General features: G+C 42.3%; 3 protein-coding genes across 3 annotated transcripts; all 3 read right to left on the bottom strand.

Moving 5' to 3' along the window:
• Positions 1-9,971: 9,971 nt before the first annotated feature.
• On the bottom strand, positions 9,972-12,638 carry LOC150054632 (disintegrin and metalloproteinase domain-containing protein 20-like). Its single transcript, XM_090344389.1, has one exon. The coding sequence runs from the start codon at positions 12,503-12,505 to the stop codon at positions 10,298-10,300; it is 2,208 nt and encodes a 735-aa protein (XP_090200515.1). The 5' UTR covers positions 12,506-12,638; the 3' UTR covers positions 9,972-10,297.
• Positions 12,639-23,787: 11,149 nt separating this feature from the next.
• LOC150054633 (disintegrin and metalloproteinase domain-containing protein 21-like) lies at positions 23,788-26,476 on the bottom strand. Its single transcript, XM_090344390.1, has one exon. It carries the CDS (start codon positions 26,155-26,157, stop codon positions 23,944-23,946), a length of 2,214 nt encoding a protein of 737 aa, XP_090200516.1. The 5' UTR covers positions 26,158-26,476; the 3' UTR covers positions 23,788-23,943.
• Positions 26,302-36,301, bottom strand: LOC150054634 (disintegrin and metalloproteinase domain-containing protein 20-like). Its single transcript, XM_090345366.1, has 4 exons — positions 33,940-36,301; positions 27,633-27,645; positions 26,826-27,293; positions 26,302-26,355 (listed from the first exon to the last, which is right to left on the bottom strand). The coding sequence occupies exons 1-4, from the start codon at positions 36,141-36,143 to the stop codon at positions 26,302-26,304; spliced, it is 2,739 nt and encodes a 912-aa protein (XP_090201492.1). The 5' UTR covers positions 36,144-36,301.
• Positions 36,302-52,722: the final 16,421 nt, after the last annotated feature.

Consider the following 52,722-nt stretch of genomic DNA (forward strand, 5'->3'; position numbering starts at 1 on the left):
TCTCCATAATCTCCCTAAATGTGAACGGGCTGAACAATCCAATCAAAAGACACAGAGCAGCAGACTGGATTAAGAAGCACCACCCATCCATATGTTGCCTCCAAGAGACACACCTCACTGCCAAAGACAGAAAACAATTCCAACTGAAAGGATGAAAACGAATTTTCTACTCCAATGCACCATGCAAAAAAGCAGGAGTAGCAATCTTAATCTCCAACAAAATTAACTTCTCAGTAAAATCAGTACATAAAGATAGAGACAGCTTTGCTTCCCTGTGATGAATCCAGTTTGATCATAGTGTATAATTTTTTTGATGAGTTTTTGTAGACGGTTGGCCAGTATTTTGTTGAAAAGTTTTGCATCGATGTTCATCAAAGATATAGGTCTATAGTTCTCTTTCTTTGATGAATCTCTGTCTGGTTTGGGGATGAGGGTTATACTAGCTTCATAGAATAGTTTGGTAAGGAACCTTCATTTTCAATTTCGTTGAAGAGCTTGAGGAGTATTGGTGTGAGCTCTGCTTTGAAGACCCTATAGAATTCAGCTGTGAATCCATCTGGCCCTGGGCTTTTCTTAGGTGGAAGTTCTCTATTTGCCATTTCTATTTCAGAGCTTGAAATAGGCCTGTTGAGTTGGCTTAGTTCTTCTTGGTTCAGTGTGGGTATGTTAATATTGGCTAGGAATTCATCCATTTCATCTAGATTCTCAAATTTGTTGGCATAAAGGTTTGAGAAGTATTCCCTCATGATATTCTGGATCTTGGTAATTTCTGTCGTGATATTACCATTTTCATCTGCGATTTTGTTTATTTCGATATGCTCTCTTCTTTTTTTGGTAAGATTTGCTAAGGGCTTGTCAATTTTGTTAATTCTTTCAAAGAACCAACTCCTTGTTTTGTTGATTCTTTCTATAGTTTTTTTGGATTCCAAATCATTTAATTCTGCTTTGATTTTAATAATTTGCTTTCTTCTACTGGGATTAGGGTTGGTTTGTTGCTGTTTTTCCAGGAGCTTAAGGTGAGACATTAACTTGTTGGTTTGCAATTTTTCCAACTTGTTGTTGTAGGCACTCAGCGCTATAAATTTTCCTGTGAGTACTGCCTTTGCTGTGTCCCAAAGGAGTTGGTATTTTGTGTGCTCCTTACTGTTAAATTTCATAAACTGTTGGATTTCTGTTCTGATCTCTTTGATGACCCATTGGTGATTCAACAATGTGTTGTTCAGTCTCCATGAGTTACAGGGTTTTCGTTGGTGGAGATGTGTGTTCAGTTCCAGTTTGATGCCTTTGTGGTCTGAGAGCTAGAATGGCCAGGATCAGGAAAACGAATGACAACAGATGCTGGAGGGGATGTGGCCAGGAGGGATCACTACTACACTGTTGGTGGGAGTGCAAACTCGTTCAACCACTATGGAAAGCAGTGTGGCAGTGCCTCAAAAGGCTAAACATAGAACTCCCCTATGACCCAGCAATTCCACTACTTGGCATTTACCCAACCACCCAGAAACAAGGACATACTAAACCCACTAGCACAACAATGTTCATTGCAGCACTATTCACCATAGCAAAGATATAAAACCAACCTAGATGTCCCTCAGTTGATGAGTGGATCAACAAGTTGTGGTATTTGTACACAATGGAATTCTATGCTGCTGTCAGAAAGAATGACATCGCCCCATTTGTTAGGAAATGGAAAGACTTAGAAAAAATCATATTAAGTGAAGTCAGCCAAACTCAAAGGAACTTAGGCTCAATGGTTTCCCTCATTCGTCATAATCAGTAGACACCTTGGGCTCTACTAGCAGAGATTTGCAATAGAGCAAAATCTAGATACATAAGGACATATAATGTGAAGCTAATTGAAAGGACCTCCAGGATAGTGAAACAAAAGCCATATAATGAATGATTGTTGTCCTTAATGAACTATGTTGTCTCTCATCTCCTTTGCTCTCCCTTGGTTATCTCATATTGGTATAGTATTTCACTTTGTTATCTGATATATTGAATTTATTTATATTTGGATATTTGAAATTTGATAGGGAAGGGGGGAAAACCAAGACGGGTGGGGGGTGTGGGGGGGAGGGAAATGGGTACCAAGACATGTGAAAGGGTATCAATGTATGTGAATTAATGCACCTTCTATCTGGCAAATATCATGTAACCCTTTTACTAATTACAATAAAAAAAAGATAGAGACAGCCATTCTATATTACTAAAGGGTACAATCCATGCCCATAATATTACAGTTATAAACATCTACTCCCCCAACACGGGAGCACCCAAATTCGTCAAACAAACTCTTTTAGGACTACAGAACAAGATAGACTCAAACACAATCATTGTCGGTGACCTCAATACTACACTCTCAACAAATGACAGGTCAACTCAACAAAAGTTAAGCAAAGACACCATCGACTTAAATGACACCATAGCCCAGCTGGGCTTAACAGATATACACAGAGTCTTCCACCCAACGGTGAACCTTTTTACATTTTTTTCAGCAGCGCATGGAACACACTCCAAAATAGATCATATAATAGTTCATACAGAAAACTTAAGCAGATACAAGAGGTCTGATATAATCCCACGCATCCTATCAGATCACAGTGGAGTCAGACTAATTCTGAACAATGCAGTCAAAGTCAAAAAAACATTCAATCACATGGAAACTGAACAACACACTTCTGAATAACCCCTGGGTAACAGATCAGATCAGAAATGAAATAAAAAACTTCCTTGAATGTAATGACAATCAAGAAACATCACAAAGGAAGTTACGGGACACAGCAAAGGCAGTTCTAAGAGGCAAATTTATCACACTACGAGCGCATATTAAAAAGACAGAAGAAGAGCACGTAAATAACCTTAAAAAAGAACTGAAACACCTAGAGGAGCAAGAAAAAGTTAATTCTAAAACAGCTAGAATGACAGAAATAACAAAAATAAAATCAGAAATTTCAGAGATTGAAATAAGATCTATTATACAAAAAAAATTGATAAATCAAAAAGTTGGTTCTTTGAAAGAGTCAACAAAATTGACAGACCCTTGGCAAGATTAATCAAAAAAAGGAAAGGGAAGACTCAAATAAACAAGATTAGAGACCCCACGGGAACAATCACAACTGATTCCCAAGAAATCCAGTCTATAATGAATAGTTACTACCAGGGCCTATATTCAAAGAAACAAGAAAATCTAGTAGAAATGGATGATTTCTTAAATAAATATAGGCTACCCACACTGAACAACAATGAGGTAAACAAATTGAACAGACCAATTTCTTACAATGAAATTGTAGAAGCAATCAGGCAAATGCCAACCAAAAAAAGCCCAGGTCCAGATGGTTTCACTGAGGAATTCTACAAGACATTTAAAGATGAAATAACACCTACACTCTTGAAACTCTTCCGAGAAATAGAAACAGAAGGAGCAATACCAAACTCATTTTACGAAGCTAATAATAATCTCATCCCCAAACCAGGGAAAGACCCAACAAAAAAAGAAAACTACAGACCTATCTCTCTAATGAACACAGATGCAAAACTCCTCAATAAAATATTAGCAAAGAGAATCCAGAAAAAATTTTTAAAAATTGTACACTATGATCAAGTGGGCTTCATCCCACAAATGCAAGGCTGGTTTAACATTCCCAAATCAATCAATGTCATACATCATATCAATAGAGCTCAGGATAAGAATCATATGATAATTTCTCTGGACGCGGAGAAGGCATTTGACAAAATACAACATCCATTCATGTTGAAAGCACTAGAAAAAATAGGAATAAGAAGTACATTCCTCAAAATAGTGAAAGCCATATATGAAAAACCTACAGCCAGTATTATACTAAATGGTGAAAGACTGGAACCATTTACCTTAAAATCAGGAACTAGTCAGGGATGCCCACTCTCTCCAATTCTCTTCAATATAGTGCTGGAACCCTTAGCCAGAGCAATAAGACAAGAAAAGGACATCAAAGGGATCCACATAGGGAAAGAAGAAATTAAACTATCCCTATTCGCAGACGACATGATCCTCTACTTGAGTGACCCAACAAACTCCACTCCCAAACTACTAGAATTAATAAACCACTTTAGCAAAGTGGCAGGATACAAAATCAACCTTCAGAAGTGAGTAGCCTTCTTGTACACCAATAATACACAAACAGAAGGCCAAATCAAGAAAATGATCCCATTCTCAATAGCCCCCAAAAGAATAAAATACTTAGGAATATACTTAACCAAAGAAGTAAAGGAATTATTCAATGAAAATTATAAAAGCCTAATGAAAGCAATTAAAAAGGACACTAGGAAATGGAAAGACATCCCATGCTCATGGCTAGGGAGAATCAACATAGTGAAAATGGCTGTACTGCCAAAACTGATATACAAATTCAATGCAATCGCCCTCAAAATCCCAAAGACATTCTTTATGGAAAATGAAGATATAATCCAAAGATTCATATGGAAAAGACAAGACCTAGAATAGCCAAAACAATTCTAGGCAAAAAGAGCAATGCTGGTGGTATTACAATACCAGACTTCAAACTCTACTACAGAGCCATAGTAACAAAAACTGCTTGGTACTGGCACAAAAACATACCAGAAGATCAGTGGAACAGAATAGAAGACCCAGAAATAGAACCATATACCTATAGGCAACTTATATTTGACAAAGGAGCCAAAGATATACAATGGAACAAACACAGTTTATTCAATTATTGGTGCTGGCAAAACTGGGCAGCCACATGCAGAAAACTAAAAATTGACCCTAGCCTTTCGCTATGCACAAGCATTAACTCAAAATGGATCAAAGACCTCAACGTCAGACCAGAAACCATGAAATTGCTACATGATAATGTAGGAGAGACACTGGAACTCATAGGCACAGGCAACAGATTCCTCAACAGAATCCCAGGGTCACAACAGATTAGAGACTTGATAAATGGGACTACCTAAAAATAAAAAGTTTCTGTACAGATAAAAACATAGTTGCAAAAGTACAGAGACAGCCAACCAACTGGGAAAAGCTATTCACCAACAATATATCTGACAAATGCTTGATATCCAGTATCTACAGGGAACTCAAGAAACCAATCCCCCGAAAACCCAATAAACCATTCACTAAATGGGCAAGGGTACTAAAGAGAGACTTTGGTATTTGTGTACAATGGAATTCTATGCTGCTATCAGAAAAAAACAACATGGCCCCATTTGTTAGGAAATGGAAAGACTTAGAAAAGATCATATTAAGTGAAGTAAGCCAGACTCAAAGGAACTTAGGCTCAATGGTTTCCCTCATTTGTCATAATCAGTAGAAAGCTTGGGCTCTACTAGCAGAGATCTGCAATAGAGCAAAATCTTGATACATAAGGCCATATAGTATGAAGCTAATTGAAAGGACCTCCAGGATATTGAAACAAAAGCCATATAACGAACGATTGTTGTCCTTAATGTACTATGTTATCTCTCATCTCCTTTGCTGTCCCTTGGGTATCTCATATTGTTACAGTATCTTACTTTGGTATCTGATATATTGAATCCATTTGTATTTGGTTATTTGAAATTTGATAGGGAAGGGGGGAAAACCAAGATGTGGGGGGGGATGGGGAGGAGGGTAATGGTTACCAAGACATGTGAAAGGGTATCAATGTATGTGAATTAATGCACCTTCTGTCTGGCAAATATCATGTAACCCTTTTTTTTAATTACAGTAAAAATAAAAATTAAAAAAAAAGATGAATCTTCGCCCATCAACCCCCTTAGATGAAGGGACCAGAGTCATTTTTGGAAAGTGAGACAGCATAAATTAGAGATATGGAAAAGAGTAGTAACAGATGTGCAAGAGTGGAGACTGCACTTGTGTGGAATGGCTACAGGTTCAAGTCTTCTATACCTGTCTAGAGAATCCTAGCCTCGTTTAATGGAAATCTGGTTACTAAAAGTTGTCACCTGGCCTTACTTTGGAATCTCAGCCCTATACTTTCCTAAAAACCAATGGGGTGCCAGCCTGCAAAAATGAGTATGCTAGGAAAAGCAACGACGAAATTAATGGGAGACTTCACCAAAGTCAGGCATTAGGGTAAGCTTCTCTAACCAGTCTGTGGAGAAATTTGCAGGCGACCCAGCAGGAGGTGTGACATTCCATTGGAGCTGCTGAGAGATGAGGCTTCTGCTACAAATCCTGTCCTGCCTGATTCCACCACCACCCCACAGCTGCATCCTGAGAAGACTGGAACTAAACCCTTGGTGATAGGACATTCTGTCTGGGCTAAGTTCAAAGTCGCCTAGGTTTTTGCAGCCATTATGGTGACTCTGGATAGGTGAAGGTACTTTTCCATCCAGTGCTGAACAGCTTAGACATGAGGGGTACTAAATGTGAATGAGGGCTATAGTCAAGTAAAGAAGAGAGAAAACGGTTAGTAAAGAAAACCTTTGGAAAGGAATTGAGAAAAACAGAAGAATACTTTATGGATAAGGGAGGATCTGGAAAGAATTGTCTTTCAAGGAGTAATGCCCACTCAAGGAGAGCTAGTTAATGGCAATCCACATTTCCCTTGGAACCAGACCTGGCAGGAGAACTTTGGAATCCCTGGGATAGGACCCGAGCTCACCGCTTCTATATCTGCCCAGCCCACTCCCGATCCTCAAGTCAGCAAAAGTGTGAAGAGCGGGAGATGCATACTGTGCTAGCTGGGGATGTGAGTCCACCGGGCACAAATGGTGGAGCCCTCCTGTCAAGGGACATTGGATTACTTCTCTGGCTGAAGTAGTTCTGCAGAACAGGAGAGGCCTAGATTTATTATTTCTACAGCAGAAGGGCCTCTGTGCCGCCCTCAGTGAGGAGTGCTGTTTTTATGTAGATTACTAAGGGGTAGTCAAACAGACAATGGCTAAAGTTAGGGAAGGTCTACATAAGCGGTGACATGAACTCAACAAAGTTGGTTTGAAGCCTGGTATAGCAAATCCCCCTGGTTCACCTCTCTCATGTCTATTTCATAGAGTTAGTAAAATAGGAGCCAGGGTTGGCTCCTATAGAAAAACAGCAGGGGGATTGTAGAGACTCCCCACAACCAACCCCTTCAGTAAACCCTGAGGCTGCAAAAAACTTCTGAACCCTAGTCAGACATTGTTCCCACAGGTGTCTAAACCACAAAACTACACTCTAACCGTTGAATGGGACCCAGCTGGCGAGAAAACTTTCCATCAGTTTCCACCAGCCTGGGAAGCACCCTAATCTCACTCGACCACCTCAGGGGTGTGATTTTCGCCTTTAAAAAAGGCTGTGAAAACCCTGATAAACAACTCCTACTAGCCTCCCTGCCGAGTGTCTGCGGACGAATTCCCTGCCTGGCTTGTATCCCGCAATAAACCTTGCTTTTGAATTTCAGACACGTCTATCTCGGTGGTCTTCTTTGGGGGGAGTCCTCCGCTGGGCACAACACTACAATAGTGGAAGCCAAAAATATATGAAAACTGACCCTACATGGGTGCACAACACATACCAACAGCAAAATAAGTCATTCCTCCAACCCGCTCTCCTGCTATAACCGTTACAGTGCTGAGAGGGGCCCAGCAAGACCACCTGTTTGAACTCCACCTTCCAACTTTTAATAAGGACTCAAAGGCATCTAGATCTTTCAAAGAGACAGAAACCGCCTCTTGCCAGAGTAACATGAAAAACACACGTACATTATACCAGTTGGTTTGTAAATGGCGTCTGCAATGCTGTTCAAAATCATTACAAGCTCAAGGACAAGAGTCTGATTATTGAAGTGGGTGATGTAAGAATTAGAAACGATGTACAACAGCCGCACGTTTTTTGGGTGTCTCCTCCACAAATAATAGGTGCCTGCTCTAGGGCTTTCAGCAGGTTCAAATTCTTCAATGACTGGTTTCATTTCTCCCTCTCCAATGTGACACCTTCTGCTGGCCTCTCCTTCCTCTTCTGCCACGAGCATAGAAACCACATGCTCAAATCTGGAAGAGGTCTCCAGTGGTTTGATTTCGTAAGTGAAGTCATCCACCTGTATCCTTCCCCGCAGACCTCCATGGCAGGTGTCCAGGGTGGCCAGGGATCCAGGAACCCCTTCCAGGTAACTGTGGTAGTAACAGTCCCCAGGGATGAAGGGATAGTCCTCCTGCGTGCCTCCTTGGTCGTTGTCAGTAACGACAGGCAAATGCCTGGGCAGAAAGTTCTTCTTGAGCATAGCCACAAAAGTAGAGACACACCCAACAAAATCGGAAAAGATATTTACCAATAATACATCTGACAAATGCTTAATATCCAGTATCTATAGGGAACTCTAGAAACTAATCTCCCCAAACCCCACAAACCATTCACTAAAAGGGCAAGGGAACTAAAGAGGGACTTCTCAAAAGAAGAGATTAAAATGGCAGAAAAGCATATGAGAAAATGTTTACCATCCATGGTCATAAAGGAAATGCAAATAAAAACAACTTTAAGATATCACATTACCCCAATAAGAATGGCCAAGATTTTGAACTCAGACAATGACAGTTGCTGGCAGGGTTGTGGAGAAAAAGGAACCCTACTACACTGCTGGTGGGATTGTAAACTAGTTCAGCTACTCTAGAAAGCAGTGTAGAAGTTTCTTAAAGAACTGAAAATTGACCTTCCCTACAATCCCGCCATACCATCTCTGGTCATCTATCCTGAACATCATAAACCAGGATATAATGAGGACACCTGCTCAGCTAGGTTTATCTCTGCACTATTCACAGTGGACAGGCAATAGAAACAATCCAGATGCGCTACTGCAGATGAATGGTTACAGAAAATGTGGAATATATATATATATACAATGGGATTCTATATAGCCAACAGACAAGATAAAATAATGGCATTTGCAGGGAAGTGGAAGAATCTAGAGCAAATCATGTTGAGTGAGACAAGTCTATACCAAAAGAACAAAACGTGCATAGTATCCTTAAAATGTGGCTATTAGATCCAAACAGTACAAGAGCGAGGACTTAATATTTGCATACTCAATGCTATGTACATGGTATTTGAAATGTAAACATAACTACATAGACATAAAAACCTATGACTCTATAGACATAGTTTTATTTCATAAATTAATATGTATCTATGATACACACACCCTTAGCCTAAAATTTTGATTATGTTCTAAAAACTAAGTGCCAATGATTGTATATAGAGATTCCCTTCTTGAACACTTGTTTGTTAAACATGTCATTTGAAATATGATGTAAAAATCAATGTTAATAAATTCTTTTTTATTTATATATTTATATTATTGTAATTAATAAAAGGGTTACAGGACATTTGCCAGATAGAAGGTGCATTAATTCACATACATTGATACCAAATAAATTCTTTAATAAGAAAAAGAGTACTGGCAAAAAAAAGAAAAAGAAAAAGAAAGAAAGAAAAAAAGGGTCCCTTTTACTTTTTATGCACAACTTTAATACTCACAACAAAATGAACAAATAACAAAAACTCTAGTTCACCTCAGTTGAAACACAGGACACTATTAAAACTAGTGGAAATTAATGGATTGCAATGCAAGACATTCATTATACTCACACTTTACATACACACAAGCCAATCCATGTTTAAAAAGAAATGTATGGGGCCAGAAGCATAGCCTAGTGGTAGAGTGCTAGCATAGCATGCATGAAGCCCTAGGTTCGATTCCTTGGTACCACATACCCAGAAATGGCCAGGAGTTGTGCAGTGGCTCCAGTGGTAGACCACGAGCCTTGAGCAAAACTTGTGCAGGGACAGTGCCCAGGCTCTGAGTTCAAGCCCCAGGACTGGCAGAATAGAAAAAGGTAAGGTATGAAACTGTAACCCTCTGTTCATGACCTCTGCAATAAATTACAAAATAAGAAAAATAAATAAATATACAACACATGCTCACCTAGTAGTGAATGTAAAAGCTGTACAGGTATTAAAAATGGGGGGATTTTGAGGAGAACTCAGTGGTAAAGACTGGGATGAACAAGAGCCTGGTTTGATCTCCAGCACAGAAGGAAGGGACCAAGGGGAAGAAGGGAGGAGCAGAAGGAAGGAAGGAAGAGAGGGAGGGAGGAAGAGAGGAACAAGGGAGGGAAGGATGAGTGCATGTCAACAAGGCCCATTTTTATTCTCACAGTGATTTTATTCCAAGATGATACATCAGATAGAATAAAGATGATGTCATTGTTACAGGAACCATGGACTGATTATTCCTCCCACGAAGTTACAGTATGTGTCCCTAAGACCATAATGTGGGTCCTGGGAACAGGTACATGTGGCTGTTTTTCAACTTCAACTTTACCTTCTTCTTATAGCTTCTTTTAGATTTGGGATTCCACCAGCAAAAATGGAAAGGACGAAGAGAATTAAACGAGTTAACATCAGAGGGATTATTCTGTGAAAATCAACATGTATGTAGGTTCGAAGGCGTTGTTGCTTGCCAGAAGGCGGGCCACTGTCTTCACTACCTCCCTCTCCTTTCTCCTCACAGGTTGGTGGTTTCCAGCCAGGCATACAGTGACAGTTGTGATGGTTGTTGCACACCCCTTTGTAATTGCATCTTCTCACATCACAGTCAAAGTCAATATCCGGAAAATAAGTGCAGTTCTTCCTACGACAGTATCTTCCTGGGCCACAGGATGCGCCATCCACTACCATACCCATTTCTGGCAGCTCTGCGCCATAGTGTGCATCATAGCCGAAGCAATGGTGCTCAACACGCTCATACATTACAGTCAGCTGGTGGAAAGTAGTGTGCTCGCCTCCTCCTGGAATATGAGACAGATCCCTGCAGTGTAGCATGCCACACATGAAGTTATGCTCCTCACATTTCAAAATCATAGGCCCCCCCCATTGAGACCTTATCCCACAGTTTCCAAATCGGTCACCAATCACATTCAGTTGTTTATAGCATTCTGGTGAACCATCTTTTACATTTTGCCCAAAAAGGGCTTGGCACTGTGTTTCACGGTCACTGCAGTTTCCACTCACGCAAACAGCTTGAGCGGAACATGGAGTTCCATCCTGGATATACGTATCATTTGGGCATTTCTCTGATTTTCCATCGCAGTATTCCATCAGATCACAAACACCTGCTATGTCTCTGCAAATCGTCCCAGGAGGAGCAATTTGGCAATCCTTGCAGCAGTCTCCAGAGCTACACTTGGTTCCATTTGTGAACATGCAGTCGGTCCCACAACACTTATCACTGGCACATTCCTTAAAGGAACCACAGTCACAGTCCTCCAGTTGATTTATGATCTTGTCTCCACAACGAGGGGCTACATAAAGATGAGTTGCATAGGGAACATTCAGCGGATACATGCAAGTGTCCCATCTGAAAACCCACGATTGAAACATTGGAAAAGAGCAATTGCTAAATGTATCTTGAAGATTAGGCACAGGAGTCATGACGCAATGGGTCCTTCGAAAACAAATACAAGGTGGGGGGTCGTGGTTAACACCAAAAAGATGAGCCAATGTGTGTGCTACCATAGTGGAAGCCAAAAATACATGAAACGCTGCTGCACTCACGAGAAAAACTGATCCCACAGGGGTGCACATTCCTATACCAACAGAAAAATGAGTCATTCCTCCAACCAGCTCACCTGCTATAACCGCTATAGCGCTGTGAGGAACCCAGCGAGTCCACCGCCTAGAACTCCAGGTTCCAACTTTTATTAAGAAATCAAAGGCATCTGGCTCTTTCAAAGAGACAGCATCCTCAACATCCCAGAGTAACACAAAACGCACACGTATGTTATAGCCAGTTGGTTTGTAAATGGTGTCTGCAATGCTGTTCAGAATCATTACATGCTCAAAGACAAGAGACTGATTATTGAAGTGGGTGATGTAGGAATTAGAAACGATGTACAACAGCCGCACGTCTTTTGGATGTCTCCTCCACAAATAATAAGTGCCTGCTCTAGGGCTTTCAGCAGGTTCAAATTCTTCAATGACTGGTTTCATTTCTCCCTCTCCAATGTGACACCTTCTGCTGGCCTCTCCTTCCTCTTCTGCCACGAGCATAGAAACCACATGCTCAAATCTGGAAGAGGTCTCCAGTGGTTTGATTTCATAAGTGAAGTCATCCACCTGTATCCTTCCCCGCAGACCTCCATGGCAGGTGTCCAGGGTGGCCAGGGATCCAGGAACCCCTTCCAGGTAGCTGTGGTAGTAACAGTCTCCAGGGATGAAGGGATAGTCCTCCTGCGTGCCTCCTTGGTCACTGTCAGTAACAACAGGCAAATGCCTGGGCAGCAAGTCCTTCTTGAGCTTCATATGGAGCACGTGCCTTTGCCCCCGGAAGCGCATGCTGTAGGACAGCTGGTCTGGCATCTTTCTTCCGTCCTTTCTATGGGGCACCTTCCTGGGAATGACGATTTCAGAGGATGTGAAGCGCCATCCGGGTGGGCCATAGGAGCAGCAGACAGGGGACAGGAGTGTCCAGAGAACAGGCAGCGAGAGAACTGCAGGCAGGAGGCCCTGGGCCCAGGCAGACCTCATGAGGAAGGGAGGTCTGGGCCAAAGCAGATGCAGCCAGATGTAATGCCTAAGACATCAAGATTCCCATCAGGCTGGCCAGGAGCAGTGCAGACTGAGGCTGAAGGCTTTCACCAGCTCCTGAGGTGTAAAGGGAGGGTTAGCCTATTACATAACAATGCTGGGTTCCTCAGTGATGTATGTAGAGGGGGTGGGGCTGCCCTAGGGAAGAAAAACGTGGGGTGAGGGAAAGGAGCTCTTGGGATTCATAGACTGAATCTCAATATGCCATGGTCTGAAGGAAAGCCACAGGGAGGAAACACTTCTGTGGGTTCAGGGCAGTTTTACATCAGGTAGGACTGCTTTTACAAAAGCCACGTGAGAAAAAGATTCTTTTATGGTTCAGTAAGGATTGGTTGGATATCTAAGACAGAAATCTTAAACAACAATAGGCATGTGGATGCTCCTTTCTGGAATGTTTACAGGACAAATAGTATTGATAGAAGTGGAACCAAGCTTGAGGCTCTTGATACAATACTATACAGCAGTGATAAGAAACTTTGGTTGTACAACAAGGGTTGCTTTTCTTGATCAACCTGACCTATGATAGACAAATCCAATTCCTGTCTTAGGAAGTTATACCTAGCTACAAACTCATCTGTGATTGTGCACAGCACCTTTATTCCTACCTTTACTGCATCAACTGGAATCTTCAGAACCCAGCCTTTAACAGGTGATAGATAAAGAATAGTGTCTCATTAGCATATAACCGATAAGCCAAGTGTTCGAATGCTGTAGAGTGTCTGTTGGGTTCAATTTCATAATTGAGGCCACTTATTTGTAACACTCCCCGAAAGACTCCAAAATGGATGCTGAAAACTACCAAAGACTCCAGGGCTCCTTCCACATAACCATGGTAGTAACAGTCTCCAGGGATGAAGGGGTGGTCCTCATGGAGAGCATGCTGTTCTGTGTAGGTGAACACAGGGAGGTCTGGGGAAACCAATTGCTTCTTGGGCCTCATGTGGACATTGTGCCTGTGGTGCTCCAATTGCAGGCTGTACGAGAACCATCCTGGAGTCTCTGCACCTCTGCTCCTGGTGTCACTTTCAAAGGGATCACCACTTCAGGGGAACTCAGGTATTGAGTGGCCCCGGCCTGGGAGAGGCCAGAAGGAAACAAGAGGCACTGCAAGCCAGAGCAGGGAGAAAATGAGGCCCTTCTGCTCAGCCTCCTCCCCCTGAGGTACTGAGTGCAGCACTGTTCTTTATGCAGCTGTGTCCTGGCAGAGGAAGACCATCATAGCTGAGGTGCTGGAAATGAAATAAAGAGAAGGGTGGGGCCAGTCATAGGACTAAGGGTATTGGAGGAGAAAAAGAATGGAGGGACAAAAATGAAGAGATGAGTAAAGATAGTGGTTTAAATGTCCTTTCAGGAAATGAGAGATGGAGAGTCACAGTTTTTTTCTTGTTTTTCAGCGAAAGAGAACATTGTTCACACGCTGGTAATTGCTGAAAGTGGAAGATGAGTATTTACCAAATTACCTCAATAAGTGGTTGTAATGTCCATAAGAAAAAAACTAAAGCCAAAACAGAAGAGACTCAAGAGTAGGGTAATTCTATGTTAATGTGTCCAACATCATTGAGCTGTACGTGTTTTGTCTAACTATTGATTATGCCCCATTTAATGGTCAACCCTGTAGATATCACAAACTATAGGTAATTCTCATATCAATTTATATTACCCTCTAGTTTTCCTTTCTTTTTTTCCTTTATTTACTCTCTTTCCTTATTATGTCCCCCCATCCAAGACAAGTAGACCACCCGGAGATCCTTAACTCCATCTTCTACAACAGCTAGCATAGCACTGTGTACCATGAAAAAGGGAGGATTCTAAGTGAGTGCTCTGTAAAATACTTCATGTTTAATTAATTTTTCAAAGAGCAAAAATTGTAAAAGAATTAGACATCCCCCAAAAAGTATGGTGAGAAACATCTGTTCTCACCAGTTAGCAATCAGCAAACACCAAAGACAAAAAGAAGTGTCTTCAGAAAGGAATTTCAAAATTCATGCAGCTTAAGGGCCTTGACCGGAAATTCTCTCTCTCATCAGAGGAAGGCATTGGCATGACTTGTTTTAATAATTCTATGGAATCCTCTCAATGTTTTCTTAAATACATATACCAATAGTTGTGGACGTAGAGAAGTTCTGTGTTCAGCATGCATCCTGGCAGGGAATGTGCCCATTACTTTCCTTACTCATTCATTAAAAATAAATAAATAAAAACAAACATCAACAACAACAAAACACAGGGCCGGTAGTTTGGCCTAGTGGTAAAATGCTTGCCTACCCTGCATTTAGACAAAGGTTCATTTCCTTAGTACCACATATACAGAAAAAGCCGGAAGTGGTATGGTGGCTCAACGGTAAAGCTCTAGACTTGAGAAAAGTCTAAGGACAGTGCCCAGGCCCTGAGTTCCTGCCCCCCAACTGGCAAAAAAAAAAAGTAAAGAAAAAGAAAGAAAGAAAGAAAGAAAGAAAGAAAGAAAGAAAGAAAGAAAAGAAGGAAGGAAGGAAGGAAGGAAGGAAGGAAGGAAGGAAGGAAGGAAAGAAGGAAGGAAGGATAAGAAAAGAAAAGGAAAGGAAAAGCCAGATGAAGTGGCTCATGCCTGTAATCCCACTGAAGAGGCTGAGATCTGAGTATCTGTTTTAAAGCCAACATCGGAACTAAAGACTGTGAGACTGTTATCTCCTTCAGTACTAGAAAACTGGAAGTGGTGCTGAGGCTCAAAGAGGTAGGATGGGAGTCTTGAGCTAAAGGGCTCGGGGGCAGCTCCTAGGCCTGGAAGGAAGGACGGAAAGAAGGAAGGAAGCAAGCAAGGAAGGAAGGCAGGAAGGAAGGAAGGAAGGAGAGAAGGAAAGAAGAAAGGAAGGAAAGGGAAGAAAAGAACTCCAAAGATAAGGAAACAAAGAAACCCTTCTTTATTTGAAAAAGGAAAAATAACCGAAAACAACACAAAATATGAATATTCAACCATCTCTTGGATAAGAAGTGGTGGGCAACTGAGATCACCAATACAGGAAAAGGGGCAGTAGATGGCAAACCCCCTGATTCCATGTTCTTGAAACACTTCTCTTGGATTTGCTGGCTACCCCAGCAAATCACCCTTACTTTAAAAAAGAGATTTGGCCAAGGATCTTTAATAGTTAAAAATAAATATAGTGCTTTCATTCTGGAATGTAGATTGAACTTAGGAGCTTACAATTGCTATAAAAATACTATTTCCAGGGCTGGGAGTGTGGCCTAAGGCTAGAGTGCTCACGTAGCATGCACGAAGACCCGGGATCGATTCCTCGGTACCACATACATAGAGAAAAGCCGGAAATAGTGCTGAGGCTCAAGTGGTAGAGCTTTAGCCTTGAGAAAGTCCAAGGAGAGTGCTCAGGCCCTGAGCTCAAGCCCAGGACTGGCAAAAAAAATACTATCTCCATTGAGACAATCCCCCAGTCCTTCTTGCTTTAGTTTTCAGATTGACACATAAATTATTTGCCCATTGCTGTCTGGAGAATGAGATCCTTTTATCAAATTCTTTACCACAGATGGGGTTACACTATGAAACCTAAATCTCATCTCAAAGAATACAAAATTTATCACCTATGAGACTTTCCTCTGTGCCCCTTCCATAGTGATGCTTCCTTTTTCCTTTCACTTTCATGTTTCCACTGTGAATGTCTTACAGTAATTTATTGCCAAGATATGCAGAGAGATTCTGAGATTCTGTTCATGAAATCCTATGATATTAAACACCCCAACCATTAAAAAGTGTTATATTACAGGCCATTGTTCACTATGTGATGATCTAGTAAAATTTTATCAACGAAATTGTGCATGCAAAATTCTAGATGTTGCACAATACAGTAATAACAATGAGGCAGCACCTAACAAATAGTCAACATTTAACTGACTTTTCTTTTCATGTAGTCATCAAATTTGACTAAGTCCAGAGTGGACAAATCATTTCTAGTTGTTAAATACCATCCTGGAAATTATAAAAAAAATTATTGTCTTTCTAGATGGCTGTAACACAAAAGTATAATACAAAGAAGAGATATGGCTAAGTTGTAGAGTGTCGGTGTATCAAAGCCATAGGCTTTGAGTTCCAAACATAGTACTTGAGTTGGAAGATGGCACCAAGACAATGGGGACACAGCCTAGCTCTCTCCCACAAAAAGAGAGAATCAGGGGTTCCCACGAGCCAACTACCTTAAGAAATCCACAACCACAAATTCAAGAAGCAACAGAGAAATACTCTAACCCGAAAACAAATCCAGATAAAGCTTATATCCAACCTTCTCAAAGAATCTGAAACATGAGGACCCCTCCCTCGCCCCTCCAAGCCGAGAAAGTCGATGCGGAGAGTGCCAGACCGGGAAGCCCCGACCTCCATCTACCCCAGCAGGCAGTGGAACCCAGACCCAGAAACTTGCACAGACCAGCGGGGAGAGCACAGGCTGGGGCGGAGACCAGAGGGGAAGGGAACGACCCTCCGACAGCACAGAGCAGCTCACAGCGAAATTCCGAGGAGTAAGTAGTCCAGTGGGTTCCCCAAAACCGGTCGGGAAAGCACAGCTGCTGGCGAGCTACAGAACTTAACCTAGACCCCTCCACCCCGCCCAAGAAATACAGGCAAGTGAAGGGGGGCAAGGAGTTCAGAATCCTATCCCTTCCCCCAACAGCCCCATTCCCCAGGCCATTGACTGGAGACTGACAGGCAGGCAGGTGCTAAGACCCAGCACCCCAACAAAGGGGGCAGAGGTGTCCCATGCAGCAGCCCACAGCCTCTGAGAACAGGCCGAACACCTGCAAAAGCTACAAACTCTGAGCTAGTCAGCAGTGGAACCAATTTGGCTGAGAACCACAGCTATTCACAAATCCCCAGATTCCGAGAACCACCAGTCCCAAGCCAAGTAAAGGGAACTGAAGGGAAGACCAGCAGGGGCCAAGCTCGCCCTCTGAGAGTCAGAAAGGCTCGGCTCCACCCTTGGAGCTCACATCCTCAGCTGGACCCCGCCTCTGAGAACGGGGCGGAATCCAGTCAGGCTAGTGTAGCTGAGAGCACTCAAGAACCCCAAAATCCCAGGCCCTGAGCTAGGACCCGCCCCCAGGAACAGGGCAGGGAAACCAACCATCCGCTCAGCTCTCTGAGATCGACCTGCGCAACTCTAACCTATGGCACACTGTGGGGCCACTGGTTGGGCTGAGAGCTAGCCATGCAGCAGCACACAGCCTCTGAGAACAGGCCAAACACCTGCAAAAGCTGCAAACTCTAACCTAGTCAGCAGCGGAACCAATTTGGCTGAGAACCACAGGTATACACAGATTCCCAGAACCACCAGTCCCAAGCCAAGTAAAGACCGCCACCTACTAACCACAGAGCGAACCTACAACAACAGTCCTCGATGCCTTGGAAAGTGCAAAGATGAATTAGGACATATATAAATAAAGTCCCACACAAATCCCAAGAGGAAACAAGAGTGAGGGACAAGAAAGATGTCACCATCCCAAGAAATGACACCTGATTTTGTATATGACTAGTGAAATTAAAGCAGAATTCCAAAACCAAAAGCAGGAAATTACCAAGGAGCTCTTCGAATTCAAAAGAGAAGTAGAAGAAAAGTTTAATACCCTCTCAGCAGACATGATCAGCTCAGCGTCCACAATTCAAGCAAAAATAGAGGCATTAAGAAGTAGATTGCCTGAGATGGAGAATAGGACATCAGGAACGGAAGATAAAACACAAGAGCTGGAACGGAGAATCATCAGCCTGGAAAGATGAGTCAGAATCTACCAGAGACAACTCCAGAACCTGGCAGATGCAGACAAGAAATCTAATCTTCGTATCATAGGGGTCGATGAGGGGGCCGAGTTCCAGGACAAAGGAATTCAACCCTTATTCACCAAAAGCATAGCAGAGAACTTCCCCAACCTCAAAAGGGAAAGTACATTATTGAAGGTTTCAGGACTCCAAACAGGCAAGACCCTAGAAGGAACTCATCTAGACACATCATAGTAAAGACACTAGACCTGAATACCAAGGAATTGATCTTAAATGCTGCAAAAACAAAGAAAGAGATATACTACAATGGGGAAAAAAATCGAATTACAGCAGATGTCTCCACACAAACCCGAAATGCAAGAAAAGCTTGGAAAAACATCACTGATGTCCTGAAGACCAACAACTGCCAACCCAGACTGATATATCCTGCAAAACTAGCATTTACATTTGAGGGAGAAACAAGAATATTTCACTCCAAAGAGAAGCTATATCAATATTGCACACTGAACCAGCATTACAAAAAATACTAATCGAGAACAAATTGTAGAACATCAAGAACCCCCATCAAGAAGCAAATATCTATAATTCACTAAACACAAAAGGGGGAGAAAAGAGAGAGATTTAGAAGTAAAAATAAATAATGACAGTGGACACTGACCACTTCTCCATAATTTCCCTAAATGTGAACGGGCTGAACAATCCAATCAAAAGACACAGAGCAGCAGACTGGATTAAGAAACACCACCCATCCATATGTTGCCCCCAAGAGACACACCTCACTGCCAAAGAGAGAAACAAATCCCATGTGAAAGGATGGAAAGGAATTTTCCACTCCGATGCACCATGCAAATAAGCAGGAGTAGCAATCTTAATCTCCAACAAAATTAACTTCTCAGTAAAATCAGTACATAAAGATACAGACGGCCATTCTATATTAGTAAAGGGTACAATCCATGCCCACAATATTACAGTTATAAACATTTACTCCCCCAACACGGGAGCACACAAATTCATCAAAAAACTCTCTTAGAATTACAGAACAAGATAGACTCAAACACAATCATAGTGGGAGACCTCAATACACCACTCTCAACAAACGACAGGTCAACTCAACAAAAGTTAAGCAATGACACCATGGACTTAAACGACACCATACCTCAGCTGGGCTTAACAGACACACACAGAGTCTATCACCCAATGGCAAAACATTTTACATTTTTCTCAGCAGCACATGGAACACACTCCGAAATAGATCAGGTAATAGTTCATACAGAAAACTTAAGCAAATACAGGAGGACTGATATAATCCCTTGCATTCTATCTAACCAAAGTGGAATCAGACTAATTCTGAACAATGCAGTCAAAGTCAAAAAACATTCAAACACTTGGAACCTGAACAACACACTTCTGAATAACTCCTGGATAACAGATCAGATCAGAAAAGAAATTTGAAACTTCCTTGAATGTAATGACAATCATGAGACATCACAAAGGAACTTATAGGACACAGCAAAGGCAATTCTAAGGGGCAAATTAATCGCACTAGGAGCGCATATTAAGAAGACTGAAGAAGAGCATGTAATCAACCTCAAAAAGAAACTGAAACACATAGAGCAGCAAGAAAAACAACTAGAAGGACAGAAATAACAAAAATAAAATCAGAAATAGGAGAGAATGAAATAAGATCTACTATACACAAAATTAATAAATCAAAAAGTTGGTTCTTTGAAAGAGTCAACAAAATAGACAGACCCCTTGCAAGAGTAATCAAAAAAAGGAGAGGGAGACTCAAATAAACAAAATTAGAGACCCCACAGGAACAATCACAACTGAGATCGAAGAAATTCAGTCCATAATAAATAAGTACTACCAGGGCCTATATTCAAAGAAACAAGAAAATCTAGTAGAAATGAATGATTTCTTAAATAAATATAGGCTATCCACACTGAACAATGAAGAGGTAAACAAACTGAACACACTAATCTCTTACAATGATATTGTGGAAGCAATCGGTAAATGCAAACCAAAAAGAGCCCAGGTCCAGATGGCTTCACTGTGGAATTCTACAAAATGTTTAAAGATGAAGTAACACCTATACTCTTGAAACTCTTCCGAGAAATAGAAGCAGAAGGAGCAATACCAAACTCATTTTATGAAGCTAATATTACTCTCATCCCCAAATCAGGGAAAAACCCAACAAAAAAAGAGAAAACTACAGACTATCTCGCTAATGAACACAGACGCAAAACTCCTCAAGAATATATTAGCCAACAGAATCCAGAAACAAATTTTAAAAACTATACACTACAATCAAGTAGGCTTCATCCCACAGATGCAAGGCTGGTTTAACATTCCCAAATCAATCAATGTAATACATCACATCAATAGAGCTCAGGATAAGAATCATATGATAATTTCTTTGAACGGGAAGAAGGCATTTGACAAAATACAACATCCATTTATGTTGAAAGCACTAGAAAAAATAGGAATAAGAGGTGTATTCCTTAAAATAATTAAAGCCATATATGACAAACCTACAGCCAGTATTATGCTAAATGGTGAAAGACTGGAACCATTTACCTTAAAATCAGGAACTAGACAGGGATACCCACTCTCTCCAATTCTCTTCAATATAGTGCTGGAACCCTTAGCCAGAGCAATAAGGCAAGAAAAGGACATCAAAGGGATCCACATAGGGAAAGAAGAAATTAAACTATCCCTATTTACAGATGACATGATCCTCTACTTGAGTGACCCAACCAACTCCACTCTCAAACTCCTAGAATTAATAAACCATTGTAGCAAAGTGGCAGGATACAAAATTAAGATTCAGAAGTCAGTAGCCTTCTTGTACACCAACAATACACAAACAGAAGGCCAAATCAAGAAAATGATCCCATTTGCAATAGCCCCCAAAAGAATAAAATACTTAGGAATTAACTTAACCAAAGATGTAAAGGAGTTATTTAATGAAAACTATAAAAGGCTAATAAAAGCAATTAAAGAGGACACTAGGAAATGGAAATACATCCCATGCTCAGGGCTAGAGAGAACCAACATAGTGAAAATGGCTATACTGCCAAAATTGATATACAAACTCAATGCAATCCCCATCAAAATCCCAAAGACATTCTTTACTGAAATAGAAGATACAATCCAAAGGTTCATATGGAACAAGAAAAGACCTAGAACAGCCAAAAACAATTCTACCCAAAAGGAGCAATGTTGGTGGTATTACAATACCAGACTTCAAACTCTACTATAGAGACATAATAACAAAAACCGCTTGGCAGTGGCACAAAAACATACCAGAAGATCAGTGGAACAGAATAGAAGACCCAGAAATAGAACCACATACCTATAGTCAACTTGCATTTGACAAAGGGGCCAAAGATATACACTGGAACAAACACAGTCTATTCAATTATTGGTGCTGGCAAAACTGGGCAGCCACATACAGAAAACTAAAAATTGACCCTAGCCTTTGGCCATGCACAAGCATAACTCAAAATGGATCAAAGACCTCAATGTCAGACTGAAAACGATGAAACTGAGACATGATAGATTAGGAGAGACACTGGAATTCATAGGCACAGGCAAAAGATTCCTGAACAGAATCCCAGCGTCACAACAGATTGGACACAGACTAGATAAATGGGATTACCTAAAAATAAAATGTTTCTGCACAGATAAAAGCATAGCCACAAAAGTAGAGAGACAGCCAACAAACTGGGAAAAGATATTTACCAATAATACATCAGACAAATGCTTAATATCCAGTATCTACAGGGAACTCAAGAAACTAACCCTCCCCCCAATCCCAACAAACCATTCACTAAATGGGCAAGGGAACTAAAGAGAGAGAAAATGTTCATCATCTATGGTCATAAAGGAAATGCAAATAAAAACAACCCTAAGGTACCAGCTTACCCCAACAAGAATGGCCAAGATTTTGAACTCAGACAATGACAGTTGCTGGCGGGGTTGTGGAGAAAAAGGAACCCTACTACACTGCTGGTGGGATTGTAACCTAGTTCAGCCACGTGGAAAGCAGTGTGGAGGTTTCTTAAAGAATTGAAAATTGACCTTCCCTACAATCCCGCCATACCACTTCTGGGTATCTACACTGAACATCATAACCCAGGATATGATAAGGACACCTGCTCAGCCAGGTTTATCTCTAGACTATTCACAATAGCCAGGCGATGGAAACAATCCAGATGCCCTACTGCAGATGAATGGATACAGAAAATGTGGTAAATATGTACAATGAGATTCTACATAGCCAACAGACAAGATCAAGTAATGGCATTTGCAGGGAAGTGGATGAATCTAGAGCAAATCATGTTGAGTGAGACAAGTCAAGACCAAAGGAACAAAAGGTGCATGGTATCCTTAATATTGGCTATTAGATCCAAACATTGTAAGAGTGAAGACGCAACAGTTGCATACCCAATGCTTTGGACATGATACTGGAAATATAAACATAACTACATGGACATAAAAACCTATGACTCCATAGACATGTTTTATTTCATAAATTAATATGTATCTATGATATACAAACCCTTAGACTAATTTTGATAATGTTCTAAAAACTAAGTGCCAATGACTGTATATAGAGATTCCCTTCTTGAACACTTGTTTGTTAAACATGTCATTTCAATTATGATGTAAAAATCAATGTTAATAAATTCTTTAATAAAAATACATAGTACTGGCAAAAAAAGAAAGAGAAAAGAATGTGTCACTTTTACTTTTTATGCGTAACTTTCATACTCACAACAAAATGATCAAATAACAAAAACTCTAATTCACTCCAGTAGAATGCACACGACACTATTAACTAATGGAAATTAATGGATTGCAATGCAAGACATTCATTATACTCACACTTTAAATACACACAAGCCAATCCATGTTTAAAAAGAAATGTTTGGGGCCAGAAGCATAGCCTAATGGTAGAGTGCTAGCATAGCATGCATGAAGCCTTAGGTTCGATTCCTCGGTACCACATACCCAGAAATGGCCAGGAATTGAGTAGTGGCTCCAGTGGTAGACCACAAGCCTTGAGCAAAACTTGTGCGGGGACACTTCCAAGGCCCTGAGTTCAAGCCCGTGGCCTGGCAGAAAAGAAAAAGGAAATGTATGAAACTGTAATCCTCTGTTCATGACCTCTGCAATAAATTACAAAATAAGAAAAATAAATAAATATACACATGCTCACCTACTAGAGAATGTAAAAGCTCCTGTTTGTACTGTACAGGAATTACAATGAGGGGAGTTTGAGGAGTACTCAGGGGTAAAGACTGGAATGAACAAGAGCCTGGTTTGATCTCCAGCACAGAAGGAAGGGACCAAGGGAGGAAGGGAGGAGCAGAAGGAAGGGAGGAAGAGCGGGAGGGAGGAAGAGAGGAACAAGGGAGGGAAGGATTAGTGCATGTCAACAAGGCCCACTTTTATTCTCACAGTGATTTTATTCCAAGATGATACATCAGATAGAATAAAGATGATGTCATTGTTACAGGAACCATGGACTGACTATTCCTCCCACGAAGTTACAGTATGTGTCCCTAAGACCATAATGTGAGTCCCGGGAACAGGTACATGTGGCTGTTTTTCAACTTCAACTTTGGCTTCCTGTTATAGCTTCCTTTAGATACGGGATTCCGCCAGCAAAAATCGAAAGGACGAAGAGAATTAAACGAGTCAACATCAGAGGGATTATTTTGTGAAAATCAACCTGTATGTAGGTTCGAAGACGTTGTTGCTTGCCAGAAGGCGGGCCACTGTCTTCACTACCACCATCTCCTTCTTCCTCACAGGTTGGTGGTTTCCAGCCAGGCATACAGTGACAATTGTGCTTGTTGTTGCACACCCCTTTGTAATTGCATCTTCTCACATCGCAGTCAAACTCAATATCCGGAAAATAAGTGCAGTTCTTCCTAAGACAGAATCTTCCAGGACCACAAAATGCGCCATCCACTACCATACCCATTTCTGGCAGCTCTGTGCCATAGTGTGCATCATAGCCAAAGCAATGGTGCTCAACATGCTCATACACTACAGTCAGCTGGTGGAAAGTAGTGTGCTCGCCTCCTCCTGGAATATGAGTCAGATCCCTGCAGTGTAGCATGCCACACATGAAGTTATGCTCCCCACATTTCAAAATCACAGGTCCCCCCCGTTGAGACCTTACCCCACAGTTTCCAAACCGGTCACCCCTCATATTCAGTTGTTTATAGCATTCTGCTGAACCATCTTTTACATTTTGTCCAAAAAGGGCTTGGCACTGTGTTTCACGGTCACTGCAGTTGCCACTCACGCAAACAGACTTCGGAGAACATGGTGTCCCATCTTGGATATAGGTATCATTTGGGCATTTCTCTGATTTTCCGTCACAGTATTCCATCAGATCACAAATACCACCTACATCTCTGCAAATCGTCCCACGGGGAGCATATTGGCAATCCTTGCAGCAGTCTCCAGAGCTGCACTTGGTTCCCTTTGTGAACATGCAGTCGGTCCCACAACACTTATCACTGGCACATTCCTTAAAGGAACCACAGTCACAGTCCTCCAGTTGATTTATGATCTTGTCTCCACAACGAGGGGCTACATAAAGATGAGTTGCATAGGGAACATTCGGCAGATACAGGCAAGTGTCCCATCTGGTAACCCACGAGTGAAGTACTGGAAAAGAACAATTGCTAAATGTATCTTGAAGATTAGGCACAGGAGTCATGACGCAATGGGTCCTTCGAAAACAAATACAAGGAGGTGGGTCGTGCATAACACCAAAAAGATGAGCCAATGTGTGTGCTACCATAGTAGAAGCCAAAAATACATGAAACCCTGTTGCAGTCACGACAAAAACTGATCCTACAGGGGTGCACATTCCTATACCAACAGAAAAATGAGTCATTCCTCCAACCCGCTCTCCTGCTATAACCGCTATAGCGCTGTGAGGAACCCAGCGAGTCCACCGCCTAGAACTCCACCTTCCAACTTTCAATAAAAACTCAAAGGCATCTGGATCTTTCAAAGAGACAGCATCCTCAACATCCCAGAGTAACACAAAACGCACACGTATGTTATAGCCAGTTGGTATGTAAATGGTGTGTGTAATGCTGTTCATAATCATTATATGCTCAAAGACAAGAGTCTGATTATTGAAGTGGGTGATGTAGGAATTAGAAACGATGTACAACAACCGCACGTCTTTTGGATGTCGCCTCCACAAATAATAGGTGCCTGCTCTAGGGCTTTCAGCAGGTTCAAATTCTTCAATGACTGGTTTCATTTCTCCCTCTCCAATGTGACACCTTCTGCTGGCCTCTCCTTCCTCTTCTGCCACGAGCATAGAAACCACATGCTCAAATCTGGAAGAGGTCTCCAGTGGTTTGATTTCATAAGTGAAGTCATCCACCTGTATCCTTCCCCGCAGACCTCCATGGCAGGTGTCCAGGGTGGCCAGGGATCCAGGAACCCCTTCCAGGTAGCTGTGGTAGTAACAGTCTCCAGGGATGAAGGGATAGTCCTCCTGCATGCCTCCTTGGTCGCTGTCAGTAACAACAGGCAAATGCCTGGGCAGCAAGTTCTTCTTGAGCTTCATATGGAGCACGTGCCTTTGTCCCCGGAAGCGCATGCTGTAGGACAGCTGGTCTGGCATCTTTCTTCCGTCCTTTCTATGGGGCACCTTCCTGGGAATGACGATTTCAGAGGATGTGAAGCGCCATCCGGGTGGGCCATAGGAGCAGCAGACAGGGGACAGGAGTGTCCAGAGAACAGGCAGCGAGAGAACTGCAGGCAGGAGGCCCTGGGCCCAGGCAGACCTCATGAGGAAGGGAGGTCTGGGCCAAAGCAGATGCAGCCAGATGTAATCCCTAAGACATCAATATTCCCATCAGGCTGGCCAGGAGCAGTGCAGACTGAGGCTGAAGGCTTTCACCAGCTCCTGAGGTGTAAAGGGAGGGTTAGCCTATTACATAACAATGCTGGCTTCCTCAGTGATGTATGTAGAGGGGGTGGGGCTGCCCTAGGGAAGAAAAACATAGGGTGAGGGAAAGGAGCTCTTGGGAAAGTGGCATAGATTGAATCTGAAAATGCTATGGCCTGAAGGAAAGCCACAGGGAGGAAACACTTCTGTGGGTTCAGGGCAGTTTTACATCAGATAGGACTGCTTTTACAAAAGCCATGTGAGAAAAAGATTCTTTTATGGTTCAATAAGGATTGATTGGGGATTTAAGACAGAAACCCTAAATAACAATAGGCATGTGGATGCTCCTTTCTGGAATGTTTAGAAGACAAATAGTATTCATAGAAACTGAACCTAGCTTGCAGTCTTGTTACAATACTAAAGAGCGATGATAAGACACCTTGTTTGTACAACAAGGGTTGCTTCTCATGATCAACCTATTTGATGATAGACAGATCCAATTCCTGTCTTAGGAAGTTATACCTAGCTACAAACTCATCTGTGGATGTGCACAGTGGCTTTGTTCCTACCTTTACTGCATCAACTAGAATCTTCAGAACCCAGCCTTTAACAGGTGATAGATAAAGAATTGTCTCATTAGCATATAACCGATAAGCCAATTGTTGGAATGCTATAGAGTGTCTGATGGGTTCCATTTCATAATTGAGGCCACTTATTTGTAACACTCCCCGGAAGCCTCTAAAACAGACGCTGAAAACTACCAAAGACTCCGGGGCTCCTTCCACATAACCATGGTAGTAACAGTCTCCAGGGATGAAGGGGTGGTCCTCATGGAGAGCATGCTGTTCTGTGTAGGTGAACACAGGGAGGTCTGGGGAAACCAATTGCTTCTTGGGCCTCATGTGGACATAGTGCCTGTGGCCCTCCAATTGCAGGCTGTATGAGAGCCCACCTTGGAGTCTCTGCACCTCTGCCCCTGGTGTCACTTTCAAGGGAATCACCACTTCAGGGGAACTCAGGTATTGAGTGGCCCCGGCCTGGGAGAGGCCAGAAGGAAACAAGAGGCACTGCAAGCCAGAGCAGGGAGAAAATGAGGCCCTTCTGCTCAGCCTCCTCCCCCTGAGGTACTGAGTGCAGCACTGTTCTTTATGCAGCTGTGTCCTGGCAGAGGAAGACCATCATAGCTGAGGTGCTGGAAATGAAATAAAGAGAAGGGTGGGGCCAGTCATAGGACTAAGGGAATTGGAGGAGAAAAAGAATAGAGGGACAAAAATGAAGAGATGAGTAAAGATAGTGGCTTAAATGTCCTTTCAGTAAATGAGAGATGGAGAGTCATAGTTTTTTCTTGTTTTTCAACAAAAAAGAACATTGCTCACACTCTGGTAATTGCTGAAAGTGGAAGATGAGTACTTACCAATTTACCTCAATAAGTGGTTGTAATGTCCATAAGAAAAAAACTAAAGCCAAAACAGAAGAGACTCAAGAGTAGGGTAATTCTATGTTGATGTGTCCAACATAGTATTGAGCTGTACTTGTCTTGCCTATCTATTGACTATGTCCCATTTAATGTTCAACCCCGGAGACATCACAAACTATAGGTAATTCTTATGTCAATTCATATTAGCCTGTTGTTTTCCTTTCTTTTTTTTCTTTATTTACTGTCTTTCCTCATTATGTCCCCCATCCAAGACACATAGACCACCCGGAGATCCTTAACTCCATCTTCTACAACAGCTAGCATAGCACTGTGTACCATGAAAAAGGGAGGATTCTAAGTGAGTGCTGTGTAAAATGCATTCTTGTTTAATTAATTTTTCAAAGAGGAAAAATTATCAAAGAATTAGACATCCCCCAAAAAGTATGGTGAGAAACATCTGTTCTCATCAGTTAGCAATCAGCAAACACCAAAGACAAAAAGAAGTGTCTTCAGAAAGGAATTTCAAAATTCATGCAGCTTAAGGGCCTTGACCGGAAATTCTCTCTCTCATCAGAGGAAAGGCATTGGCATGACTTGTTATAATAATTCTATGGAATCCTCTCAATGTTTTCTTAAATACATATACCAACAGTTCTGGAAGTGGAGAAGTTCTGTGTTCAGCATGCATCCTGGCAGAGAATGTGCCCATTACTTTCTTTACTCTTTCATTTAAAAACAAATAAATAAAAACGAACAACAACAAAAAAAGGGGGGCTGATAGTTTGGTCTAGTGGTAAAGTGCTTGCCTAGCATGCACTTAGACACAGGTTCTTTCCTTAGTACCACATACATAGAAATAAACCTGAAGTGGTGTGGTTGCTCAAGGGTAGAACTCTAGCCTTGAGAAAAGTCCAAGGACAGTGCTCAGGCCCTGATTTCCTGCCCCTCACCTGGCAAAAAGAAAAGAAAAAGAAAGAACGAAAGGAAGGAAGGAAGGAAGGATTGAAGGACAAGAAAAGAAAAGAAAAGAAAAGAAAAGAAAAGAAAAGAAAAGAAAAAAGCCGGAGAAAGTGGCTCATGTATGTAATCCTACTCAAGAGGCTGAGATCTGAGTATCTGGTTCAAAGCCATCCTGGTTACTAAAGACTGTGAGATTATTTTCTCCTTAAGTACGAAAAACCTGGAAATGGTGCTGAGGCTCAAAATGTAGGGTGGGTGCCTTGAGCTAAAGGGCTCAGGAACAGCTACTAGGCAAGGAAGGAAAGAAGGAAGCAAGGAAGGAAGGAAGAAAGGAAAGAAGGAAGGAAGGAAGGAAGGAAGGAAGGAAGGAAGGAAGGAAGGAAGGAAATGGAAGAAAAGAACTCCAAAGATAAGGAAACAAAGAACCCCTTCTTTATTTGAAAAAGGAAAAATAACTGAAAACAACACAAAATGTGAACATTCAACCATCTCTTGGATAAGAAGTGGTGGGCAACTGAGCTCCCCAATACAGGAAAAGGGGAAGTGGTTGGCAAACCTCCTGATTCCATGTTCTTGAAACACTTCTCTTGGATTTGCTGGCTACCCTAGCAAATCACCCTTACTTTGAAAAAGAGATTTGGCCAAGGATCTTCAATAGTTAAAAATAAATATAGTGCTTTCATTCTGGAATGTGGATTGAACTTAGGAGCTTACAATTGCTATAAAAATACTATTTCCAGGGCTGGGAGTTTGGCCTAGTGGTTAAAGTGCTTGCCTTGCATGCACGAAGACCCGGGTTCAATTCCTTGGGACCACATACATACAAAAGCTGGAAGTGGTGCTGAGGCTCAAGTGGTAGAGCTCTAGCCTTGAGAAAGTCCAAGGAGAGTGCTCAGGCCCGGAGCTCAAGCCCAGGACTGGCAAAAAAAAATACTGTCTCCATTGAGACAATCCCCTAGTTCTTCTTGCTTTAGTTTTCAGATTGACACATAAATTATTTGCCCATTGCTGTCTGGAGAATGTAATTCTTCTATCAACTTCTTTACCACAGATGGGGTTACAGTATGGAGCCTAAATCTCACCTCAAAGAATACGAAATTTAGCACCTATGAGTCTTTCCTCTGTGCCCTCTTCCATAGTGATGCTGCCTTTTTCCTTTCACTTCCATGTTTCCACTCTGAATGTCTTACAGTAATTTATTGCCAAGATATGCAGAGGGATTCTGAGATTCTATACATGAAATCCTATGATATTAAAAACCCCAACTATTAAGAAGTGTTATATTACAGGCCATTGTTCACTATGCGATGATCTAGTAAAATTTTATCAATGAAATTATGTGTGCAAATTTCTAGATGTTGCACAATACAGTAATAACAATGAGGCAGCAGCTAACAAATAGCCAATATATAACTGACATTTCTTTTGGTGCAATCATCAAATTTGACTAAGTCCAGAGTGGAGAAATCATTTCTAGTTGTTAAATATCATCCTGGAAATTATACAAAATTATTAAGACTTTCTAGATGGCTGTAACACAAAAGTATAATACAGAGAAGAGATGACTAAGTTGTACAATGTCGGTGTGGCAAAGCCATAGGCTTTGAGTTCAAAACATAGTACTTGAGTTGGAAGATGGCACCAAGACAATAGGGGCGCAGCCTAGATCTCTCCCACAAATAGAGAGAATCAGGGAATCCCACAAACCAACTACCTTAAGTAATCCACAACCACAATTTCAGGAAGCAACAGAGAAATACTCTAACCCGAAAAGAAATCCAGATATAGCTTATATCCAACCTTCTCAAAGAATCCGAAACGCGAGGAACACCCACCCTCTGCACAGGCAGCAGAGGAGACCAGAGGAGAAGGGAACTAACCTCCAACACTGCAGAGCAGCTCACAGCCAAATTCCAAGGAGTAAGTAGTCCAGTGGGTTCTCCCAAACCAATCGGGAAAGCAGAGCTGTTGGCAAGCTACAGAACTTAACCTAGACCCCTCCACCGCGCCCAAGAAAGACAGGCAAGTGAAGGGGGGCAAGGAGTTCAGAATCTTGTCCCTTTCCCCAACAACCCCCTCCCCCAGGCCATTGACTGGAGACTGACAGGCAGGCAGGCACTAAGACCCAGCACCCCAACAGGGGAGGCAGAGGTGTCCCTCCCCAACAGGGGAGGCAGAGATTCCCTTCTTGAACACTTGTTTGTTAAACATGTCATTTGAAATATGATGTAAAAATCAATGTTGGAATCTTAGAGTTGTTTTGATTTGCATTTCTTTTATCACCATAGATGTTGAGCATTTCTTCATGTGTCTATAGACCATTTTTGTTTCTTCTTCATAGAAGACCTTCTTTGAGTCTTTGGCCCATCTTTTAATGGGATGGTTGTTATTTTGGAGATTAGTTTTGGATTGATTCAATTTTTTGAGCTGTTGATGTATTTGAGATATGAGGCCTTTGTCTGTTGTATGGTTGGTGAAGATCTTCTCTCACTCTGTAGGCTTCCTAATTAGTTTACTAGCCATGTCCTTTGCCATACAAAAGCTCTGCAGTTTAATGCAGTCCCATTTATCCAGCCTTTCTCTGATTTGTTGTGATTCTTGGTCCTTATTAAGAAAGTTCCGACCTGTGCCAAGGAGGTCTAGTGTATCTCCTATTCTTTCTTGTAAAGTTTTCAGAGTGTCAGCTTTTACCTCCAGGTCTTTTATCCATTTGGAGTTAATTCTAGTACAGGGTGACAAAGAAGGATCCAACTTTAGTTTTCTGCAGGTGCTTAACCAGTTCTGCCAGCACCACTTGTTGAAGAGGCTGTCTTTCTTCTATTCTATTTTTTTGGCTCCCTTGTCAAAGATTAGGTGGCCATAGGTCTGTGGTTTAATATCTGGGTCTTCAGTTCTATTCCATTAGTCTTCAGGCCTGTTCTTGTGCCAGTATCAAGCTGTTTTGAGAATTTTAGCTCTGTAATAGAGTCTAAAGTTTGGTATTGAAATTACTCCTGCGCTGTTCTTTCTGCTAAGAAGTGTTTTTGCAATACGGGGTCTTTTATTTTTCCATATGAAATTTTGGATTGCCTCTTCTATTTCTTTAAAGAATGACATTGGGATATTGATGGGTATTGCATTGAATTTGTAGATAGCCCTTGGCAAGATTGTTTTCACGATATTGATTCTTCCAATCCAGGAGCATGGGAGGTTTTTCTATTTCCTCAGTTCTGCTTTAATTTCCTTTTTCAGGGTTTTAAAGTTTCATCAAAAACGTCCTTTACATTCTTAGTTAAGCTAATTCCTAGGTACTTTCTTTTCTTTGCGGCTATTGCAGCACTCCAGTTAGAATGGCCAGGATCAAGAAAACTAATAACAGATGCTGGAGGGGATGTGGCCAGGAGGGATCACTACTACACTGTTGGTGGGAGTGCCAACTCGTTCAACCACTATGGAAAGCAGTATGGCAGTTCCACAAAAGACTAAACCTAGAGCTCCCCTATGACCCAGCAATTCCACTACTTCGCATTTACCCAATCATCCAGAAACAAAGACATACTAAATCCACCAGCACCACAATGTTCATTGCAGCACTATTTACCATAGCAAAGATATGGAACCAACCTAGATGTCCCTCAGTTGATGAGTGGATCAACAAGATGTGGTATTTGTACACAACGGAATTCTATGCTGCTGTCAGGAAGAATGACATTGCCCCATTTGTTAGGAAATGGAAAGACTTAGAAAAGATCATATTAAGTGAAGTAAGCCAGACTCAAAGGAATTTAGGCTCAATGGTTTCCCTCATTTGTCATAATCAGTAGAAACCTTGGGCTCTCCTACAAGAGATTTGCAATAGATCAAAATCTTGATACATAAGGCCATATAGTAGGACGCTAAATGAAAGGATCTCTAGGATATAGAAACATAAGCCATATAATGAATGATTGTTGTGCTTAAGGTACTATGTTATCTCTCATCTCTTTTGCTGTCCCTTGGTTATCTCATATTGTTACAGTATCTCACTTTGTTATCTGATATATTGAATTTATTTGTATTTGGTTATTTGAAATTTGATAGGGAAGGGGGGAAAAATCAAGACTGGTGGGGGTGCGGGGGGTACCAAGACATGTGAAAGGGTATCAATGTATGTGAATTAATGCACCTTCTATCTGGCAAATATCATGTAACCCTTTTACTAATTACAATAAAAAATGAATTAAAAAAAAAGATGAGGGGTGGGGATGGGGAGGAAGGAAATGGGGATGAAGACATGTGAAAGGGTATCGATGTATGGGAATTAATGCACCATCTATCTGGCAAATATCATGTAACCCTTCTATGAATTACAATAAAAAATATTTTACAAATCAATTTAATAAATTCTTTAATAAAAAACATAGCACTGGCAAAAAAAGAGAAAATATGTGTATGTGTCACTTTTACTTTTTATGCGTAACTTTCATACTCACAACAAAATGAACAAATAACAAAAACTCTAGTTCACTCCAGTAGAAAGCACACGACACTCTTAAAACTAGTAGAAGTTAATGGATTGCAATGCAAGACATTCATTATACTCACACTTTAAATGCACACAAGCTAATCCATGTTTAAAAAGAAACGTATGGCACCAGAGGCATAGCCTAGTGGTAGAGTGCTAGCGTAGCATGCATGAAGCCCTAGGTTCGATTCCTTGGTACCACATACCCAGAAATGGCCAGGAGTTGTGCAGTGGCTCAAGTGGTAGACCACTGGTCTTGAGCAAAACTTATGCGGGGACAGTGCCCAGGCCCTGAGTTCGAGCCCCAGGATTGGCAAAAAAGAAAAAGGAAATGTATGAAACTGTAACCCTCTGTTCATGACCTCTGCAATAAATTACAAAATAAAAAAATCAAATAAATATACACATGCTAACCTACTAGAGAATGTAAAAGCTCCTGTTTCTACTGTACGGGTATTACAAATGAGGGGAGTTTGAGGAGAACTCAGTGGTAAGACTCACATGAGCAAGTCCCTGGTTTGATCTCCAGCACAGAAGGAAGGGACCAAGGGAGGAAGGGAGGAGCAGAAGGAAGGGAGGAAGAGAGGGAGGGAGGAAGAGAGGAACAAGGGAGGGAAGGATGAGTGCATGTCAACAAGGCCCATTTTTATTCTCACAGTGATTTTATTCCAAGATGATACATCAGATAGAATAAAGATGATGTCATTGTTACAGGAACCATGGACTGACTATTCCTCCCACGAAGTTACAGTATGTGTCCCTAAGGCCATAATGTGAGTCCCAGGAACAGGTACATGTGGCTGTTTTTCCACTTCAACTTTACCTTCTTCTTATAGCTACTTTTAAATTTGGGATTCCACCAGCAAAGATGGAAAGGACGAAGAGAATTAAACGAGTTAACATCAGAGGGATTATTCTGTGAACATGCATGTTTATGTAGGTTCGAAGACGTTGTTGCTTGCCAGAAGGCGGGCCACTATCTTCACTACCACCATCTCCTTCTTCCTCACAGGTTGGTGGTTTCCAGCCAGGCATACAGTGACAGTTGTGATGGTTGTTGCACACCCCTTTGTAATTGCATCTTCTCACATCGCAGTGAAACTCAATATCCGGAAAATAAGTGCAGTTCTTCCTAAGACAGAATCTTCCAGGACCACAAAATGCACCATCCACTACCATACCCATTTCTGGCAGCTCTGTGCCATAGTGTGCATCATAGCCAAAGCAATGGTGCTCAACTTGCTCATACATTACAGTTAGCTGGTGGAAAGTAGTGTGCTCGCCTCCTCCTGGAATATGAGTCAGATCCCTGCAGTGTAGCATGCCACACATGAAGTTTTGCTCCCCACATTTTGCAAGCGTAGGTCCCCCACGTTGTGACATTACCCCACAGTTTCCAAATCGGTCACCAATCACATTCAGTTGTTTATAGCATTCTGCTGAACCATCTTTTACATTTCGTCCAAAAAGGGCTTGGCACTGTGTTTCACGGTCACTGCAGTTGCCACTCACGCAAACAGACTTTGGAGAACATGGTGTCCCATCTTGGATATAGGTATCATTTGGGCATTTCTCTGATTTTCCATCACAGTATTCCATCAGATCACAAATACCACCTATATCTCTGCAAATCGTCCCACGGGGAGCATATTGGCAATCCTTGCAACAGTCTCCAGAGCTGCACTTGGTTCCCTTTGTGAACATGCAGTCCGTCCCACAACACTTATCACTGGCACATTCCTTAAAGGAACCACAGTCACAGTCCTCCAGTTGATTTATGATCTTGTCTCCACAACGAGGGGCTACATAAAGATGAGATGCATAGGGAACATTCAGCAGGTACAGGCAAGTGTCCCATTTGGTAACCCACGAGTGAAGTATTGGAAAAGAACAATTGCTAAATGTATCTTGAAGATTAGGCACAGGAGTCATGACACAATGGGTCCTTCGAAAACAAATACAAGAAGGGAGGTCGTGGTTAACACCAAAAAGATGAGCCAATGTGTGTGCTACCATAGTAGAAGCCAAAAATACATGAAACCCTGATGCAGTCACGACAAAAACTGATCCTGCCCTGGTGCACATTCCTAAACGAAGAGCAAAATGAGTCATTCCTCCAACCCGCTCTCCTGCTATAACCGCTATAGCGCTGTGAGGAACCCAGAGAGTCCACCTCGTAGAACTCCACTGTCCAACTTGTAATAAAAACTCATGGGCCATTACACCTTTCAAAGACACAGTATCCTGTACATCCCAGAGTATTACAAAACGCACATGTATGTTATAGCCAGTTGGTATGTAAATGGTGTGTGCAATGCTGTTCATAATCATTACATGCTCAAAGACAAGAGACTGATTATTGAAGTGGGTGATGTAAGAATTAGAAACGATGTACAACAACCGCACGTGTTTCGGATGTCTCCTCCACAAATAATAGGTGCCTGCTCTAGGGCTTTCAACAGGTTCGAATTCTTCAATGACTGGTTTCATTTCTCCCTCTCCAATGTGACACCTTCTGCTGGCCTCTCCTTCCTCTTCTGCCACGAGCATAGAAACCACATGCTCAAATCTGGAAGAGGTCTCCAGTGGTTTGATTTCATAAGTGAAGTCATCCACTTGTATCCTTCCCCGCAGACCTCCATGGCAGGTGTCCAGGGTGGCCAGGGATCCAGGAACCCCTTCCAGGTAGCTGTGGTAGTAACAGTCTCCAGGGATGAAGGGATAGTCCTCCTGCATGCCTCCTTGGTCGTTGTCAGTAACAACAGGCAAATGCCTGGGCAGCAAGTTCTTCTTGAGCTTCATATGGAGCACGTGCCTTTGCCCCCGGAAGCGCATGCTGTAGGACAGCTGGTCTGGCATCTTTCTTCCGTCCTTTCTATGGGGCACCTTCCTGGGAATGACGATTTCAGAGGATGTGAAGCGCCATCCGGGTGGGCCATAGGAGCAGCAGACAGGGGACAGGAGTGTCCAGAGAACAGGCAGCGAGAGAACTGCAGGCAGGAGGCCCTGGGCCCAGGCAGACCTCATGAGGAAGGGAGGTCTGGGCCAAAGCAGATGCAGCCAGATGTAATCCCTAAGACATCAATATTCCCATCAGGCTGGCCAGGAGCAGTGCAGACTGAGGCTGAAGGCTTTCACCAGCTCCTGAGGTGTAAAGGGAGGGTTAGCCTATTACATAACAATGCTGGCTTCCTCAGTGATGTATGTAGAGGGGGTGGGGCTGCCCTAGGGAAGAAAAACATGGGGAGAGGGAAAGGAGCTCTTGGGAAAGTGGCATAGATTGAATCTGAAAATGCTATGGCCTGAAAGAAAGCCACAGGGAGGAAACACTTCTGTGGGTTCAGGGCAGTTTTACATCAGATAGGACTGCTTTTACAAAAGCCATTTGAGAAAAAGATTCTTTCATTGTTTAATAAGGATTGGGATTTAAGACAGAAACCCTAAATAACAATAGGCATGTGGATGCTCCTTTCTGGAATGTTTAGAGGACAAATAGTGTTTATAGACACTGAACCAAGATTGAGCCTCTTGACAGAATACTAAACAGCGGTGATAAAGAAAACCTTGGTTGTAGAACAAGGGTTGCTTTTCCTGATCCACCTGACGTATTTTATGATAGACAGATCCAATTCCTGTCTTAGGAAGTTATACCTAGCTACAAACTCATCTGTGAATGTGCACAGCGCCTTTATTTCTACCTTTACTGCATCAACTGGAATCTTTAGACCCAGCCTTGGGACAGGAGCATAGCCTAGTGGTAGAGCGTGTGTCTAGCATGCATGAAGCCCTGGATTAGATTCATTGGTACTACATACACAGAAAAAGTTGGAAGTGGTGCTGTGACTCACTTGATATGGCTCTAGCCTTCAGAAAGCTGAAGGACAAAATAAAATAAAATTAAATTAAAATTAAAAAAATAAAAATAAATAAATAAATAAAAAGAAAGCTGAAGGACATTGTCTAGGCCTTGAGTTCAAGCCCCATGACTGACAAAATGAAAAAGAACCCCACTCTTGACAGGTGATAGGCAAATAGGGCAGCTAAGAACCTTGAGATGTTCCTCATTTTCATCAAGAAAAATTCCTGACAGAGGATTGGGCATGGCTGTATCTCACATAAATTAACAGTGAAAGAAAACAGGCCAAATGGAGTGAGTAATTGCACATGATTTCAGTTACAGGCACTCTAGGGTAATGCAAGTGAGTCTTTAATGAATAATGCCGGGCTTAGTAGTGTCCTAAGGTGGGTCTGGTGGAATTGGGCATGAAGGGTCCTTTCTAGATGCAGGGCACTGTCAATCATGTTCACTGACAAGGTGATTTCAAATGAAAACTCATCACAAAATACAATAGAAACATATATATGAACAGGCTTGGTCTATCTTCACTAACCAGGATGCATTCTGTTACACAAAAAACACCAAGGGGTGAAATGTAATGATCCCAAGTCTATATTTTCTCCTCGGTTTTGGATTTTTCCAGTTCTTGGGCAGTCTCCCTGAGCTGCTTTTTGATTGAACTCTAGCACACCATCAGTTGTGCCACAGTACCACTACCATCTTTTTCTGTGTATTTGGTACTCAGGTATTGAACAGAGGTAAGCAAGCATTCCACTGCTGGGCCTCACTCTTACTCTTGGCCATACCTATCATGTTATGCCTTGTGCTTTTTGTTTACTGTTCACAAAACATTATCTATTCCAATATTGCATAGATATCTCCCTTTTGAGAAGCCCTACTGGTTTAATGTAAACCAATATATGTGATGCTCTTCAGTTCATTTCTGTATGCCACAATTATTCACCAAAAGGTGATCTTCCCCTTAGCAACGATGAGAGTTCAAATTCTTTCATATTCTTGTCATTTGCTCGATATTGTTTGTATGTTTGCTAGTCAAGTAAATGTGTGGTGTTTCATAAAAGCTTTAGTTTGCATTACTTGCTCGATAATGACATTAAACAGGTATTAGTACCTGCTTACTACCTTGCATTTTTTAAGGAATAATGTATTTATTAAATGCATCGTTTGGCCTTTTTTGAGCATCCTGAGCTACAATGGACCCTACCAAACATAGAGGGTAGAGGGAGAGGTTGTGACTGACAGTGTTTATGTAGAGTTGGAGTAATTTTATGAAGTACACAAACACTCGTAGAGGTGGTCCTAATGGAGAGCATGCTGTTCTGTGTAGGTGAACACAGGGAGGTCTGGGGAAACCAATTGCTTCTTGGGCCTCATGTGGACAATGTGTCTGTGGCCCTCCAATTGCAGGCTGTACGAGAGCCATCCTGGAGTCTCTCTACCTTTGCACCTGGTGGTCGCTTTCAAGGGAATCACCACTTCAGGGGAACTCAGGTATTGGGTGGCCCCAGCCTGGGAGAGGCCAGAAGGCGACGGAGGCACTGCAAACCAGAGCAGTACAAGATAGACTGCCAGGGGTGCTCCAGTCTTCACAGCCACCATTATGAAGCCATCTTTCCACAACAGAAGAGGACAGAAAATGAGGCCCTTCTGTTCAGCCTCCTCCTCCTGAGGTACTGAGTGCAGCACTGACCTTTATGCAACTGTGTCCTGGCAGAGGAAGACCATCATAGCTAAGGTACTGGAAATGAAATAAAGAGAAGGGAGAAGGAAGATGGCGCCGAGACAATAGGGACGCTGCCTAGCTCTCTCTGACAAAAAGAGAGAACCAGGGAGTCCCACGAGCCAACTATCTAAGAAATCCACAACTACAAACTCAAAAAGCAACGGAGAAGGACTCAAACCGGAAAAGAAATCCAGATAAAGCTCACATCCAACTTTCTCCAAGAATTCGGAACGCAAGGACCCCTCCCCCACCTCTCACCCAAAGCCGCGGAAAGCCGCGCCAGACCAAGCCGCGAAAAGTGGCTTGAGCTGGCACCGGCTCCACGCGGGGAAAGCGGGGGCGGGCACCAGCTCTAACCCACGAAAAGCGGCGGCAGTGGAGGGCACCAGGCTGGGAGCCCAACGGCTGCAGAAACCAGCACAGAACCTGGCCAGCGAACAGCGGAAGCAGCGGGAACCCAGACGCGGAACCAGAACAGCAAGCAGCTGAACCCAGACACAGAACACAGGCGGCGGCGGAGACCCGAGGGGAGTGAAAGATTCCCCACCACCGTGGAGCACCCACAGATGGACGCAGAGGCATGAGTAATACAGCCCGTCCCCAAACACATTGGGAAAGCGGAGCGGGTGCCAAGCAATAGAACTTAACTCAGACCCCAACACCCCGCCCGAGAAAGACTGGCGGGAGCAGGGGGGCAAGGAATTTAGAATCCTGTCCCTCCCCTCAACAGCCCCCTCCCTCAGGCCATTGACTGGAGATTGACAGGCGGGCTACCTAAGACCCAGCACCCCACCGAGGGAGGCGGGGCTGTCCCAACTCCCACGTGCCCAACGGGCTCAACCCCCAGCCCTCTGACTGGAGACTGACAAGCGGGCGGACCCTAAGACTCAGCACCCCACCAGGGGAGGCGGAGCTGTCCCAGCTCCCACCCGCCCACCAGGCTCCTCTCCCAGGCCACTGGATCTGGAGAGTGGAGGGCGCTGGGACCCTGCCTTACAACAGCGGGTAGGGTGTGCAGGAAAATAGGAGCCAGCATCTACCCCCCCTCAATTCTTGAGCGGGGCATTCTCCAGCTGGGAATCCTGAGCAAGACAGCACCGAAGGGCCCCCCACAGTCACAGACTCTGACAAAGCAGTGGAAACACAGCAGGGATCTGAAGGGCCGACCAGCAGCCAAGCTCCCCTTCTGAGAATCAAAAAGGCGTGGCTCCGCCCTTGGAGCCCACGTCCTCAGCTAGGCCCCACCCCTGGGAACAGAGGGGTCTCCTGCTGGTCCTGCTGAGAGCCCCTGGAAACTCTCAATCCCCAGACCCTTGGTTTGGGGCCAACCCTGGAAGCAGCACAGGAAAACGTCTGCCAACCGCGCTCAGACGGAAGCTCGCAGATCCATCCCATGGTCCACTGTGAGGCCACTGGTTGGGCTAAGAGCTAGTCGTGCAGCAACACATAAATTTGATTCTAATACTTTCCAAACTTTGTACTCAAATATGCTACCTACTTACCAACTTAGGTCAGTTATCCTTATGCTATACCTTTTCTTCATTACTACAATATTCTTACACTCCTACATTAATCCTCTTGTACCTCCCCTGACCTCTCTCATTCTATTTTTCTATCTCTGGACCTCTGTTCGTCTTTCAACCCTTAATACTGCACAGATCTACACTTGATGGCTGATGAGCAATACTGTATATCTAGGTGTTTAATTATTCTCTAGGCTCAGAGGGACTTAAAGACAATAGAGATTGGATTGAGAGGCTTATTGTTTTGGGTATAAATCGCTTATCAGTGGATGTATTAGACTGGTCTGTAACTGCACAAAAAGAAAGAGTGATAACTCCAATCAAAAGTTGTGAACATCTAGTGTCTGCCAGCTACAGAGGTTAGGTTGGTTATATCTGAAAAACTATAATAGTGTTTAGTATTAATCTTGCTCCCATTTTCAAATGGGCAGAACAAGAAACCCAAGAAAAAGGTCAAATCAAGAAACAACATCCCCCACCCAATGTAAACAGACAATGGAACGGTCACTGGCAATCCTAGAGGAGAGTCTTCCAAGTGCTATACAAATGCAATTGATAAACATCATTAATGAAAAATGTGAAAATATAAAGAAAGAGATAAGGGAGGAAGCCATAGCTGAACAAGAGGAAACCATAAACAAGGTGATAAGTAAAAAAGAAGAAGCCATAAAGGAGGCCATAATAAAGGTTTTTCAAAGAAAGATGGATGAATTCATAAAATCCACAAATAAAAAGGTAACTGAACTCCAGCAAATGTTCAAAGAAAATAAAGCTACTGAGCTAACCACTCAAATGGAAATCAAGGAGCTAAAGAAATCCATACATCATCTAAAAGAAGAGATGCAAGGCATCAAAAATGAGCAATTAGAAGCAAGGGAGATGAAAAATAAAGTAGATAGCTTTGATAGCAGGTTAGACAATGCAGAGGAGAGAATTTCCGGGACTGAAGATAATTTAGTTATTATAGAGAAAGAACAGAAAATGAGTCAATCCAAATCTAGGAAAAATGAGAGAGCGCTTCAGGAGGTCCAAGATACAATTAGGAAGCCTAATTTAAGGCTAATTGGTATTGAGGAGGGCGTGTAGAAAGAGGTCAATGGTATTGGAAATATACTTCAGGGAATCATCTCAGAGAATTTCCCAAATATCCAGAAGGGCAGGCCCATCCAGATACAAGAAGCTTTTAGAACCCCAAATAGACCTGACCAGAAAAAAAACATCCCACCGCCACATTGTAGTCCGAACTGGATCAATAGAAACCAAAGAAAGGATCCTAAAGGCAGCCAGGGTAAAGGGATCAGTAACCTATAAAGGAAAACCAACCAGAATAACCCCAGATTTCTCAGCAGAGACCATGCAAGCAAGAAGTGACTGGAAGCATATATGTCATGCCCTTAAGTCAAATAACTACCAACCAAGAATACTGTACCCAGCTAAGCTCTCATTCATAACTGAGGGAACAATAAAAACATTCCATTCCAGGGAACAGCTGCAACAAAATGTTGCAACAAAACCAACACTACAGAGAATTCTCAAAGATACATAGAAAACCAAAATAAATGCAATATAGGGAAAGAAATGGCACCTAAACAGCATACCATCTAAGGACTGTCAAGACACGGGCCCTAATAAATGCTTTTAAAAATGGTAGGAACTAATAAATATCTCTCAATCTTAACTCTCAATATCAATGGACTTAACTCTCCAATTAAACGGCGTAGGCTGTCTAGTTGGATCAAAAAGCAAGAGCCATCGTTCTGCTGTCTTCAAGAGACACATCTTACCCAAAAAAACAATCATCTTTTGAAAGTGAGAGGTTGGAATAAACTCTATCAAGCTAACGGCCCCCATAAACAGGCTGGAGTTGCCATCCTCATATCAGATAAAATAGACTTCAAACTAAAATTAGTAAGAAAAGACAAAGAAGGTTACTACATACTACTAAAGGGATCTTTCCTCCAGGAAGACATAACGATCCTAAATATTTACACACCCAATCCTGGAGCTCCGAACTTCATCAAGCAAACTTTACTTACACTGAAACCATATGTAGATCGAAATACAGTGATTGTCGGTGACTTTAACACACCACTCTCACCTATGGACAGAACAACAAGGCAAAAACTCAACAGAGAAACCTTAGAACTGAACAACTATATAGACCAACTAGATCTAACAGACATCTGCAGAATATTCCACCCAGCAACAACACAATATACGTTTTTCTCAGCAGCACATGGAACATTTTCCAAAATAGATCACATCTTAGGCCATAAAACAAACCTGGACAGATTCAGAAACACAGAAATTATTCCATGCACACTCTCAGACCACAAAGGCATCAAATTGGAACTGAACACACATCTCCACCAACGAAAACCCTGTAACTCATGGAGACTGAACAACACATTGTTGAATCACCAATGGGTCATCGAAGAGATCAGAACAGAAATCCAACAGTTCATGAAATTTAACAGTAAAGAGCACACAAAATACCAACTCCTTTGGGACACAACAAAGGCAGTACTCACAGGAAAATTTATAGCACTGAGTGCCTACAACAAGTTGGAAAAATTGCAAACCAACAAGTTAATGTCTCACCTTAAGCTCCTGGAAAAAGAGGAACAAACCAACCCTAATCCCAGTAGAAGAAAGCAAATTATTAAAATCAAAGCAGAATTAAATGATTTGGAATCCAAAAAAACTATAGAAAGAATCAACAAAACAAGGAGTTGGTTCTTTGAAAGAATTAACAAAATTGACAAGCCCTTAGCAAATCTTACCAAAAAAAGAAGAGAGCATATCGAAATAAACAAAATCGCAGATGAAAATGGTAATATCACGACAGAAATTACCAAGATCCAGAATATCATGAGGGAATACTTCTCAAACCTTTACGCCAACAAACTTGAGAATCTAGATGAAATGGATGAATTCCTAGCCAATATTAACATACCCACACTGAACCAAGAAGAACTAACCCAACTCAACAGGCCTATTTCAAGCACTGAAATAGAAATGGCAATTAGAGAACTTCCACCTAAGAAAAGCCCAGGGCCAGATGGATTCACAGCTGAATTCTATAAGGTCTTCAAAGCAGAGCTCACACCAATACTCCTCAAGCTCTTCAACGAAATTGAAAATGAAGGTTCTTTACCAAACTCATTCTATGAAGCCAGTATAACCCTCATCCCCAAACCAGACAGAGATTCATCAAAGAAAGAGAACTATAGACCTATATCTTTGATGAACATCGATGCAAAACTTCTCAACAAAATACTGGCCAACCGTCTACAACAACTCATCAAAAAAATTATACACTATGATCAAACTGGATTCATCACAGGGAGGCAAAGCTGGTTCAACATACGCAAATCAATTAATATAATTCAGCACATCAACAGGAGCAAGGACAAAAATCACATGATTGTCTCAATAGACGTGGAAAAGGCATTTGACAAGATCCAACACCCCTTTATGTTAAAAGCTCTGGAGAAACTAGGAATCCATGGAACATTCCTCAATGTAATAAAGGCTGTGTATGAGAAACCCACTGCTAGTATTACACTTAATGGTGAAAATCTAAAGCCATTCCCTCTAAAATCAGGAACGAGACAAGGATGCCCACTCTCTCCACTACTCCTTAACATAGTACTAGAATTCCTAGCCAGTGCAATAAGGAAAGAAACAAACATAAAGGGGATCCAAGTAGGGAAAGAGGAAATAAAACTATCCCTCTTTGCAGATGACATGATTCTGTATTTAAAGAATCCTATAGACTCTACTCCCAAGCTCCTTGAGCTGATTCAAAGCTTTGGAAGAGTAGCAGGCTATAAAATCAACCCTCAAAAATCAACTGCCTTCCTTTATGCCAACAGTGAGAGGAACGAGGCAACAATCAGGAAAGCAACTCCTTTCATAATAGCCTCAAAGAAAATAAAGTACCTAGGAATTAGCTTAACTAAGAATGTAAAGGACCTTTTTGATGAAAACTTTAAAACCCTAAAAAAGGAAATTAAAGCAGAAATGAGGAAATGGAAAAACCTCCCAGGCTCCTGGATTGTAAGAATCAACATTGTGAAAATGACAGTCTTGCCAAGGGCTATCTACAAATTCGACGCAATACCCATCAATATCCCAATGGCATTCTTTAAAGAAATAGAAGAGGCAATCCAAAATTTCATATGCAATAATAAAAGACCCCGTATAGAAAAACACTTCTTAGCAGAAAGAACAGCGCTGGAGGAATTTCAATTCCAAACTTTAGACTCTATTACAGAGCTATAATTCTCAAAACAGCTTGGTACTGGCACAAGAACAGGCCTAGAGGACCAATGGAATAGAACTGAGGACCCAGATATTAAACCACAGACCTATGGCCACCTAATCTTTGACAAGGGAGCCAAAAAAATAGAATGGAAGAGAGACAGCCTCTTCAACAAGTTGTGCTGGCAGAACTGGTTAAGCACCTGCAGAAAACTAAAGTTGGATCCTTCTTTGTCACCTTGCACTACAATTAACTCCAAATGGATCAAAGACCTGGAGGTAAAAGCTGACACACAGAAAACTTTACAGGAAGGAATGGGAGATACACTAGGCCTCCTTGGCACAGGTTGAAACTTTCTTAATAAGGACCAAGAATCACAACAAATCAGAGAAAGGCTGGATAAGTGGGACTGCATTAAGCTGCGGAGCTTTTGTATGGCAAAGGACATAGCTAGTAAATTAATTGGGAAGCCTACAGAGTGGGAGAAGATCTTCACCAACCAAACAACGGACAAAGGCCTCATATCTAAAATATATCAACAACTCAAAAAATTGAATCACTCCAAAACTAACCTCCAAAGTAACAACCATCCCATTAAAAAATGGGCCAAAGACTTAAAGAGAGTCTTCTCTGAAGAAGAAACAAAAATGGCCTATAGACACATGAAGAAATGCTCAACATCTCTGGTCATAAAAGAAATGCAAATCAAAACAACTCTAAGATTCCACCTCACTCCAGCTAGAATGGCCAGGATCAGGAAAACGAATGACAACAGATGCTGGAGGGGATGTGGCCAGGAGGGATCACTACTACACTGTTGGTGGGAGTGCAAACTCGTCCAACCACTATGGAAAGCAGTGTGGCAGTGCCTCAAAAGGCTAAACATAGAACTCCCCTATGACCCAGCAATTCCACTACTTGGCATTTACCCAACCATCCAGAAACAAGGACATACTAAACCCACTAGCACAACAATGTTCATTGCAGCACTATTCACCATAGCAAAGATATGGAACCAACCTAGATGTCCCTCAGTTGATGAGTGGATCAACAAGTTGTGGTATTTGTACACAATGGAATTCTATGCTGCTGTCAGAAAGAATGACATCGCCCCATTTGTTAGGAAATGGAAAGAACTTAGAAAAAATCATATTAAGTGAAGTAAGCCAGACTCAAAGGAACTTAGGCTCAATGGTTTCCCTCATTCGTCATAATCAGTAGAAACCTTGGGCTCTACTAGCAGAGATTTGCAATAGAGCAAAATCTTGATACATAAGGACATATAATGTGAAGCTAATTGAAAGGACCTCCAGGATAGTGAAACAAAAGCCATATAATGAATGATTGTTGTCCTTAATGTACTATGTTGTCTCTCATCTCCTTTGCTGTCCCTTGGTTATCTCATATTGGTATAGTATCTCACTTTGTTATCTGATATATTGAATTTATTTGTATTTGGATATTTGAAATTTGATAGGGAAGGGGGGAAAACCAAGACGGGTGGGGGGTGTGGGGGGGGAGGGAAACGGGTACCAAGACATGTGAAAGGGTATCAATGTATGTGATTTAATGCACCTTCTATCTGGCAAATATCATGTAACCCTTTTACTAATTACAATAAAAAACAAAACAAAAAAAAAAAACAAAAGGAAAAGAAAAAAAAAAAAAGAAATGCAAATCAAAACAACTCTAAGATTCCACCTCACTCCAGCTAGAATGGCCAGGATCAGGAAAACGAATAATAACAGATGCTGGAGGGGATGTGGCCAGGAGGGATCACTACTACACTGTTGGTGGGAGTGCAAACTCGTTCAACCACTATGGAAAGCAGTGTGGCAGTGCCTCAAAAGGCTAAACATAGAACTCCCCTATGACCCAGCAATTCCACTACTTGGCATTTACCCAACCATCCAGAAACAAGGGCATACTAAATCCACTAGCACAACAATGTTCATTGCAGCACTACTCACTATAGCAAAGATATGGAACCAACCTAGATGTCCCTCAGTTGATGAGTGGATCAACAAGTTGTGGTATTTGTGTACAATGGAATTCTATGCTGCTGTCAGAAAGAATGACATCGCCCCATTTGTTAGGAAATGGAAAGACTTAGAAAAGATCATATTAAGTGAAGTAAGCCAGACTCAAAGGAACTTAGGCTCAATGGTTTCCTTCATTCGTCATAATCAGTAGAAACCTTGGGCTCTACTAGCAGAGATCTGCAATACAGCAAAATCTTGATACATAAGGCCATATAGTATGAAGCTAATTGAAAGGACCTCCAGGATAGGGAAACAAAAGCCATATAAGGAATGATTGCTGTCCTTAATGTACTATGTTGTCTCTCATCTCCTTTGCTGTCCCTTGGTTATCTCATATTGTTACAGTATCTCACTTTGTTATCTGATATATTGAATTTATTTGTATTTGGTTATTTGAAATTTGATAGGGAAGGGGGGAAAACCAAGACGGGTGGGGGGGTGGGGGGAGGGTAATGGTTACCAAGACATGTGAAAGGGTATCAATGTATGTGAATTAATGCACCTTCTATCTGGCAAATATCATGTAACCCTTTTACTAATTACAATAAAAAATTTAAAAAAAAAGAAAACCTTTGGAAAGGAATTGAGAAAACAGAAGAATACTTTATGGATAAGGGAGGACCTGGAAAGAATAGTGTTTCAAGGAGTAAAACCCCCTTCAAGGAGAGCTAGTCAATGGCAATCCACATTTCCCTTGGAACCAGACCTGGCAGGAGTACTTTGGAATCCCTGGGATAGGACCCAAGCTCACCGCTTCTATGTCTGCCCAGCCCACTCCCGATCCTCAAGTCAGCAAAAGTGTGGAGGAGCGGGAGATGCATACTGTGCTAGCTGGGGATGTGAGTCCACCGGGCACAAATGGTGGAGCCCTCCTGTCAAGGGACATTGGATTAATTCTCTGGCTAAAGTAGTTCTGCAGAACAGGAGAGGCCTAGATTTATTATTTCTACAGCAGAAGGGCCTCTATGCCACCCTCGGTGAGGAGTGCTGTTTTTATGTAGATTACTAAGGGGTAGTCAAACAGACAATGGCTAAAGTTAGGGAAGGTCTACAGAAGCGGTGACATGAACTCAACAAAGCTGGTTTGAAGCCTGGTATAGCAAATCCTCCTGGTTCACCTCTCTCATGTCTATTTCATAGAGTTACTAGAAGAGGAGCCAGGGTTGGCTCCTATGGAACAACAGCAGGGGGGAATATAGAGACCCCCAGATCCGATCCAACCCCTTCAGTAAACCCAGAGGCTGCACAAAACTTCTGAACCCTAGTCAGACATTATTCTCACCGTTGTCTAAACCATAAAACTACTCTCTGACAGTTGAATGGGCTTGAGAAATTTCTGTCAGTTTCCACCAGCCTGGGAAGCTCCCTAATCTCACTCGACTACCTGATGGTGTGATTTTTGCCTTTAAAAAGGCTGTGTAAACCCTGATCAACAACTCCTACCAGCCTCTCTCCTGAGTGCCTGCGGAAAAGCTCCCTGCCTGGCTTGCATCCCGCAATAAACCTTGCTTTTGCATTTCAGACGCCTCTGCTCACTGGTCTTCTTTGCGGGGAGCCCTCCTCTGGGCACAATACTACAATAGTGGAAGCCAAAAATACATGGAACCCTGTTGCAGTCAGGAGATAAACTGATTCTACATGGTTGCACAATCCATACCAACAGCAAACTAAGTCATTCTTCCAACCTGCTCTCCTGCTACAACCGCTACAGCGCTGTGAGGAAGGGAGCAAGACCACCTCGCAGAACTCCACCTTTCAACTTTTAATAAGAACACAAAGTCATCTTGCTCTTTCAAAGAGACAGCATTCGCCTCTTCCCAGGGTAACACGAAACACACACGTACGATATAGCCAGTTGGTATGTAAATGGTGTGTGCAATGCTGTTCAGAATCATTACATGCTCAAGGACAAGAGTCTGATTATTGAAGTGGGTGGTGTAGGAATTAGAAACGATGTACAACAACCGCACGTTTTTCGGGTGTCTCCTCCACAAATAATAGGTGCCTGCTCTAGGGCTTTCAGCAGGTTCAAATTCTTCAATGACTGGTTTCATTTCTCCCTCTCCAATGTGACACCTTCTGCTGGCCTCTCCTCCCTCTTCTGCCATGAGCATAGAAACCACATGCTCAAATCTGGAAGAGGTCTCCAGTGGTTTGATTTCATAAGTGAAGTCATCCACCTGTATCCTTCCCCGCAGACCTCCATGGCAGGTGTCCAGGGTGGCCAGGGATCCAGGAACCCCTTCCAGGTAGCTGTGGTAGTAACAGTCTCCAGGGATGAAGGGATAGTCCTCCTGCATGCCTCCTTGGTCGTTGTCAGTAACAATAGGCAAATGCCTGGGCAGCAAGTTCTTCTTGAGCTTCATATGGAGCACGTGCCTTTGCCCCTGGAAGCCCATGCTGTAGGACAGCTGGTCTGGCATCTTACTTCTGTCTGTGTGTTCTATGGGGCACCTTCCTGGGAATGACGATTTCAGAGGATGTGAAGCGCCATCCAGGTGGGCCATAGGAGCAGCAGGCAGGGGACAGGAGTGTCCAGAGAACAGGCAGCGAGAGAACTGCAGGCAGGAGGCCCTGGGCCCAGGCAGACCTCATGAGGAAGGGAGGTCTGGGCCAAAGCAGATGCAGCCAGATGTAATGCCTAAGACATCAAGATTCCCATCAGGCTGGCCAGGAGCAGTGCAGACTGAGGCTGAAGGCATTCACCAGCTCCTGAGGTGTAAAGGGAGGGTTAGCCTATTACATAACAATGCTGGCTTCCTCAGTGATGTATGTAGAGGGGATGGGGCTGCCCTAGGGAAGAAAAACATGGGGAGAGGGAAAGGAGCTCTTGGGAAAGTGGCATAGATTGAATCTGAAAATGCTATGGCCTGAAGGAAAGCCACAGGGAGGAAACACTTCTGTGGGTCCAGGGCAGTTTTACATCAGATAGGACTGCTTTTACAAAAGCCATGTGAGAAAAAGATTCTTTTATGGTTCAATAAGGATTGATTGGGGATTTAAGATAGAAATCCTAAACAACAATAGGCATGTGGATGCTCCTTTCTGGAATGTTTAGAGGACAAATAGTTTTTATAGACACTGAACCAATTGAGGCTCTTGATACAATACTAAACAGCAGTGATAAAAAAAAAAAAAACCCTTGGTTGTAGAACAAGGGTTGCTTTTCCTGATCAACCTGACCTATTTGATGATAGACAGATCCAATTCCTGTCTTAGGAAGTTATACCTAGCTACAAACTCATCTGTGGATGTGCACAGCACCTTTATTCCTACCTTTACTGCATCAACTAGAATCTTCAGAACCCAGCCTTTAACAGGTGATAAAGAATTGTGTCTCATTAGCATATAACCGATAAGCCAAGTGTTCCAATGCTGTAGAGTGTCTGATGGGTTCCATTTCATAATTGAGGCCACTTATTTGTAACACTCCCCGGAAGCCTCCAAAACAGACGCTGAAAACTACCAAAGACTCCGGGGCTCCTTCCACATAACCATGGTAGTAACAGTCTCCAGGGATGAAGGGGTGGTCCTCATGGAGAGCATGCTGTTCTGTGTAGGTGAACACAGAGAGGTCTGGGGAAACCAATTGCTTCTTGGGCCTCATTTGGACAATGTGACTGTGGCCCTCCAATTGCAGGCTGGAGCCATCCTGGAGTCTCTGCACCTCTGCCCCTGGTGGTCACTTTCAAGGGGATCACCACTTCAGGGGAACTCAGGTATTGAGTGGCCCCGGCCTGGGAGAGGCCAGAAGGGAACAAAAGGCACCGCAAGCCAGAGCGGGAAGAAAATGAGGCCCTTCTGCTCAGCCTCCTCCCCCTGAGGTACTGAGTGCAGCACTGTTCTTTATGCAGCTGTGTCCTGGCAGAGGAAGACCATCATAGCTGAGGTGCTGGAAATGAAATAAAGAGAAGGGTGGGGCCAGTCATAGGACTAAGGGAATTGGAGGAGAAAAAGAATGGAGGGACAAAAATGAATAGATGAGTAAAGATAGTGGTTTAAATGTCCTTTCAGGAAATGAGAGATGGAGAGTCACAGTTTTTTTCTTGTTTTTCAACAAAAGAGAACATTGCTCACACTCTGGTAATTGCTGAAAGTGGAAGATGAGTACTTACCAAATTACCTCAATAAGTGGTTGTAATGTCCATAAGAAAAAAACTAAAGCCAAAACAGAAGAGACTCAAGAGTAGGGTAATTCTATGTTGATGTGTCCAACATAGTATTGAGCTGTGCTTGTCTTGCCTATCTATTGACTATGTCCCATTTAACGTTCAACCCCGGAGACATCACAAACTAGGTAATTCTCATGTCAATTTATATTAGCCTGTTGTTTTCCTTTCTTTTTTTTCTTTATTTACTGTCTTTATGTCTCCCCATCCAAGACAAGTAGACCACCCGGAGGTCCTTAACTCCATCTTCTACAACAGCTAGCATAGCACTATATATGAAAATTGAAGGATTCTAAGTGAGTGCTCTATAAAATGCATTCTTGTTTAATTAATGTTTCAAAAAGGAAAATTTATCAAAGAATTAGACATCCCCCAATAAGTATGATGAGAAACATCTGTTCTCACCAGTTAGCAATCAGCAAACACCAAAGACAAAAAGAATTGTCTTCAGAAAGAAATTTCAAAATTCATGCAGCTTTAGGGCCTTGACTGGAAAATCTCTGTCTCATTAGAGGAAACGCATTGGCATGACTTGTTTTAAGATTCTAGGGAATCCTCTCAATGTTTTCTTAAATACATATACCAACAGTTGTGGAAGTGGAGAAGTTCTGTGCTCAGCATGCATCCTGGCTGGGACTGTGCCCATTACTTTCCTTACTTATTTATTAAAAAAAAAAAAAGGCTAGGCATGATGGCTCATTCCTGTAATCCTAGCTACTCAGGAGGCTTAGATCTGAGCATCATGGTTCAAAGCCAACCTGTTCACTAAAGACTTTGAGACTCTTATCTCCAATTAACCTTCAGAAAACCAGAAGTGGTGCTGAGGCTCAAAGGGGTAGGGTGGTAGCCTTGAGCTGAAGAGGTCAAGGACAGCTCCCAGGCCCAGAGTTCAAGCTCTGCAACCCAGAAAAAAAATAGAAAAGATAAAAGAGCGGGGAAAAGGAGGGGGGGCATCAATATGTCGGGAGTGTAACCTAGTGATAAGAGTCCTCACCTAGCATGCACAAAGCCTTTAGTTCTATTCCTCAATACCACATACACAGAAAAATTGGGAAGTGGGAAATTGTGCTGTGGCTCAAGTGGCAGAGCATTATACTTGAGCTAAAAGTACGTACGGACAGTGCCCAGGCCCCCAGTTCAACCCCCGGGACTGGAAAACAAAAGTGCATGTCGTTTTGTCAAATATTGAGGAAAGGAAATATGGAAGCAGGAACAATAATAAGCTTTAGAGGATCTGTTCTAGTGTATGCAGTATTTTGTATTGCATGTGTTGGAAGAGATTTTCTCTTCTGTGAAAATTGTCCAAGATTTCATCACCATCTCAAATGACTGGAAATGAAAATGAAAAATGAGACTAAGAGTTGGACATATACTGATCCCTAGTTCAAAGACAGAATCGTTTTTTGGACTTTTCAGCTTTACTAAGCTCTTTGAATCTAAACCTATATCTAGTTGTCTTCCATCCATTCTCTATTCCAGTCTCAGTGTAAAAATGTCATTTCTCTAATTCAGATCACATCCTCCACTACTTGACTGGTTCTATTAACTTTCCCTTCTCTCTACTGTATTTTCACCTTTTCCTATTTTTCCTATTTTTTACTGGCAAGTAAGACAATCCATTCATTCACCCCGATCTGCCCACAACTGGAAGCCCTACATCCTAGCAATCCCCTCAGTCTCAGCCAAACTGCAGTGGTTGGTCACCCTTCCTACAACACTCTACCACCCACCCATATTCAAGCCATTCATATTTCTAAAAGTAAAAGCACAACAAAGATGGAGAAACTACACAGTATCCATGGAGTAGACTGGCAACCAGTTTAGGCACATTGTCAAACTTGATGAATGTCTTACTAGCAAAAGATGTAGTAGTTTCCAGGGTCCTTTCTGTGAAGATAAGTTATACACCTGTTATCAAGATTTCTACTTGAAACCAAGCAGAACAAAGGACTCTAAACCCTTCTTCCCACCTTGTCTCTCAGGTATATAGATTCTAGATTTAGCTGCTTAGCAACAAGGATCT

This window comes from Megascapheus bottae, chromosome 14 (genome assembly GCF_031878675.1).
Source record: "Megascapheus bottae isolate mThoBot1 chromosome 14, mThoBot2.hap1, whole genome shotgun sequence".
NCBI lineage: Eukaryota > Metazoa > Chordata > Mammalia > Rodentia > Geomyidae > Megascapheus > Megascapheus bottae.

Excerpts from the sequence above, each read along its gene's own strand:
- LOC150054634 (XM_090345366.1), bottom strand. The coding sequence starts at position 36,143 with ATGAGGTCTGCCTGGGCCCAGGGCCTCCTGCCTGCAGTTCTCTCGCTG. Across the intron at positions 26,356-26,825 it reads TTCTAGTTGATGCAGTAAAG|GGCAGCCCCACCCCCTCTAC; the intron begins GTAGGAACAAAG and ends TTTCTTCCCTAG.
- LOC150054632 (XM_090344389.1), bottom strand. The coding sequence starts at position 12,505 with ATGAGGTCTGCCTGGGCCCAGGGCCTCCTGCCTGCAGTTCTCTCGCTG.
- LOC150054633 (XM_090344390.1), bottom strand. The coding sequence starts at position 26,157 with ATGAGGTCTGCCTGGGCCCAGGGCCTCCTGCCTGCAGTTCTCTCGCTG.